The 72,089-nt window shown below is 39.3% G+C and overlaps 2 protein-coding genes and 1 pseudogene across 5 annotated transcripts in view; 1 reads left to right on the top strand and 2 right to left on the bottom strand.

Moving 5' to 3' along the window:
* The window catches only part of AKAP4 (A-kinase anchoring protein 4), a 10,670-nt gene extending 3,696 nt beyond the window's left edge, over nt 1-6,974 (bottom strand). The window contains exons 1-4 of one of the 2 annotated variants that reach the window (XM_082716809.1): nt 6,834-6,974; nt 4,467-4,562; nt 3,361-3,411; nt 2,473-2,574 (exon numbers count right to left, since the gene is read on the bottom strand). In XM_082716809.1, the coding sequence (XP_082572935.1) occupies nt 2,473-2,574; nt 3,361-3,411; nt 4,467-4,562 (249 nt within the window). In that variant the 5' untranslated portion in view covers nt 6,834-6,974. Of the gene's footprint in view, nt 1-2,472; nt 2,575-3,360; nt 3,412-4,466; nt 4,563-6,121; nt 6,256-6,833 lie in introns of those variants that run through there. The other variant, XM_082716808.1, reaches the window with a different exon arrangement.
* Nucleotides 6,975-21,022: 14,048 nt separating this feature from the next.
* Nucleotides 21,023-70,647, top strand: CCNB3 (cyclin B3). Of its 2 annotated transcripts, none has more exons than XM_082716918.1 (12): nt 21,023-21,216; nt 24,778-24,909; nt 27,074-27,160; nt 32,647-32,777; nt 38,487-41,388; nt 42,207-42,302; nt 43,550-43,642; nt 61,649-61,786; nt 65,111-65,266; nt 66,083-66,232; nt 69,986-70,116; nt 70,338-70,647. In XM_082716918.1, the coding sequence occupies exons 2-12, from the start codon at nt 24,814-24,816 to the stop codon at nt 70,408-70,410; spliced, it is 4,053 nt and encodes a 1,350-aa protein (XP_082573044.1). In that variant the 5' UTR covers nt 21,023-21,216; nt 24,778-24,813; the 3' UTR covers nt 70,411-70,647. The 2 variants fall into 2 exon arrangements, with proteins under 2 accessions (XP_082573044.1, XP_082573043.1); XM_082716917.1 differs by having other exon boundaries at nt 21,049-21,216; nt 42,204-42,302.
* LOC309856135 (large ribosomal subunit protein eL8-like) lies at nt 55,754-58,446 on the bottom strand (annotated as a pseudogene). The gene is made up of 2 exons: nt 57,714-58,446; nt 55,754-55,819 (listed from the first exon to the last, which is right to left on the bottom strand). The product of its transcript is annotated as a large ribosomal subunit protein eL8-like (transcript).
* Nucleotides 70,648-72,089: the final 1,442 nt, after the last annotated feature.

Here is a 72,089-nt window from a genome sequence, read left to right as displayed (position 1 = left end):
TATTTAAGAGTTATCAATATATTTGTCAATTTCATCTGCATATGTGTTCTTATCTTAATGTGTCAAAAATGTATCCTTGTATCCACTGTGTGCATGTGAATATCAATACAGCAATTTGTAAGTGTAAATATCTCAACAGAAGTCAATGTGTCAGTCTGTCTTGTGAAATGTGAAAATGTGTCTGTGTACATGTGTATGTCAGTGTCCATGTGTGAGTGTGTGTAAGCATATGTAATAATATGCTGACATCAATACTCATTGCCTACTGTACAAGCCAACATGTACATGTTGGCGCATACATTTCATACGTGTGTGCGGTTTTAACCATGAGAGGGTGTATGTCAGTGTGTCTGAGAATATACAAATAAACAAGGGTTGATTGGAAACAATGTGCATATATTTATGATAGAAATTCAGTAGCATGTATCATGCAGCTATAAATGCATTTGTATATATTAGAGCATGCATTCACATATTAACATACAGATTCATTAATAAACATTAATGTATAATATATTAATACATGTGTATGTTAAAATATGAATTGCATGTGTAAATAGGTGATTATATAATGACTGTGTAATCTATCAATAAATTGGGTGTCATTTATGTTATATTTATTTTTAAATTTTTATTATTATTTTTTAAGATTTTATTTATTTATTTGACAGAGATCACAAGTAGAGAGGCAGGCAGAGAGAGAGGGGGAAGCAGGCTCCCTGCTGAGCAGAGAGCCTGATGCGGGGCTCGATCCCAGGATCCTGGGATCATGACCTGAGTCAAAGGCAGAGGCTATAACCCACTGAGCCACCCAGGCGCCCCTTATGTTATATTTATATGCTGTGTCCGTGCTTGAGAATGTGTGTCAGCATTGCCCCCACCCCCGCATTTGAGTTTGTGTGTGAGTATGTGAGTGGGGATGTTACTGCATTTTGTCGGTGTGTGTATCAGTGCATACAAACAAGAGTTAGTGACTTTCTATCATTTTGTTTAAGTTTCTGTGTGTGTGTATCAACATGAAGTATATTTGTAAGTGTGTATGCCTATACCTGAGTCTGTACGATTAGTGTGTTTTGATCAAAGGCTATGGGTGTGTGAGTATATGTTTGTGCATGGTGTGCATGGGTATATATATGGATGTTTACATGTGTCGTATGTGGGCATGTCAAGGTGTCTCGCTGTATACCTGAGTATCTCTGTGTATGTACGTCAGTCATTGTTTATCAATAAGTCAATGTATCTAAGTTTATTATATTAGTACTTGTGTGTTTGTCAATGTCACGTGTAGTGAAACACGCATATGTCTTTGCTTGTATAAATTATTTTTTGTTAATGTATGTAAATGTATGTATCGATGTGCATGTCACTTTGTATAGATTTGTATGTTTGTGACTGTGTGTGCCCCTGTCTGGAGATGTGTAGATGTATTGTACACAACTTCTACTCAGCACTAAGTGTCATTGGCCTCTTTGACCCTTCCAGTGCTTCATCTCCTGTCTTTTCATAGAATTCCTGGAAACATGAGGTCATGAGAAGGTCAAATTTTTGTGAATGGGCTTGATACAATCAAGGATATCTGCCTTGTGTGCAGGAAATATGGACTGCTCTTTTAAAAATAAACACCAGGTATAATTTATCCCTTTCTTGAGTCTCCAAAATGGAGTTGACCACCCCCAACTGAACCCAAAACTAGAGAGTATTTGGTAACTGGCTTTTCCTTCCTTAGAGCCCACTCTCATTATTCCAAATGTGTCTGGGGCCAGAGATGTTTCTCATTATGAGCCCAGGAAGACAGAACAAGAAATGCTTGACTCTTTTTCACTAAAGCAAAAGATCCTGTTCCAATACCAGCTACTCCAAGCTTGTAGGACTGTGGGGTGACTTCTCATGTGCTTTAATACCTACCCCAAACCAGGAGCCTAACAGATATAATTAAGAATACTTACACAAAAACAAAAGGATTCTGTATGTGACAGTGGCATGCAAGTGTAATTGGTTCTAATTTTATGGTACCCAACAACCTAGGTAATCTCTTAGACAACAGGGTAGGAATGAGGCAACTATAGTTCTTCATCATTGTGGATTCTCTCTGCTCCATATTGTCATTCTTCCTTCTTGGTCTCCAGGCAACACAGGGTATACAAGTCTATTACAAGCCAGCAAAGAACATTGCAAAAGATCCTGCTTATAAGCCTGTATCTTTATTAGGATAAGAATAGCTATATTATATTTGGAGTAGGGCCCTGAAATCAGGAATGGGCATTCTGAGCCTCTGTGATTAGTGTCATTGTTAGATACCCAGATATTGAACTTACCGTGACTCTCAGCTTCAGACTGTGTTCTCTAGAATGTCATAGTGTTCAAATCTATGGGCCTGTTATCTTAGTTATCTTACCATCTCTGAACCAGACTCCTCAGACTCAGCACTGGGCTCTGAGAATTAGAAAGGGTGAGGTCAGAGGCTAAGTATACCTTAGACTGGTCTTGCTTCTCGGTATCCTTGATCACAATAATCTCTTTTTCTTCCAGGTTTCCCAAGTTCAAGTCACCTTCCGAACTGGAACCAGCAGCATCCTATGGAATTAAGGGGTAAGATTTTTATGAACAGTTTGTTTTTGAGATTTCTCTAGGCCACCCTCCTAGGCTACCACTTCAAAGTGTGAGTATTATGTCCCCTATTATCGCTCTTCTTTCTGAAGGAGAGGTAGGACTGTGATGCTGGCTAGTCTTTTTTTTTTTTTTTTAAGATTTTATTTATATATTTGACAGGCAGCGATTACAAGTATGCAGAGAGGCAGGCAGAGAGAGAGAGAGGAGGAAGCAGGCTCCCTGCTCAGCAGAGAGCCCAACGTGGGGCTTGATCCCAGGATCCCAAGATCATGACCCAAGCTGAAGGCAGAGGCTTAACTCACTGAGCCACCTAGGTGCCCCTAGCTAGTCTTTGAAGAATGATAGAGTTCCCACCACAAATTACTATTCCCCTTGCCCTAGCCCCACTGAAGGTATTCACAAAACTGTAAAACTGTCAGTCTCAGGAACCGTATCTCATTAATCATCAAACTTTTGGACAGGGTTGTTGTTGTTTTTTTTTTTAATTTCACTTCTCTGATATGCAATGTTCCATGCTTTCTTTTAGCCCTACCAACAAATTAAGTGGCTTCTAAAATGAGACTTGGTACCAAGAGTGACAATAAATTCTGAACCAGAGACCCTGGGCTTCCAAGAACAGTGGCTTTCCACTTGAGGCTCCTCCACCTTTCTGTTCTCTGCCACAACCTTTCCCTCTCCTCATGCGGTCTCTAATGACCCTTCTCAGCGGTTTCCCATCCATTCCAAGTGAGGGGAGCAGAGAATACCCACCTTGCAATCTTTATCTTCCACATTCAGGGTGGACACGTCAACAAAGCATATCTGCATCAAATTAGGAGTGAATTTAGAGAAACTCTAAAGACTGTAATTTCTTTCTGGGAGATGGCAGTACCTACCTTAAAGGGTTGTGAGGACTGATTGAGATACTGAATGTAAAGCTTTTAGCAGAGTGCCTGTGCATAGTAAGAACTCAATAAATGTTAATATGATTATTATAAGGCAGACAGAATCTTAGCATTACTTTATCTCCTTAATGAGAATACCTACCTGTCAGAGAGAGGCCCAAAATATAATACCCATATATATTGAGAAACCTAAGAAGAGAGGTGGCTTGCCCAACTGACACAAACTCAGAGGTGGAACTTTCATTAGAAGTTGATTCCCCTGCCTCCCAGTTTAGAGACCTTTCTGCTATAGTGTTCCCAAAGTGTGGTATTTTTACTACGGATGATAGAGAATATTTCCAGTGGTACATAAATAGATGTATTTAATAGGTGCATTTGTTGTTGTTTATTTGGAAAATATGTCCTAAAACGTCAGACCTGTGGTATTGCAGACGATACTACTTAGGGTGATGGTAATTTTTAAATGTATTTGAATTTTAAATTTATTTTAAAACCATTGCAAAAATACATATTAAGTAAATCATGGTATGAGTGGCACTTGAACATGATAAAAAATGTGAGGTACTATGTAAATCACTCAAAATTTTGGAAACAGAGCATGAAGTATTTTGTCCTCCTGAGGGAGTCCCACTTTAGTGTAACTTACTGGTAGCTAGGTGACATTGTGACTTCAGAAGGGTTAGTTAGGTAATAAGGGCTGGTAACTAGGTAACCACCACTCCTCCCCCCCCCCCCAAGCTCCCCTCTAGCTCTCCCTCCCCAGGTCCTCTACATCACATCCGGTCCTGCCTCTCCCTTAATTCATCCTTGTGTGATGTATAAAGCACACTGATCCTCCCACAGACCTCCTTGAGCTTGGTTGCTTGGAGACATCACAGTATTGCTCTCCATTAATCTATCCTGAGCTCCAGGATATCTATACTCACATGAGGATCCTTTCCACTCCTCGGTAGGGGTAATTTTGTATCTTACCACTTTCCGGTCCTGATCTTGCTGTCCTGTTGGGCTGTAGAGATCTACCTTGCACACGCCCCTGCGGCTGTGTAACCAGTCAATATCATCAGACATCTGTAAAGAGAAAGGAAAGAGATCTGAATATATATATGGTTATGTATGATTTTTAGAGACTGGCTGAGTTTGGATAAGAATTTCCAAAGGGCTTCCTGAAACCCATCTCTGTGTTTCAGTTTCAGCTAGGGATTGGTGGGGGTGAGCAAAAGGGGAAGGACACTATGAAATGTTTGAACTTGATTATCTTTTAGCACAATCCATAGTCTCTGTTAGTTTAAAGTCCTCACAACAAGTATTTGGAATCATGGGAGTATCACTTGTGAGAAAGCCAGTCAGGAAAAATGGCAGGTTGGGAAGCAAACCAAAAGGTCTAGAGACTGTGGGAATTAAATTTAATGACTTACTTCTACCCATACTCACTAAATCTCATCTGTCTCCACTTTTGTTTACTCACTCAGGTACCACAAAGAATAAAGCTTACCTCATCCTTTTTAACTGAATCTTCGTTAACTCCAGTTCAACCAGAATCTTTCTTATTACATTAAAGAAAGTGAAATTGGGTAAATTGCTCTAATACTTATTATATAAGGCCATTGGAAGAGACTAGGGTCAATACTAGTACAGTGAATAAATAGCCCTTCTTATCAAAACAACATATAAGATTCCAACATAGAACAAGTTTCTGAATGTTGGGAAAATCCAATAGATATAAATATAACCAAGAGAAAAATGTCTGAGGGAAGGCCAAACCCTGATGTCATAGACAAAGGTTTTGCAATGTAAGACCTCAGATCTATGTTCAGGAAGATACAGTTAAGAACTCGGGAGAATTGTTTCAGTTTCTGGGGCTTCAATTTGATTTCATTTTAAAATTTAACAAAAGAAACCTTTTTGCTATTAGAGGGCTGTTGGATTCCTTCCCCCCAACTTCCTTCAAAATTGACACTCCTTTTAACCTCTAGTTCCCTCTCTCCCTCTCTCCCTTTCTTCCGTTCCCCCTCCCTCCCTCCTCTCCTTTCCTTCTCCTCCCTTCTCTCTCCCCCTCCTTCCCTCCATTTTCCCCTCTCTCTCTTCTTCCATTCCCCGCTCCCTCTCTTCCCCCCTCCATGCCCCCCTTCCCTCCTTTCCACCTCTTTCCCTTCTTTCATTCCCCCTCCCTCCCTCTCTCCTTTCTTCCTCCCTTCTTCCCTCCTTTTCCCTCTCTCTTTTCTTCCATTCCCCCTCCTTCCCTCTCTTTTCCCCCCTCTCCTCACTCCCTCCCTCTCCGATTCCCTCCTCCTCCCCTCCTTCCTTCCCTCCCTCTCCCTCTCCCTCTCCACATTTTGATAACATCTATCCTCTGATGGTCATCTTTTCACATAGTACTACATTTCTACTCTTTGCCATTCCCCCTCTCCCACAGATCTTCTTGGGTTCTTCCTTCAATGTCTACATTTTCCTGAAAAAATTTTAGGAAAGGACTTCTCATACCCATTTCTTTTCTTTTTTTTAATGCTAGAGATAACTAGCCTAGAAAAAAAGAAGAGGAGTCATAGAGGTCCCTCATATGATTTGGATACAACCTCAGTCCAAATCCTAAAGAATTTAAAAAAAAAATAAGTTTGCGAACTCATTACCTTAATAATGAAGTTATTTTAGACTTTTGTTTGAAACTGTGCCACCAAGAAGGGAGATGTGCCCCTTTAGATGGAACTGGGCAGTGCCAAGTTCTTGGGCACCTGCAGCTGGCTGCCACCCCCGTCAGCTGTTGGACGAGACTGATGGGCCAGGCTTATCCCTGCTGTCTCTGACCCTGGCATATGACAAGGGAGTTTGTTGGGTCACAATGCCTGAAACTAGCAACCTCAGCAAAGGCGTGGCCTTCTGGCAAACTCAGTAGCCCTTCACGTCAAAAGCACATCCGTCTGTCTGCTGTACAACAACACTTTTATGTTCTCTCTGGGAGGGTACACATATTTATTTCACATTTTCTCCATTTTGTGGAGGGGGAAGTCCCTTGAGACTTCCTTTCTCTATCATCTTCTTGTTTTCAAACAATCTAATCATTGTTAGTTACTGGTTTGGTGGGGGTCTGTATTTTTCACATACAGAATTACCACAAGCCTTTATGAATAAGACAGTACTAATTTTACCATCTTAGCTTATTTCTATTTGGGTTTCCCACTAGAGTCAGAGTTATGCAGCAAGAGATCTTTGGATTTAAGTAAAGACAGAAAAAATGGTAAAGACCTATCTGGTTATCCTGAATAAAAGCAAAAATACCAAGTTTCACCTCACTATCAAGATATCTCCTTAGCTAGTCAAAAAGAAGTCAGAAGATGCCCCTACCTTTGTAGTATCAGAGTAAGATATTTTGTAGGACCTTGGAATGATTTTCTTCTTGTTAATTGGGATGCTGTGATGACCCTTCCAGTCTGACCCAAGATGTTGCTTCTTTGCTCAACCCTCCATACCCTGCTAAAGCCTTCACTGCCAGCTGGTACTAGAATTTCTACTTCATGACATCACTGTTTCTATAGAGAACAGTGACAACACAAAGTTGGGGGCTCCATTCTTAGGATTCTGGATGTCTAAGTGGTCCAGCAAGCTATAGTCTTCATCATGAGACATAATTATCCCAGAAAAAAAAGGCCAATCTACTTGGGACAAGGCTAGCCTTGCACAGACTTTTTTAAGCTATGAAAGGACCTAAGTCCCACTTATACTTTATCATTATATGGCCAGTGCTGGATTGCTGGCTACTGTATTCTTTAGAGGATTATCCATTAGACTTTGAGATGCCTTTAATTTTGCCCCAGTTTGGAAACATTAGCCCATCACAAAATAGCTCACACTGTGCCTAACACTTGTCTTCTGCTTCTCCTTTCTCTACGTATTTCCACTTTAACCTCATGCATGACAATAAAAGCATCTGAATTAAAAATAAGTTGGGATGATCCCCTAAATAATAGTTTTGTATTCTTGGTCTACTTCAATTTCTTCTTTCCCATGTTACCCCTGAGGTTGCATGTCTTAACCGTGCTGTACAATTTTGATCTTGTTAGCTCATGGCATCAAAGAGAAACAGAGCTAGACATTTTTTAGAAGTGGCAAGACAGATTTTATTCAATTGCAGTAAGGAGAGTCTTCCTTTTTTAACAAAGGATTTTATTTATTTGAGAGAGTGAGTAAGAGAGAGAGAGCGTGTGAGAGAGAGAGATTGAGAGTACGAGCAGGGAGAGGGGCAGAGGTAGAAGCAGACTACCTGCAGAGCAGGGACCCCTGGTGTGGGCTCAATCCCAGGACCCTGGGATCACGACATGAGAAAAAGGCAGATGCTTAACTGACTGAACCACCCAGGTGCCCAGGAAGAGAGTCTTCCAATGAACAGAGCTCAACTCCACTGAAAGAAGAAGCAGAAGGCTTTTTAAATGCTGGGATGTGCTAAAGGAAAAACTGCTGAGGTTTTAAATGTGTGTATGTATGTGTGTGTGTTTGGGTAGGGGTGATCAGTGTGTTTAGGGCAACTGTGTGTGCAAACTGATCAAAGTTAGGCTCCTACCCTTTCATGGAGATTAAGAGACTGGGGTCCTTCTTTCTTGATAATTATATTTCAAAGGGATGGCTCCCAGGTCCTTGAGAAAAACATTTCTGGGTTGTATAAGATACATCTCAAGGAACGGAGAAAGGATTTACAATGATAGGTTTTCTAAAGTAAATGTTCTAAGAAAAGGGAGGTCAGGAGCCTATAATCAGGTTTTGGCTGAAACAAGCAGTAAATTCTTCTGGTAATGTTGAACTTTCTTAGGCAGACCTTTTAAGGAGGCTGGGGTCATCATTTTAGGGACATGGCCTTGAGCTGATAGAAACTAGTGTTAGTGTTTGTTCAAGTCTCTTAATGTAGGAAAAGGATGATATTGTTTGTGCCCAAAGTTGCAGTTCTGTATGCCAAGGTTGCGGCCTAGTTGAGAAGTCTCAGAGGAGCCTGACTATATCAAATCGTCACGTTGTATAACTTATATATATACAATTTTTATTAAAAAATAACTTTAGGTCAAGAAGGGGGTCTTTGTTGGTGGCAATGAGCTAAAATATATTACACAAGACTTGTTTTTCCTATATTACCTTTTTGTCAAGAACTTTTTTTTTTTTTTTAGATTTTAATTATTTATTTGACAGACAGAGATCACAAGTACGCAGAGAGGCAGGGGAGAGAGAGAGGAGGAAGCAGGCTCCCTGCTGAGCAGAGAGCCCAATGCGGGGCTCGATCCCAGGACCCTGAGATCATGACCTGAGCCGAAGGCAGAGGCTTAACCACTGAGCCACCCAGGTGCCCCTGTCAAGAACTTTTGACAATTAAAGAAAAACCTGGCTCATGTCTGTAGAATAAGAAGCAAAGAAAGAAAACATGCATTTATTCTCCAAGCACAAGAATTTATATCCCTAAGATTAAAAAACAAAAAGCCTCTATGTCTCCCAGCCCAGAAGGGAACAACTATGACTATGCTCTGGGCCTGGAAAACGTTTTACCAAATACCCTGAATGACAAAAAGAGAACTATTATGGATGATTAGAGCCCTGTCCCATGGCGCCCCAATCCTGTCATCCTGGAGGCTAACCAGGAGCAAACAAGAGCAGCATTTGGATGGGAAACCAATAACAAAAACGTGAGGAGGCTCAGTCATAGGCTACAGTATATCCTCTGCCTCTTCTTTCTCGTAAACTGCTGAGATTCTCAGACCAGCCTATACTGACGAGAGGTGGGAACAGATGGGTGGGAAGAAGGATGTTCAGAGAATCAAAAGGAATATGCCATGTTAGTGTGTGAATATGTGTGAAGTACTATGCACTTAGATTAGCCTTTAAGAGGCAAACATAAACATGTTAAACATAGTTTTTTTTTGAACCATTATCATCCATTTTCTAACTTTGTTTATTCTACCCGAACATCTCTTCCATACAAACTTGTGGATAATTGTACAAATCAATACTTTAAATATGCTTTTAGTTTACATTTGGTTTGAAAGAGCTATTAAGATAATAAAAATGGGACCTGTTTTTGTAATGTAATTGTTATGAATAATGGCAAAATGAAATTTAAATGTGTTGAACTATCAGCCTTCATGAAATCACTGTCTGCCTGTTAGTCTTACTAAATATCTTCCGGGCCCAGATTAGGCTGCATAATTTAGTTTATGGGATGACACCATGACCATTTGGAAGAGGTACGGTGATACCAGTGATTAACAGACATTATCTATTGTGGACCAATACAAATGGGAGCTCCAATTCTTTTTTTTTTCCTGAATTATTTTCCAGTATGAAAATACACAATGTCATTTAGAGCAGCTTCATGCAACCATGCTAAAGAGAAAAATTAGATAGCTATTCTGGACATCCTGGCAGTGGTGCTGCATAATTACTTCGGTCAAGTATTTATATTATGTCTGTATTGTGCGTATCTGTCTGGCCTTTTCTATGAGTGATTGAAGCAATGGAGGGAGAAAATAAAGGACTTGAAAATGCTATAAATATTCTCTCTCTTTTTTTTTTAATTCCAGAGGGAAGCTGTTAAAGAAAAGAGGACTCTTAGATAATGTTGGGGTTTCTGTTTAGGCAGAGACTTAATTGGGCAGCTAAGGTCTGTTCTATTGCCTTGTTGCAGAAAATGACTTAATAGCTATTTGTGAATGGTGGGCTTGGCTTGGCAGTGGCAATTTCTAGTCAGGCTCCTCCCTCTTATAATTGGGAAATTTCCCTCCTCTGATTTCCTAGAACATTTGCTTCTTGTCTGTATAATTCATCTGACGTTTAGTAGATCTGGCCTGGTAGAGTTAATTAACTTTTCCTATCCCTGGATCACCTGCGTGGAAAGACTGGCGGGCAGTTTCTCTGTCATTGTATCTGCCACAATATTCAGCAAACAAATGGGCTCAAGGAACAAATAAATAACAGTTTTTGGAATTTCAGGCAGCAAACAGTTCAGAAGCCATGGAGTCCTGGAATCTAATATTTCAGTGGGCAGTCTACACCTGAAAGCAACACTTCCCACACTTGAGTGTGCCTCAGAACCACCTGGAGAACTTGTGAAAACAGCTGGGCTCCATCCCGGAGTTTTTTATTCTGTGGGTCTGGAGTGGCACCTGAAAATGTACCCGTTGCTGTGTTCTCATTTAATTCTTATTAGGCCTTCAGAAATGGGTGCTATTTTAATCCGGATTTCATCAATGGGGGGCTGGATCACGGGGTGGGGAGTGGGGTGATGGGGGTTTGCGGGGGGGGGGTGGTTCCGGCTAGACGAGGTACTACCCACTTCCATCATTTTGGAGGTGGATGTACATGTGCGTGCGCAGAGTGATACCCTTTTTCTTTCTTCTAGGGTCCGAAGACAAATTTCCGGAGAAAAAGAAATGGCTAAGGGGTACTTACTTTGATCTTTTGGGTACTTACTTTGATCTTTTGGCCCCATCTGGTGGTTTCTAGTCTGACTGAACTAAGCGCTGATCCGTTAGCTCCTCCTGCTGGGGAGAATGGTGGGGTCGGATGGCGGCCATCTGCGGAGACGGTTTTTCCTGAGGCAGTTGCTCTGAGGAAAGTTTTTCCGAGGCGGTTAGTCACTTCTTGGGGCAGTCATCCGTGTTTTGTTTTGTGGCGTGTTTTGTTTGTTCTGTTTCCTACTACTTGCGTGGCGTCCCTTTACAAAACCGAGGGTTTAGTGTCAGTCTGGCTAAGTTCGAGGTACAACTTAATTTTCTAGGCCTTTTGCTTTCCTTGTATAAGTACATAGACGTATTTTGTGTCAGAGCTGGAGAGGTAGCAGAGGAAGTTAGGCTATGAATCACATCCCCCCCCACCCCGTCAAATCAACAATTACCTCGAATGTCTGATGAAAGGTATTAGATACTGTATTAACCGGCGACAAGTTTTTTTTTTTTTTAATTTAGTTATTTATTTGAGAGCTAGAGAGCGCGAGCTCGCATGAGCAGGGGAGGGGTGGAAGGAGAGGGTAAAGCAGGTTCCCTGCTGAGCAGGGAGCCTCATGTGGGGCTCAAACCCAGGACCCTGGGATCTTGACCTGTGCCCAAGGCACATACTTAACAGACTGAGCCACCCAGGTGCCTGGCAGAAGAATTTCTTATCTGCTTCTAGGCTTCTATCTTTGTCAGTGAATGAACATTTTAAGCCAAAACTTGTGGAGGAAAGGAAGGGGCTCTGGAAGCCAGAAGCCTTTCAAGTTCCATCATAGTATTTGTAGGCATCCCCCCACCCCACGACTATGTTAAGTATCCCCCAGGTTTTAGGGACGTGGAAATGGGATGCACACCGACCTAGTCTTCGGCTTGGTCATGTCCTTGCCCCGTGGGGGTGTCAGGCTGAGACCCATGCCTGTTGATCTCCCATCAAGAGGGTGAATGGCAGTCATGAGTCCATGTGGCCACTAGGAGGCCGCCACTGCTTGGAAAACGTGCTTCCATACTGTAGGCGGATAACCCCTTTACGAAAGCCCCTTTTGCCAAGGCATTCCTCAAATTAAAAGGGGAATTGGTGATTTCTCCTTCATAGAAGGGCTCCCCACCCTAAAAACCTCACTTTTGTGCGTGTTATATTTATTGATACGTTTCCTTCAAAAAAGTTGTTTATAGGTTGAAGGAAAGTAGTATCCATTCTGTTTCATTATGAGCTTTATCTGTCCAAATGCTTGAGGAGAATGACTGTGTTTTACTGTTTTTTTTTTTTTTTTTTATCCTGCCAGAGGATAGCACTAGGTTCAAGAATTGCCATGCTCAGAACCATATAGATGTGCTTGGCCATGGTCAAGAAGGTTGAATAACCTTGGTCCAAACTGCCTGACTTATTGCACTAACTTCCTAACTAGTTCCACTGAGTCTCTCCTTGCTACTCTTAAACAATTTTTTTTGAGAGAACCAATATATATATTTTTAGAACTACTGAATTGCGCACTTTTTTTTTTTTTTACTAGTGAAGCATCTACTATATGTCTGCACTTAAAAAAAATTAACATATAATGTATTACTTGTTTCGGGGATACAGGTCTGTGATTTATCAGTCTTACACAATTCACAGCGTTCACCACAGCACATACCCTCCCCAATGTCCATCACCCAGCTACCCCAGCCCTCCCACCCTCCTCCACTTCAGTAACCCTCAGTATGTTTCCTGAAGTTAAGAGTCTCTTATGGTTTGTCTCCCTCTCTGGTTTTGTGCCACTTCATTTTTTCATCTCTTCCCCTTACCCTCTGCCTTGTATCTCAAATTCCACATATCAGCAAGATCATATGATAGTTATCTTTCTATGATTGACTTATTTTGCTTAGCATAATACCCTCTAGTTCCATCCACATTATAAATGGCAAGAATTCATTTTTTGATGGCTGCATAATATTCCATTATATAGGGGCACCTGGGTGGCTCAGTGGGTTAAGCCTCTGCCTTTGGCTCAGGTCATGATCCCGGGGTCCTGGGATCGAGCCCCGCATCGGGCTCTCTGCTCAGCGGGGAGCCTGCTTCCTCCTCTTTCCCGGCCTGCCTCTCTGCCTCCTTGTGATCTCTGTCAAATAAATAAATAAAATCTTTAAAAAAAATTCCATTATATATGTATATCATATCTTCTTTATCCATTCATCTGTTGATGGACATCTAGGTTCTTTCCATAGTTTGGGTATGGTGGACATTGCTGCTATAAACATTGGGGTGCATATGTCCCTTCAGATTACTACATCTTTGTGGTAAATACCCAGTAGTGTGATTGCTGGGTCATAGGGCAGCTCTGGTTTTAACTTTTTGAGGAACCTCCATATGTTTTCCAGAGTGGCTGTACCAGCTTGCATTCCCACGAACAGTGTAGGAGGGTTCCCCTTTCTCCACATTCTCGCCAACACCTGTCATTTCCTGACAGGTTAATTTTAGCCATTCTGACTGGTGTGAGGTGATATTTCACTGTGGTTTTCATTTGTATCTCCCTGATGCTGAGTGATGTGGAGCACTTTTTCATGTGTCTGTTGGCCATTTGGATGTCTTCTTTGCAGAAAAGTCTGTTCATGTCCTCTGCCCATTTCTTGATTGGATTATTCGAAGAAACAATATCTTTTTATTAGCTAGTTATTTTAAAAACATCTTTATTGAAATGTAATTCAAATACTATGTCATTCACCTAGTTGAAGTGTACAACTCAATGATTCTTAGAATATTCACAGAGTTATGGAACTATTACCATAATCAACTTGAGAACATTTTCATCACCAAAAAAAGAAACCTCATACACTTTAGCCATCATGCCCCTGCTCCCCTAACCCTGTACTTACCCGGTCTTAGGTAATCACAATTTTCTTCCTTTCTCTATATATCTGCCTATTTTGGACATTTAATATAAATGGAATCATTTGGTATGTGGTCTTTTGTGACTGACTTCTTTCACTTAGCATAACTTTTCCTGGTATAATGTTGTGACATGTGTGAAATGATGTTTATGAGGGACTCTAGTTAGCTACTCGGTGCCAAGGATTTTTTGCTGGAGGCTGGCTGTGCAGGCACCCTCTGTCTAGTACATACCCAAATTCCAAAGTCCCAGGAGGAAATCACATGTTCACCAGAAGCCATATTGTTTGCACAATTAAAGTACAGCGAGCTACTTTTATGGGTTAGGGGTGTGGGAACCCTCCCCAAATCCAAGTTCTTAGATCCTAGCCAAGGTTCAACCCTGCCTGCAGGATTTTCAGATAACATTCTCAGGTCTGCTATGTTAACTTTTCTACACAGATTTTGATAGGGATTTTGTTGATTCTGTAGTTCAGTTTGAGGGGGATGCCATCTAAACAGTATTAAGTATTTCAATTGATGAATATGGGATGTCTTTATATTTATTTACACCTTTAATTTTTTTCTTAATGTTTTGTGGTTATCAGTCTACAAGTCGTATACTGCTTTTGTTAAATTTATTTCTAAGTATTGTATTTCTTTTGATGCAATTAAAAGGGGAATTGTTTTATTTTCAGATAGTTCCTTGAAAGTCTATAGAAATACAATTGAGTTTTGTATATTGGTTTTGTATCCCACAGCTTTAAGCTCATTTATTTGTCCTAATAGTATTTTTATTTTTGTGAATTCCTTAGCCTGTTAATATGCTAGATTATGTGGATTGATTTTGAACCAGCCTTGCATCCCTGGAATAAGCCCCACTTGGTCATGGTATATAATTTTTTTTTTATAATTGCTAAATGCTATTTTCTATTATCTTGCTAAACATTTTACATCTCTTTTCATGAGGGAAGACTGGTATGTGGTTTTCTTTTTTTGTAGTCTTTGTATGGTTTTGGTATCATGGTAGAAGTGTTTTCATATGAGTTGGGAAGTGTTCCCTCCTCTTTATTTTTTGGAAGAGATGGTGTAGAAATGCTGCTAATTATTCTTTAAATATTTAGTTTAGTTCTCCAATGAAATAATCTTGACCTAAAGACTTCTTTTTTGGGGAATTTTAAAATTACAAATTGAGTTTCTTTAAAACTATGGAGCTATTAAAATGATGTATTTAATATGGGGTACATTATGGTAGTTTGTAATTTCCAAGGAACTTGTCCATTTCAATTAAATCATCAAATTTATGTGTATAGTATACTATATACTATATATATACTATATACTATATAGTACACTATATGTGTGTATACTATAGCTCATAGTATTCCCTCATTATCCTTTGGATGTCAGTAGGGTTGCTGTGTCTTCTTTGTAATATTCCTTCTGTCTCTGGTAATTTACCTTGCTCTGAAGTTTACTTTATCTGATACTAATATAGCTACACTTGCTTTTTTCTTTTTAAAAAATTTGTTTTGCCAAACAAATTTTCAATTTTTAGGTACTAAAATTTATTGAGACTTTTGTTATCTTTAATTTTTTTGTCCTGTTTAGAAAAGTTTTTCCTTCTGAAGGTTATAAAAATATTCTTTTATATTTTGTCTAATATTTCCATGGTTTTATTTTCACAATTAAATCTTGGACCCATCTGGAATAATTTTCATGTTAAAGTAAAGTAGATAATAGTAGATCTTTTCTACCAGGTTTTAATACAGGGATGTATGGGGGGAGGAGAAAGGAGAGCTTATGAGAATGTTGTCTGCTTGGGTGGAGGGAAATATTGGAAGGTGATAGACTCTGAGGACCATTTCCTCTTTTCTCAGTGTTCCCTCTGAGTGCAATGCAAAGGAGAGCTTAAGTCAACTGAAAGCGTGAAGGTTGAGAGAAAAACAAACTTAAAATGTTTGGAAATGTTCTTTTGTTCAATAACTTTTTTTTGAAAACCTGGGAAGAAATAGGAAAAATGAAATGATTTCTTTTGTAATTTTTATATTGCTGTTATTTTGATGGATAGAATTTTTCCTCTCTTGACTAAAGAAGGGCTTGCAGTCTTTTATTTTAGCACAGTACTGGAAGTCTTAGCTATAGCAATCAGACAGGGAAAATAAATTGGTAAAGAAGAAGCAAATTGGTAATTTACCCAAATTGGGAAAGAAGTAAAACTAATTATTTGCAAATAACATGGTCTTATGTATAGAAAACTCTAAAGACTCCACCAGAAAGCTCTTAGAACTAATACATTCAGTAAGGTTGTAGGATATAAAATTAATATACAGAAATCTGTGGTATTTTTATATAATAATAGTGGAGTAGCAGAAAGAGAAATTAAGAAAAACAATCTCATTTACAATTACACCCAAAAGAATACAATACCTAGGAATAAATTGAACCAAAGAGGTGAAAGACCTATACTGTGAGAACCATGAAACACTGATGAAAAATTGAAGACAACACAAACAAATGGAAAGATCTGTCATGATCATGGGTTGGAAGAAATAATATTGTTAAAATGTCCGGGTGCCTGGGTGGCTTAATTGGTTAAACATCTGATTCTTGATTTTGGCTGAGGTCCTGATCTCTGGGTCGTAAGATTGAACCCTGTGTTGGGCTCTGCACTGAGCACTGAACCTGCCTGAGATTCATTCTCTCTCTCCCTCTGCCCTTAACCCTGCTCTCTCTCTCAAAAAAGGTATTGTTAAAATGTCCATACTAACCCAAGTAGTCTACAGATTCAGTGCAATCCCTAACAAAATACCAACACCACTTTTTAAAATAAAAATTTTATTTATTTATTTGACAGAGAGCACGAGAGAGCACAAGTAGGGGGAGCAGCAGAGGGAGAGGGAGAAGAGGGCTCCAGGGAACCTGACTTGGGGCTTGATCCCAGAGTCCTGGGATCATGACCTGAGATGAAGGCAGATGTCCAACCAACTGAGCCACCCAGGTGCCCCACCAATAGCATTTTTTGCAGAACTAGAATAATCCTAAAATTTGTATGGAACCACAAAAGACCTCAAATAACCAAAACAATCTTGAGGAAGAAGAACAAAGCTGGAGGTATCATGATCCCTGATTTCAAACTATATTACAAAGCTAAAGTAATCAAAACAGTATAGCACTGGCACAAAAATAGACACATAGAGCAGTGGATAGGATGGAGAACGCAGAAATAAATCCATGCTTATAAGGTCAATTAATCTATGACAAAGTAGGGAAGAATACACAATAGAGAAAGGACAGTCTTTTCAATAAATGGCATTGGAAAAACAGGACTGCTATATTCAAAAGAGTGAAAGGGGATCCTTTTCTTATACCATATAAAAAAATAAACTCAAAGTAGATTAAAGACCCAAATGTGAGATCTGAAACCATAGAATTCCTGAAAGAAAACATAGGCAGTTATATTTTGGGCATCAGTCTTAGAAACATAGTTATGTTTCTCAGGCAAGGGAAACAAAAGCAAAAATGAACTATTGGGACCAAACCAAAATAGAAAAGTTTATACACAGTGAAAGAAACCATCAACAAGATGAAAAGGCAACCTACTGAATGGGAGATGATATTTGCAAATGCTATGTTTGGTAAACAGTTAATAACCAAAATATATAAAGAACTTATACAACCCCACACCAGAACACCAAATAATCCAATGAAAAAATGGGCAGAGGACCTGAGTAGACATTTTTCCAATGAAGACATACAGATGGCTAACAGACACATGAGAAGATGCTGAACATCCCTGATCAACAGGGAAAAAGAAAATCAAAACCACAGATCTCACTTTGCAACCAGTCAGAATGACTAGTATCAAAAAATAAATAAATAAGTAAAATAAGAGAGTATTGGCAAGAATGTGGAGAAAAGGGAACCCTCATGTGCCATTTGTGAGAATGTAAATTGGTACACCCACTGTGGAAAATAGTATGGAGGTTTCTCAAAAAATTAAAAATAGAAATATATTATTCAGTAATTCTACTACTGAGTATTTACCCAAAGTAAGTGAAAACATTAATTTTGAAGAGATATGTATATATATGCACCCCATGTTTATTGCAGCTTTATTTACAACAGCCAAGAAATGGAAACAACCTAAGTGTCCATTGATAGATGAATAAAGAAGATATTTTGTGTGTGTGTGCATGTTTGTATGTGTGTGTATAAAAGGGAACATTACTCAGCTGTAAAAAATGAGATCTTGCCATTTATGACAACATGAATGGATGTAGAAGGTGTAATGTTAAGTGAAATAAGTCAGACAAAGAAAGACAAATACTATATGATTTCACTTATATGTGAAACCTCAAAAACAAAACAAATGAACAAACAAAAAATAGAAACAGATTCATAAAGAAAGAACAAATTGGTGGTTGTTGGAAGGTGGGGATGGGTAAGTAAGTGAAGGTACAAACTTGCAGTTTTCAAATAAAAAAGGGAAATTAAAGTACAGCACAGGGAATATGGTCAATAATATTATAATCATGTTGTGCGTTGACAAATGGTAACTACAATTATCATGGTGATCATTGTGTAATGTATAGAGTTGTCAAATCATTATATTGTACACCTGAAACTAAGATCACATTGTATGTCAACTATACTTGAATAATAAAAATTAAGGAAAATAAAGAAAACTTAAAGTGACTTGGGTTAATACTGTATTTCTTCTTTAGTGCATCCCACTGGGGTACTTGTCCATAGTGATTACCTTTAAAAGAAGATACTAATTTGCTTAGTTAACAAATATTTTTAATCATTTATCTAAGAGGCAGGTATAGGGTAATGATTATGTGTTTGTCTCTGAAATTAGATTGCTTGTGTGTAAATCCCAGTCCAATACTTACTAGCTGTGTGATCTCAGGCAAGTTACTAAACTTCTCTGTACTCCAAGTTTCTTTCCTGTAAAATGGGGATATTAATACCTCATTGTATTACTGTGAGTCCCAGAATGGCATCAAACATATAGTAAGCAATTGATAAATATGAACTATTAATGCTAGTGACTGGAGATAGAGCACAATGAATATGGTCCATATAGTTATGGGTCTTGTATTATTTTTGTTTTATTTTATATTTTTAGAATTTTAAAAATTATAATTAAAGTATAGTTGACATATATTATTTTTAGGTACATGACATAGTGATTTGAAAATTACATACATCATAAAATGCTCACCATAATAAGTGTAGTTACTATCTGTCACCATACAAATTATTACAATATTATGGACTATATTCCCTACACTTCACTTTTCATTTTCATGACTGGAAATTTTTATCCCTTAATCCCCTTTATCTATCCCCCCACACAACTACCAGTTCACTCTATTATTTATTTATTATTTTTTATTATTTTGTTCAATTAGCCAACATATAGTACACCATTAGTTTTTGAGGTAGTGTTTAATGATTCATTAGTTTTGCATAACACCCAGTGCTTGTCACAACACTTCCTTAATACCCCTTACCCTGTTACCCCCTCCCCCTAACCTTCTCCCTTCTGTAACCCTTAGTTTGTTTCCCAGAGTCCAGAGTCTCTCATGGTTTGATTCCCTCTCTGACCTCTTCCCATTCAGTGTTCCCTCCCTTCCCCTATGGTCCTCTGCCCTATTCCTTATATTCCACATATGAGTGAAATCACATGATAATCGTCTGTCTCTGCTTGACTTATTTCACTTAGCATAATCTCCTCCAGTTCCATCTATGTTAATACAAATGGTGGGTATTCATCCTTTCTGATGGCTGAGTAATATTCCATTGTATATATATACCACATCTTTACTTATGAGTTTTTTGGTTTTTTCATTTGTTATGTTTTTTAGATTCCACATATCTGTGAAATCACAAGGTATTTGTCTTTCTCTGTAGGATTTACTTCACTTAACATAATACTCTCTAGGTAAGGACCTTGCATTCTTGGATGAAGAGATAGATTAAAAATTACAAATAATAGTAATTACTCTAAAATAAATGTAGGGGATGAAATACAGTATAAAGGAGTGGGAGGAGAATCCTACTTTAGATTACATGGTCAGGGAAGGCCTCTCTGAAGAGGGGGCAATTAAGCTGAAACTTGAAGCATCAGAAAAAAAGTAATTTAAAGAATGGAGGGAAGAATGTTTCAGGCAGTAGGAACATCATGTACAAAGACCCTGAGGAGAAGGATTTTATTATATTCAAAGCTTTGAAAGAAGACCACTATGGCTGGAATGTAGTGAAAAAGAAAGAGTGTATGAGATGAGGTTGATGATATAGACAAGGCCTTATAGATAAGAGTAAGGAGTTTGGATATTAAATTCTGTGGGAAACCACTAAAGCATGAGAGAAAGATGATATAATTTTTCTTTTCTTTTTTTAAAGATCGATCTTGTATTTACATTAGAGAAGATCAAGATTGGAAAGGTGGAGAACAGCTTGGAGGATCTTGACAGTGGTCCAGATGAGAGACTGTGGTGGCAGTGGAGGTGGAGAGAAGTGGATGGATGTAAGGTATAGTTTTAAGGTAGAATCAATAGGACTTGCTGAAGGATTGGATATGGGAAGGTAAGGTGATGGAAGAGAGTTTGAATTGAGGATGATTCCCAGGTTTCTGGCTTGATTAACAAGTTTCATGTGGTACCAGTTTTTGAAATGGGAGATATTGGAAGAAGGATCAGATTTGGTAAGCATTGTGAACATAACTGAGTTTGAAGTGTCTATCAGACATCCAAGTGGAGATGTATCGTAATATACATATAACGTTTAGCACAGAGGTAGTGGTAAATTAATGCTAGCTACTATTAGCTCTACTTCACTTTGGATGCTTATCCATAAAAGAGGGGCAATAATTACTGCCCTGCTTCCCTCACAAGGTGATCTGTGAAGCCAGCAGGAGTTAACATTTAACTCTACAGAGGGTTATTAATATTAATGTTTTAATCGGTCTGAATCTGCATTTTGCAGCCACTCTCACACCCATCCTCCAACAGGATTATTTAAATAAAAACGCCTCTTTAAATCGACCCAGTACTCCGCTGGTCAGCCCTGCCGGGTTCAACCAATTGTACTCGAAACCACGCCCCAATGCGAAGTCTATTAGCTGCAGAACTCAATTTAAAAATACCCAGCCCCGCCCCTCCTTGCTAGGAGAGCAGACGCCGCAGCTGTGCCCTCTGATTGGCCCCCCTGCTGACCAATCACCACCGCGCTTCCTGCTGGGGCTGTAATTTTCAAAATTCGCTACTGGGCAGACTGGAGCGAGCACAGGCCAGGTGGAGAAGGACTCAGGTCGCTACAACACGGAGCTCCGTTCATTTCCCGGGCCTCTCCTGGTCTAGGAATGCGTCCGGGATCTTTCCTGTTCTGCCCTCAGTCTCGGTGTGAGGTAGGCGCGTTTGAGCTTATATTGCCCGCTCGAATGTCCGGCCCTGTCACAAGCGGGTTGATGCCTGAGCACCACTCCAGCGCCTTGTTAACACGCTGTTTTCTCTCGCCGGCAGGCAAGGCATCCCTGCCATTAAACCTTTGTTTTGTTCTGCTGTCAGTCAGCAGTTTGCGCGAAGTTGGGCAGGGAGTGTGTTTTCGAGGGTGAGATGGCAAAAGAAATGAGATTGTGTCCTAGCTTTCAGACAGAGCGAACAGTACAACATGCCTGAATCAGAGTACATTTACAAAAAAGTCTTTTCACAAGTGCAAGTGTAGAGGATCAGTTTCATCCACGGGAGGTATTTAAGTCTGTGCTACTTGCGGGACGTCTTTTGAATTACAGGTCGGAGGGTATGAAGGAGGATGGAAACGTGTGCTCTCTCTCTCTTGTTGTCGCTTTTATCTCCCCTGGCTCTCTTCTATTCCCTACTTCAACCGTTGCAGCTCTGGGCTTTCCCACTGCTTTGTGCTTTGGTCCACTTAGGATCCTAGAATGTCAGAGGTCAAAGGACCCTAGAACAGTGCTTCTTAAACTTTGAAGTACATACAAATCACCTAGGGGATACTGTTAACTTGCATTTTTAGATTTGGTAGGTCTAGCTTGGGGCTTGGGATTTTAAATTGCTAACAAGCTCCCAGGTGATGCTAATGTTGCTGGTCTGTTGACCATGGTTTGAATAGCTAGGTGACTCCTTTGGTCCCATTGTCTCATTTTCTTAGGTGGGGAAACAAAGGCCTAGAGAGGGAAAAGGGACTTGCCTAGCCTCATCCCTCCAGCCAGGGGTAGAGTCAGAGCTAGATCCTAGGCATTCTTCCCAGCCCAGTGCTGCTTTCATGGACACCATGCTGCATTCTCTCCCCAGTGTCTTGCTATCTGTAACCTGCTTTTAGATATAAAATGAAGTTGCTATTGTTTCCTGTAGACTGTCTTGATCTATAGTTTTGGAGTCTAAGCAACTGGGCTTCTAAATGAGCCCACTTGCCCCTCTTTGGGTTTTAGCACAAGTCCTGGGGTGCTCAGTGGAGTCTCCCACACTTATCAGTGTATACGTGTGGAAGATGGAAAGTCTGGAAAATGAAAAGGATTATAATTTTCTCATCCAAGTAACAGCCCGTTCTGTAGGTGGTAGAAGTCAAGAATGTTCTGCTGAATGTCCCTTAATGAAAGCTTGTTTTTAGTGGTGTCAATCCTCTCCTCCTTCCTAATGGCAGAGAAATGAGTTACTTAAGTCACCGTGCGTGCCCCCCAAAGCAAGTGATCAGTGTCAGGGAAAATGACGGTGGTGTATGAATACCATCTGAATAAGCTTATTCTCTCTGAGGTTTACTTACCCTGTGATATCATCAGCTGAAAGTTTTCTAGCCTGCTGAGTTCTATTTTTTCTTTCCCCTTGAAAGATAAAAGTTTCAGAACACGAGTCTTTGGTCATCCATAAAAAAATAGTCCGAGGTGTGAATAATAACAGCAGGGCAAGTGGTTTTCATAGAGCGCAGTTAAGGGTGGGTGCACCCAATTTGGCTTTATTGCTGCTTGGCTGAGTTTTGAAAGATGAGATGGAAAATAGGTTTGGGTTTGGGCGAAGAGAGGGAAAGTAAGATTCACCACTTATTTTGAGGGCCTACTGTGGGTTAAGTTTTGCACATACACATTTACTTCTGCGTCAGCAAGTAAGTGGTGGTATTCCTCTATTGCAAATGAGAAAATTAAGGCTCAAAGATGCTAAGTTGTCTGGTTTAGAAATCCAGTTGCTTCTTAAAAAAATATGTTCATTTTGTCTTCTTACACTACTACAATGCAGCCGTTCGCTTTGGACCCTGGACTGTTTTGGAGTGCTTTTGAGTATGATTGGAGAGACTTCCTGGTATTTTTATGAAGAGCCCTGGAAAGAGCTGGGGGATCTATGCTGCTTAATAGTTTGTCCTGTGTAGTAAGTCCCTTAACACATCGAGGCCTCTAAAATGGAAAAGAACTGTATTTGTATTGTGTACTCTTCCCAGTTTTGTTGTGAGGATCAACTGAGGTAATAAATGTAAAGGCACAGACTTGTACTGACTTTTCTTGACTGACAAAATCAGCCTTTCTTCTTTCTTAAACCTTTTCCTCAAGCTGCAGTCTTCTCTGCTTCCCTTTCTCACCAGCCTGGCCGCAGCCTAGCATTCAGCCCCTTTCTAACTCGTCCCCAATTACATTCTTTATATTCCACACTCCAGACAGCTGGGGTGTCCCTGCACAAGCTGTGCTCAGCATGTTCAAGCCTCAGCTTGAGAGCAGACTTTCTTTTCCGGGAAAGCTCCCCACTCTACTTGGGAACCTCTTTGTCATTTAAGTCTAGATTATGTATAACCTCTGCTATGAAGCCTTCTCCCACCCGTTTCCCCAAGAAGATTATTAACTTTCCATTGTGTTTCTCTAATACTTTTAATTTACTTTTATTAAATCATTTACCACATTTTAATGTTACATTTAGAGTTGTGCATGTGACTACTTATAGGATAAGATACATGATTTATTTGCATTAATATCACCATTGCTGGAAATACCTGGTACAGAATGGTAAACTTGTTGCATTGCTTTAGGGTCTTGCTTAGATGAGCCTGTTCTTTGTCAAATGCATTTGAATTTGAGATTGAATGTGGGTGAGTTTGGAAGGGCAGTTGCATCGGAGTGGGAGGGGGCTCTTGTATATTCAAAAACCGATTCCTCCTAATAATGGCATTTGCTCGAAAGACACCTAGGTGGATCCTAACTATTGAGGACTCACAAAAAAGAACCTTAAAGAATGTAGAATGAGGTCCCCAACCTAGATGGGACAAAGATAGGACTCTCTCAAGGGCTGTAATGACAGTTAAATTTTTATGTCAAGTGATTCTCAATAAGTTAATTCCTTCTATTGTTATCTCATCTTTTGAATTTTTTTTCCCTACCAGGTATCTCTGGAACCAGATTGCGGTTTCTTTTGGTTGAATGCAGTCTTTGAATACTCTGACCTATCAGACATATGTGTATGTTCGTGGTGTGTTCTAGCATCTTCTTTGTAGCTTCATTGTATTGCTGTGCCAGGACCCTATGCCTTTTAAAGAACATTAACCCTTCCAGCTCTCTTCTATATTATTTGATCTGCATGTTCTTGATCATTTTTAATGCATAACACTCATGTGATGTGTTCCCAGTGTTCCCCGGCCTAAACTAGGAGGCAGGCCACAGTTCCAGTGCCCACAGAGGATGACAGGCACTGTGCAGGGCTTTTTAGATAGAGTGTCTTGTTTAATTTGAACAGTGCCCTGCAGAGGTAGGTATACTTTTCTCCATTTTACAGATGAGATAACTGAAGCCCAAGGAGTTTGTCACTTGCCTAAGGTTAATTGTGGTAGAACTAAGATTTAAACACAGATCTGCCCAACTCAAAGTATATGTTCTTCTAGAGATCCTATAGAGAAACTGGGTATTCTCAGGAGTTTTCAGAGAGTTTGGCAGTGTTTCTGGTGAATGGTGTTTTAAAGAGTCCCTTTCTGATTGCAGCCCTATCTTGGAGAGACACTGCTGAACCTGTGAAAGATGCCACTGCCACTACCTTCCCAAAGCTCCAACCCTGAGACTAAGAAATCGCAGTCCAGCAAAATTGTGCCCAGTGATCATGGCCAGTCTGAAAAGGTTAGAGCACGCTGTCTCTCCCAACAGTGCTGGGAGTAGCTGCTTCCTGTTTTGGTTGAGTCCCTATCCTCACCCCTAAATCTTTCTGAATCTGTGTTGTTTAATCTGAGAAATTGGGAAGGAGTGGTAGCTCTTGTAGTTTAAGAAGACTAGCAAAGTAGGACTTGGTTTCTACGCGTGAACTCTCCTTTTCCACAAATGCATAGCTGAAATGAAGGGTGTCCTTCAAAAGCAAACAATACTCAGCTCTCATTAATGATCACGTCTATACTCTTAATTTCTGGGAGATGCTCAAAGTACCTTCCCAGGAGGCTGCTTGGTGCATCCTGGGGAGACTATGAAGATTAGGTCAACAAATGTATTATTATGCTTTTTATAGCTATTAAGTTTGAAGAAGGTGTCCATTTTGATGTTGTTTTTTGACCTTGTAGATAGTTTGACACTGTCATTCTGACTTTGTCACCGTACATATGTTAATCAGAGTTTTACTAAGACTGATGAATTGTCATTAAGGGAGTATTTCCTGGAGCAAACATCATTAAGCCAATTTAATTTCCTTGACTGGTTTTCTCTCAGCATAGGTAAACATTTTCTAATCATTTTCATTTTTTATTTTACTAAAATGATTTTCATGGAGGAGCTAAATTTTTTTATATATAAATTTGGCAAGAAAGATTTGATCAGATTTTTGGCCATCTCGAATTTGCTGATTAGAGTTCTGCCATATAAGTTTTGTTTTGTGGCAGTTATTTTTCCAAATCCAGCTTTCTGGGGGCACATTTTATAAATCTAAGTTTTATTGAGTTCACATTTACCTGTGAATTTTATTTGGGGCTGATTATTTCTACTGGTAATATTAAGTGGGAGTTGGATAGCAGATTGACAGTGTATTTCTTAGTTTATTTGTGAGATTTGTGTAACCACCAAATATTTTATTTTTGCTAATTATTTCCACTAGGATTATTTATCATGAACTAGATGAAAGACTAATAATTTACTGATTTCTTAGCTTAATCAGTTAGAAAACAGAAGTAATTCTTCTCGGCTCTTTCAGGATTGCTCTGCTATGCTAGATTGGTCTATTGTACTATGAATCCAATTCACTAAACTTTCTGATCACTTACTGTGTTACGTATTAACTGTTCATGAACAGTTCATGATGAAAAACAGAGCAAAAGATGGTGTGACCCTAATGCTCTGCTTCACATCATAGCAACTCTCTGATCTAAGTAGGTCAGGGTTCTCATTTCATAGAAGAAATTTGATACTTTGGAGGCTTTCACCAAAGAAAAACTATTAGAGAGTAGAAGAGCCCTACAGTGTGATTTACCCTAACCTGTAGCCCCACAGAAATGATCTTATTCATTTGGGAGTTGGGTAAGGCATGCACAGATAAACAATACCCAGAAAGAAAGCCCCCTTTGCTCCAAAATATTCACCTCTCTTCCCGTCCACTACCTCTCCTTCATAGACACTGACAATTAAAGGTTAATATGGATTACCAAACTCCTTTCTCAAAATACAAAATTTAGGCCAGCCAAGCACCTCTATACAGACTATAAAAAACACATATTCTCTCATTTGATCCTCAAATAAGGTTACCATTTCAATTTTACTGATAAGCAAATTGGGCCTGAAAGAGTAAGCGATTTGTCCAAGGTCAACAGCTAGTAAAGAGGTGATCCTGGACCAGTATCTAGGTATGTGTGTTATTGTCCTTATTGGGAATATCTTAAATACTTAACACAAGAGATACTTAAATATTTGTTACATTACTGAACAGATTTACTTGAGAGCATCCATATTAAAGGGATGACTAGGAATGGCAGGGTGGTGATGGTGGTTGTTAATTTTGGATCAGATAACCAAAAAGATGAGAGAACTAAGAGGAAAAACTTTACCAAGCCATTTTGCTCATTCTAGGGGTTACACTTAATATAATCATGCTAATTTTGTCCCCATGATCAATGATTACCTCCTTTAGAGACTCTCTAAGCAGCAGTGAGTGCCAAAATTTCCTTTTGTTGTAGTTTTTTGGGGTTTATTATATACATCTCTAGTTGCTTGGAGATTCTGGAGTTTCCCCTGAGCTCCACAGATGACCCAAAGCCCCTGAAAAGTATTCATTATTAGAGATCCTCATTTACCTCTTTTACTTTTTTAGAGAGGGGAGAATTACCAAGCAAAGATTTCTTCATCTTCACCTAAGAGACGATGCAAAAAGAGATCAGCTTTTGAAGATCTCACCAATGTGAGTACGCTAGTCCAGCCCCCTGCTATGGTTTTGCATATGGCTGAGATAACCTCTTCCTTAAGGGATCATTCTGGGTTACCGACACTGACCCTCTCTAGAATGTTGAGAGCCAATTTTACTTGGAATAAATGATCCAATTTTAGAACTGCAGGAGCTTTTTTGTTGGCACATACCATCTGTATTAATTTGTTGAACTTTCTGGAAGCAGCAGACAGAGTGATTATCAAATACAAAATTGTATATAATTGTATATAAATATAAGGGATCTTGCACTTATATTAAGTCCAGTCATGGCTCAACTAGCTGTCTAGGCCTTGGAGATAAGTATCTTGATGGATATATTGTAGTTCAAGGCAGTGTTTATCAATTCAAGCACTATGGGCATTTGGTGCAGTAGTTTTTCTATTATGTAGGACTGTCCTCAGCCACAGTATCTCTGGCATTAAATTCCGGCAGCATCCCATTCACAGTGACAATCAAAAATGCCCCCTGATGTACAGAACCATTGAGGACTACTGTTCCATGATCTGGTCTTCAATGTGGAGATTTGAGAAACTCAATTTTGAAGAGGATTGTTGAGTTTACTCATTTCTGGTATTATTAAGATACCATCAAAACCCAGCACTGATAGTTAAACTGTTACTAATTGAATGTAGAATTGGGCCAAAGGTAATCTTTGGTTTTAGAAAATAATAACGGATGACTACTGAGGGTTTACCAGGTGCCTGGCACTATTCTACGCACTTTTTCCTGTATCAACTCCCTTAATCCTCTTTTATTTCTGTAATGTAGATACCATAATTATGTCTACAGATCAGGACTTGCCCAATGTTGTTTTTGAAGTCTGTTTCATCTAGGATAGAGAGAACCCCAGTGAGCTATTCCTGCCCTCCATAGTAGGGTGTCCCTCTGTAGCTACCAGAATATTTGTATCTACTAGAAAATAATTTACCCCCTTGAGCAGGATTGGATAAGCATTGGCAAAGTTCTCTTCTTTGGATCTCTGCTCTTTAGATGCTGCTATGGGACCACCTTTGTACTAACATTGTCTCTTCCCCATACAGATTAGAACATTTATGATTGAGTTACAGCTTTCTGAATAATTTCAGATTTACTGTGGCTTGGTTGAAAGAGACCCTTTCCACACAGACCTGTAACGCTAGATTTGTTTCCTGACTTATTTCACCATGGATCTAGAAACTTGGCTGAAATAAGGTAGCCACACAAATCTGAAGCAGATGCAGCTCATGTTGGTGTGGCTTCCCTTGACCCCCAGAGTCCCTGATGGAAGAGCGGTGATACTGTGCAAAGCAAGTTCTCACAGCATAAGAGGTGATTTCTTGCTATGTCTCAGTCCTTTTTTTTTTCCATGAAGTTTATATTGCCATTCATAAAGAACAAACACAAGCTAATAGGAAATACATGCAGATATCATCCAGAGCCCTTCTGGTTCTCCAACTCAGTGCAATTATCTGTTAGGCCACATCTGTATCCAGGGTGGAATTGGGAGAAGCCAGGCATCTCTGAGCAGTAGCTCTGCCTCTAGCTTTTCAGAAACTCAGTCCAATTCCCTTTTGCATTCAAGTTTTGAAGATTCATTTTGGTAACCTTGAATGGTCTTTGGTATTTTCCAAAAAAAGTCCCATCACTACAATGTGCCTAAGCCCTTCCTAGGACTGGGTATTTCTGCAGATGTCTGAGCTCATCTATTTGAAGGTGTGGGCTCCTTTCTTTCTGAATTTTGAAGATCCCTTCTATGATTATTTGCTTCTTCCTGTTTGTATTCCTGTCAGTATACTAAGTCTCCATGTCCACACATCTGGTTTTTTTTTTTCCTCAGCATTCACCAGTAAAGTTCTGGCATGCCAAAGAGTTTATCTGTTTTAATTAATCTGTGTTTTTCTTTCCCTCACCTTTATCATTCCAGCATGGGAAAAACTTTTGATGTATAAGAGCTGGTCCTAAGCTGGTCCTCAGTAGACAAAGAGATAGGGTCTATATCCACATTTACTTAAATGATTTTGTGTCAGGAGGACACAACTTTCTTATTTTTTTGGTCAAACAGTTGTAAGGAAGTTCAGATTAGGGTCCCCTACCCTTGAGTTTAGTTAGATCTGAGATTATTAGTGCTTTGAACCTTCACATATGGCAAGTTGAGAATTTCACCCTGGGTGTTGGGGTCTTATCTCTCCTGCTGAGAAGGCAATTCTTTTCTAATTCTGAATCTCAGTTGCACATATAGGGAGTTTGTAAAACTTTAGGTAAGAAGTTAAAATGAAAACAGTACGAAACTATTTGAGAAGTAGAGGTGGATGACTTGAGGATCTAAGAAAGAACTCCCTGTTGGGTTGCAGTTACTTATTATGATCTGATGATACGAAGACATATTTTTAAATATTTCATTTAGAAATAATTTCAAGGTTACAAAAAGTTGCAAAAATAAGTAGTAGTACAAATGATATACATATACTCTTCACCTAGATTAACCTGTAGTTAACATTTTATCCCATTTGCTTACATACATCATGGCTTTTTACCCCTAAGTACTTCAGTGTATATTTCCTCAGAGAAATTGTCTTTTTAAAAAAAATTATTTATTTATTTGAGAGAGAGAGAGAGAGAGAGCAAGTGCGCGACTGCAAGCAGGGGGAGGAGCAAGAAGAGGGGGAGAGAGAGGATCTCAAGCAGATTCCCTGCTGAGCATGGAGCCCACATCTTGTTACCCTGAGATCATGACTTGAACTGAAACTAAGAGACCCCCAACTGACTGAGCTACTCAGGTGCCCCTGAGAAATTGTGTTATATAACCACAGTACTGTTAACAACTTTATAAATTTACATTGATACATTATTTTTATATAATCTATTATCCATAGTCCAGTTTTTTCAGTTGACCTTATAAGGTCAATGTTGTAAGTACTTTTACCCTCCAGTAGAGGATCCAGTGTAGTATCATTTACTTCTCATTTCTTTAGCTGCTTCTAAAAAAATGTGTATGTATTCTTTTTAAAATTTAAATTCAATTAATTAATGTATAATGTATTATTATTTTCAGAGTCTCTAGCTGCTTTTAATCTGGAAAGTTTCCATAGCCTGTCTTTGTTTTTCATTGACATAACCATTTTTGAAAAATACAGTCCCTTTTAAACACCCTTTTATTTATATTTAAAGTTTTACTTATTTATTTGAGGGAAGAGAGAAAGCATGCACAAAGGGAAAGGGAGAAGCAGACTCCCTGCTGAGCAGGGAGCCCAACTTTGGTCTCAGTCCTAGGACCCCCAAATCATGGCCTGAACTGAAGGCAGATGCTTAACCAACTCAGCAACTTAGGTACCTCTGGACACCCTTTTAAAAATAGGCCATTCCTCATTTTGTGTTTGTCTGATGTTCCCATGTCACTAGATTGATGTTACACATTCTTGGTTGGGATACTGTATAGGTGATACTCTGTCCTTTGTAGGATATCACATTTGGAGGCACATGATGTCCATCTGTCTCTCACTGGTGATATTAAATTTTAGTCACCCAGTCAGGATATTATCTGGTTCCCACTGTATAGTACTGTTTATTTTTTTTCCTCTTGCAGCTAATAAGTGGTGATACACTCTTAAGAGCCTGCAAATAATTTACTCTTCATCAAAATTTCCCCTAGATTTAGCATCCATTTATGATTTTTGTCTAAACCAAATCTTTATATACACATATACATATTGTGTACTTAAACATACATATATATATCTGTATACACAGATGTACACACATTTATACATATACCCATATACTCAGATGTATACATACATATACCTACTTAAGAAATCATGAATGTACACAGCTCCCATTCCAGTACACAGGGTTTTTCCTGGCATTCCCCAATCCATATTTGTATGTTCCTTCTTCTACAATGAGGACATCAACACATTTACTCAGTACTGTAACACAACTAAAAGGATTTCAAAATTACTTCATCCATACCACCATAATAAACCTGTTAAAAAGAGTTCCAGATTTGGGACACCTGGGTGGCATCAGTTGGGTGTCTGCCTTTGGCTCAGGCCATGATCCCAGGATCCTGGGATGAGTCCTGCATCCGGCTCCTTGCTCAGTGGGGAGCCTGCTTCTCCTTCTGCCTGCAGCTCTCCTTGCTTGTGCTCTCTCTCTCTCTGACAAATAAATAAATAAATAACTCTTTAAAAAAGAGTTCCACATTTATTTGCAATATTCTCTGCCACTCCACAAACCCATCCTCATTGAGGATGTGTATGTTGAGGGTATATAGTCAAAAACTGTGTTAACTTGGATTAGTTTTTTCTTCTGTTTTCTTTTTCTTTATCCCTTAGTGTGATTATGGTATTTGTTTGGAATATAATTAGGTTCAGTTTGTTTCATTTTAAAGCCATAACTTTTAAATGAAACAAACCTAACCTAATTATATTCCATTTTTACTGGTATTATTCAAAATCTCATGATCTCTTCTACTATTTGATAGAATTTGTTATGATTAGAGTTTATGGTGGAGCTCCCCAAAGCCCCATGTTAAATAAAAATCGTCAAACTGTGGAAGGAACCAAGATGCCCTTCAACAGATGAATGGATAAGGAAGATGTGGTCCGTATACACTATGGAGTATTATGCCTCCATCAGAAAGGACGAATACCCAACTTTTGTATCAACATGGACGGGACTGGAAGAGATTATGCTGAGTGAAATAAGTCAAGCAGAGAGAGTCAATTATCATATGGTTTCACTTATTTGTGGAGCATAACAAATAGCATGGAGGACATAAGGAGATGGAGAGGAGAAGGGAGTTGAGGGAAATTGGAAGGGGAGATGAACCATGAGAGACTGTGGACTCAAAACAATCTGAGGGGTTTGAAGCAGTAGGGGTTGGGAGGTTGGGGGAACCAGGTGGGGGGTATTAGAGAGGGCAGGGATTGCATGGAGCACTGGGTGTGGTGCAAAAACAATGAATACTGTTATGCTGAAAATAAATAAAAAAAATATCCCCTCAATGATGGGATAGATATTTCACAGGTAGTGTTGTCTTAGAGGCCTACCCTGAAAAGCTAGTCAATCTTGGTAAACCCAGGTAGCAAAGCCAGTTATGTTACATTTTCTCCCCTCTAAATGTCTCATGGAGTCAAAGTAGAATATGATATTAACAAAACATCTTTTGGGGACTTTTTCAGCCAGTATACCTGACATGGAGATCAGAACTACATTCTGTGTATCTTGGAATTACTTCAGGCTGCTATTTGGTTAATATGTAGCAGTACTACTATATTGCTAGCTTCCATTTTGATTGGTTGGCACTAGTGCCACATTGGTTGTGGGATGTTTTGATTATTACTCCTGGGAACACCCAAATGAAGTGTCCAAGGTGGGGATGTGGTTCAAAACTTTCCTATAAGTGCTACCTATTAGGTAATTTGTGGTTCTCTAGATTTCCTTGCTTCTTTCTCCCCCGCCTCCCATGTTTTTTGCAGGCTTCTCAAATTCAGCCTGCCCAGCTCAAGAAGGAAGCCAATAAGGAGTTTGTTAAGGATGTTTCCAAGAAGATAAAAGGGAACACACCTGCTCTTGGGTTGGCCAAAAACAATGAGCTGAATACGGAAAGGTGAGTAAGAAGAGACTCAGATGGTAGTATTTTTAGACGGTAAAGAAGAGTATGTGACATCTTTTGACCTCCTGTTGTCCTCCACTGAGAACATGCTTAGTGAGCCATAGTGGTGATTGCTACACTAACCCTTAGGTGCTGCGGTGAGCCCAGATGTGCTTGCTGAAGTGTTATGGGCCTCTTCTCTCTCTTTCCATGGCATGTGCATATTGAAGGAGCCGTTGTCATTGGGAAGTTTGCCAAAAAGTCTAGTGCTCATCTTTTCTTTCTTTTAGTAATTCAGTCCCTGTTTGAGCTAGTCTGTGCTTGAGATTGCGGTGGCAATTTTCCAGGGGATACTCAGCAGCTGGCTGATAGCTTGCCAGTCTGCTTATCTCATTAGAAGCTTTTGGGAGAGGTTTGTCCCTTGTTACTGGAGAGAAATTACTATCTCTCTAGGCCAAAAACCCATGTTTTCCAGATGTTGCAGGGATCTGTTCACAGGTTCTGCAAGTAGATATGAGTACTTTCATTTGGGTTAGAAAAAGGATTTACCTCTAGGAAAACTTATTAGAAGAAGAGTTAGAGGGTGAAGTGAGTCTTTTCTATAACTTCTCCTCATCCTGGTGGGAATTACTTTCAGGAAAGAAAAGAATAAATTAGCTAGGATTAAGCATGGGTTCCAAAGGGTAAGAGAAAAAGTTGGGGAATTCCAGGAAATTAACATGGTAGGTCTACAAGACACTTTTCTAATTATCTAGCCAAAGAAATCAAACCAGATAGCATTTATCCCTACTTAGTTTTTTTTCTGAAATGAAATTCCTGGGATTTCTATGTGTATTTTGACTTTAATTCCCTGAATTATTTTCTTCTGATTTTCTTTTATAATTCTGACTTCAGCAGGGAAATCCTTACAAAGTACCATAAACATTCTTGCCTTCATTTAGGGTTCAGTGGAAGGGATCTTAATTAATAACACTAGAATTAGTGGCTGACATTTATTGAGAACTCACTATAATCACACATTTTTCTAAGTGGGCTTTTTTTTGCCAACAGCTTTGTTGAGATATAATTTACATACCATACAATTCTTCCATTTAATGTGTATAGTTCACACATTATGTACTGAAAGCTTTCAGTATATTTGAAGTTATGTAGCCATCACCACAATGAATTTTAGAACATTTTCATAAATCAAAAAAAAAAAAAAACCAAAACCCCAAAACAACAACAAAAAACCCCTTCAACCAATATCTTTAGCTACCACCTCTCAATTCCCCCATCCTTCCCAGCTCTAGGCAATCACTAACCTTGTTTCTGTTTCTATAGCTTTGCCTATTCCGGGCATTTCATATAAATGGAACTATGCAATGTGTGGTCTTATGTGTCTAGCTTTTTTCATTTAGTATAGTGTTTTCAAGCTTCATTCACATTGTTTCAGGTTTCATTACTTTTTGTGGACCAATAATATCCCATTGTGTGAATATACTTTACTTTCCTTATCCATTCTTCAGTTGGTGGACATTTGGATTGTTTCGACCTTTTGCTTATTGTGAATAATGTGGCTATGAACATTTGTGTACAAGTTTTTTTTTGAACACCTATTTTTGATAATTTTGTGTATATACCTAGGAATGTAATTGTTGGGTCATATGGTAATTCTGTGTTGATCTCAATGAGGAGCTACCAAACTGTATTCCATAGTGGTGACACTATTTTACATTCCTACTAACACTGTATGAGGGTTTCCAATTTTATACATCCTTGCCAACCCTTACTATTTTTTTTTATCATGGCCATTCTAATGGATGTGAAGTGGAATCTCACTGCTTTAGATTTGTATTTTTATTTTGTTTTTTAAAATTTTGTTTATTTATTTGACAGAGAGAGCATAGGCAGGGGGAGTTGCAGGCAGAGGGAGAGGGAGAAGTAGGCTTCTAGCTGAGCAGGGAGCCTGATACGGGGCTCCATCCCAGGACCCTGGGATCATGACCAAGCTGAAGGCAGATGCTTAGCCACCTGGGCCACTCACGTGCCCCCAGATTTGCATTTTTCTGATGACTAATGATATTGAGCATCCTTCATGTGCTTATTGCCTTTTGCATACCTTTTGGAGGAATATCTATTCAGATCATTTGCCCATTTAAAAAATCTAGTTTTTGAGCTTTTCATTTTTAAGTTGTAAGAGTTCTTTATAATTTTTAGCTATAAGTCTCTGATCAGATACGTAATTTGCAAATATTTTCATCTGTTCTGTGAGTTGTCTTTTCATTTTCTTGTTGGTATCCTTTGAGGCACAAAAGTTTTTAATTTTGTTGAAGTTCCATTTATTTTTTTCCTTTGTTCCTTATGCTTTTGCTTTTGGTGTTCTATATAAAAGACCATTGCCAAATCAGAGGTTACAGAAATTTAAGATTTTCTTTGCAGAGCTTTAAAATTTTAGCTCTTTAGGTTATTGACTCCTTTTGAGTTCATTTTTGTTGTTAGTGTGTGTTAGGGGTCTAACTTCATTGTTTTACATGTAGATATCCAGTTGTCCCAGCACTATTTGTTAAAAAGACTAATCTTTCTCCACCAAATTATCTTGGCATCCTTGTCAAAAATCAAATGACTGTAAATGAAAGTGTTTATTTCTGAAGTCTCAATTTTATTCCTTCAATCTACACATCTGCCATTATGCCAGTACCACATATCGTGACTGTTGTTGCTCTGTAGTACATTTTGAAATTAGGAAGTGTGACTCTTCCAACTTGTTCCTCTTTTTCAAGACTGTTTTGGCTATTCTTGGTTCTTTGCAATTCCTTACAAATTTTAGAATCAGCTTGTCTGTTTCCACTGGGATGTTTACAGAAGTTGTCTTGAATCTGTAAATCAGTCTGGGGAGTATTGCCATCTTAATACTAACTCCTCCAACCCACAAACATGGGATGTCTTTTCATTTATTTAGACCTTTAAATTCTTGCAACGTTTTTGTAGTTTTCAGAATATAAGTTTTGTACTTCTTTTGTTGAATTTATTTCTAAATGTTTTATTCTTCTCGATGCTGTTGTAAATGGGTTTGTTTTCCCAATTTCTTTTTCATACTGTTCATTTCAAGGATATAGGAATATATATGATTTTGGCATATTGATCTTGTATCATGGAACCTTGCTAAACTTGTATATTAGTTCTAATAGTTTTTGGGTATATTCCTAGGATTTTCTATATGTAAATTATATCATCTGCTAATACACAGTTTTACTTCTTCCTTTTCAATCTGGAGGCCTTTTGTTTTATTTTTTTGCCTAGTTGCCCTGGCTAGAACCTCTAGTACTATGTTGAATAGAAGTATCAAGAGTTTGACATCCTTGTCTTCTAAGAATTGGGTGACCGACTTATTCTGGTTTTCCTAAGATTTGCCCAGTTTTAATACTGAGACTCTTGCATCCCCAGAACCCTCTCAGTCACAAAGAGAGTTGGTTACTCTATCAGGGAAGCCTACTCTGATCACCCCAGATCTATGGTATCATAGATACTCAATACCTATTTCCTATACTAATGTTTCTTAAGAGCTGGATTTGAAGAGGCAGACAGGAGCCAGATCACTAGGGCCTTGCAGATCATGGCTAAGAGTTTGGAATTTATTCAGAGAATAGAGGGATTTTGTCCTAAAGCATCAACAATGCTATATGAGTTATATACTGCTATACTACAACTTCCCACCCTCTAAAGAAGAGTTGGATATCCTGTCTTTTCCCTGATCTTAGGGGGAAATCACCCGTCTCTCACCATTAAGTACAATGTAAGCTTTGGGTTTTCATAGATGCCCTTTGTGAAGTTGAGGAATCTCTTTTCTATTCCTAGTGTATTAATTCCTTTATCATGAAAGGGTTTTGTATTTTGTCAAATGATTTTTCTGAATCTATTGAGATGATCATGTGGCTTTTGTTTTCTATTCCATTAATATGGTTTGATACATGAATTGAATTTTGGATGTTAAATTAATCTTGTATTCCTGGGACAAATCCCACTTGGTCATGGTGCATAATACTTTTATGTGTTGCTGGATTTGATTTGCTAGTATTTTGTGGAGGACTTTTGCACCTATATTTTTAAGAGATACAAGACTATAATTTTCTTGTGATATCTTTGTTTTTGGTATCAGAGTAATATTGGCTTCATAGAATGAGTTGGTAACTGTTCTTATATCTTCAATTTCTTGGGGTGGTTTACGAGGAACTGGTATTGATTTAGATGTTTGGTAGACTTCCCCAGCAAAAACTTCTGGGCCTGGACTTTTCTCTGTGGGTAGTTTTTATATTAATTCAATATTTTTTGTGTTATAAGTCCACTCAGATTTTCTATTTTCTTTTAAAGTCAGTTTTGGTAGTTTGTGTCTTCTTAGGAATTTGTCCATTTTATCTAGCTAAACTGATTTATTGATATACATTTAGTTTTGAACTGTTCTTTGTTTTACATGTTTTTATTGCATATTAATTAATCAAATCTTCACAACAGCCCTATAAAGGAGGTAATACGATTCCCATTATATAGCCGAAAAAAGTGAAGCACATTTAACTTGCCCAGTGTCACCTAGCCAGTAGGTGGAGGAGTCAGGATTTGAATCCAGGCATTTTAGCTCTAGAAGGCATACTCTTTATCATAACTAGGTTATCTGAAGGCTGTTCTCACCAGGAAGGACCTGGAATCTATCTAGGCACTGTGGAACCTCTCTAGGCACTTCCTTAAAAAAAAATACAGTGATTTTTAAATTATATATATGGGGTTGTACAGCCATTACCACTATCTAATTTTATAACTTTTTAACCCCCACCCCCAAAAAAAGGCCTGACCCCATTAGTAGTCCCTTTCCTTTCCCAGCCTCTCATTCTACCCCACTTCCCTGCCCTTTTCCAGCTATAGGCAACCACCAATCTATTTTCTTTTATGGATATACCTCTATGGTTATGTCTATTCTGGACATTTCATAAAAATGGAATCAGATGATATCTAGTTTGGGGGGCATTTACTCTTGTTCAGACTGATGATTGTATTTGCCTTAAATTCTCTCTTATTCTGATTTCTAGTCCTCCAGTGATTTGGTCACACTAGGTTAGTTACTAATTGGACATGAAATCCTATTCAAAACAAAGCTTTGAATCTGGTCCTTGTGAACAAATGTCCATTGTGGTCTTTTTATTTTCTCCACTGGGAAAGTATCTCATGAATAGCTTAGGTTGAAGGGGATGTGGTTAGATACCACCAACATTAAGTACCAGTCCACCTTTCTTTTTTAAGCCTTCCTAAGCTCTCTCTTATAATTTTCTCACAAGCCTTCAAACAATATTAATTTCAGCCTACATTTTACCGGATGCCTGGTGCTGATGGACAAAGATAAATAAATGTAGCTACTGAGGGAGACTGATATAATAGCAAATAACTCATACAGTGTGGTTTTAGAATAAAGACTTTGTATATAAATAAAGGAAAAAATTCATATATAGTAAAGCACAACATGGATTTTAGGGGAAATTTTTCAGAAAAGTGTGAGAACCTAGGCCATAGAAACTATACAGGGTGCTACTTAGTTGATTCTCTATGGTACCATTTGATTTTTACCCTTTAATCTAGCCCTTGAGGTTGAAGCCCTTTCCCCTTTTATAACTTTGGTAAATATAGCAACAAAATGAGATGGTTGGTGGGGATTCTAGGAACTACATTCTTCTTACTCAGACATTGTTTCCTTTACAGTTATAAGCCAGAACCTTCACCACTAGTAGTTTCTACTACCCTGGTACCAAATATTATGGAGAAACCACTAAGTCTGGAGATATCTACCATCTCTAAAACAACCACTACTGAGGAGGTATCATTTTTCAAAAAGCCATTGATTTTAAAAGAGGAACTCATTACTGAGGACACAAGCCTTTTCAGGAGGTCATTTTCTTTAAGAAAGTCCACAAATCAGGGGGAGATATCCCTCATGGATAGGCCACCATCCTTACAGGAGGAGGCTGACAGCAATGATGAGTTTGTTGTAGAGCCAATGACTTTTGGGAAGAAGCTTAAGACTGAGGAGGCAGACATCACCAAAGGAACATTATCCTTAAAGAAGATGAGCACATATCAGGGGGACTTGGCTTTGCAGGACATCACTTTTGAAGAGAATTCCTTCATTATGGAGCCAACAAACTTTAGAAAGAAGCCTAAAACAGAGGAGGCAACCTCCATCAAGAAGGTGTTATCTTTAAAGAAGAAGAAGTATACCACTCAGGGGAAAGTGTCCCACATGAAGAAACCACTAGTGTTGCAGAAGACCACTTCTGAAGAGGAGTCTCTCATTGAGGAGCCACTGACTTTCAATAAGAAAGCTACCAGCAAGGAGGCAGGCTTCATCTTGAGGCCATTATCTTTAAAGAAGAAGTGTACTATTCAAGGGCAGATGGATCACTTGAAAAAGCCATTAGAATTGCAGAAGACTATCTCTGGAGAGAAGAAACTCATTAAAGAGCCATTGTCTTTTAAAAAGAAGCCTAACTCTAAGGAGTCTCTCTTCCAGGAACCATCTGCATTGCAAGAGAAGCACACCACTAGTGGGGAGGTGGTCCTCTTGAAGAAGCCACAGGCATTGCAGGAGGAGGACACTAAGGATAAATTTCTTATGGAGCCAATGTCCCTTAGGAAGAAATGTACTACCAAGGAGACAAATCCCACCAAGAAGTCATTACCTGTAAAGAAGTGTACCATTCAGGGGAAGATGTATCACTTGAAGAAGCCACTAGTATTGCAAAACACCACATCTGGAGAGAAGTCATTCATTAAGGAGCCACAATCCTCTAAGAAGAAGGACACAACTGAGGAGTCCCTTTTCCATGAGTCATCCATGTTACAAGAGAAGCACAGCATGGAAGAGGAGGTGTCCATCTTGAAGAAGGCCTTGACCTTGCAAAAGACTCTAACTGAGGAGGAGTCACTTTTAAAGGATACTTTGACTTTTAAGAAGAAACGTACCATTGAGGAGGCAATCCCCACTGTAAAGCCATTATCTTTAAAGAAGAAAAAGTGTACCAGTCAGGGTAAGGTGTCCTACTTGAAGATGCCACTAGTATTGCAGATCACCTCTGGAGAGAAGTCACTCATTAAGGAGCCCTTGTCCTTTAAAAATAAGTCTACCACTGAGGAGGAGTCTCTCATCCGGGAATCACCTGTGTTCAAAGACAAGCATACCATGCAGGGGGAGGTGGCTCTTTTGAAGAAGCCAGGGGCATTGCAGGAGAATGTTGATGGTGAAGATGAATTTCTTATAGAACCAGTTCCCTTTAGGAAGAAAGGTATCAGAGATGAGGTGGTCTCTACCAAGGAAACTTTATCTATAAAGAAGAAAAAGTGTGCCAGTCAAATAATGATGTCCATCTGCCAAGAACTGTTGGACTTGCAGAATATGATTAGCAAAGATAAGGATTCTTTCTTTATGGAGCCAGTGTCACTTAGGAAGAAGTCTTCAACTGAGGAGACAATCCTTACCAAGACACCGTTATCTTTAAAGAAAAAGCAAATCACTCAGGGGAGAATGTCCCTCTTAAAGAAGCCACTGGTCTCAGAGGACACCACCTCTGAAGAAGAGTCAGTCTTTAAGAAGCTATTGCCCTTTAATAAAAAGTCTGTAACTGAAGAGGAACTTCTCTTCCAGGATCCATCTCTTTTGAAAGAGAAGTACACCACTCTGCAGGAGGCGTCCCTCTCAACTAAGCCACTGGCCTTGCCAGAAAAGACCACCACTGAAGAATTGTATATTAAGGAACTATTGACTTTAGAGGAGAAGCCTACTACTGAGGAGGAATTTCTTTCTCCAGAGCCATTTTCATTGCATGTTAAACCTACCAACAAAGATGAGTCCCTCTTCTGGAAGGCTTTGGGTTTGCAGAAGACTGATACCAAAGAGGATTCCTTGAAGGAGCTGTTGGACTTGCAGGAGAAAAGCACTACTGAAGAGGAATCTCTTTTAAATAAACCATCAGTTCTGAAGGAGGAAGTCTCCACTGAGGTGGCAACAAGCACTGAGGAGCAGTTATCTTTAAAGAAGAAACCCATTGCTCCGGGGGAGGTGTTCCTATTGAAGAAGCATTTGGCCTTGCAAGAGAATATCACCAATGAAGAGTCCCTTATTAAGCAACCACTGGCTTTTCAGAAGCCCAGCATTGAGGAGACCATCCCAAGGGAGTCCTTGGCCTTGCAAGAGAATCCCACAGTCGAGGAAGAGGCTACCCCGTGGGGGCCCTTGGCCTTGCAGGAGAAGCCCAGCAGTGGGAAGGAGACCATCTTCAAGGAGCCTTTTCAGGAGAAACCTACGCTCAATGAGACATTCCATGTCAAGGAAACATTTACATTGGATGAGAAACCCACCACTGGGAAGGAGTTGTCCCTAAAGGAGCCATTGGCCTTGCAAGAGAATACCACCCAAAAGGAAGATAACTCTCTCAAAGATTTCCTGATCCTCCAGGCTGAAACCAGCTCACATGTGTCCAGCATAGCCCCTGAATCCAGAACAGGCATGTCCAGTGTGGGCAAGTTCAATACCACAAGCACATCCAGTGCTTGTGAATCTAGTTCCAATAAGCCTTCTTCATCTTGGGGCAAGAAGTCACAGAAGGAGGTATTCTTTCTCTTTCTTCTTAAATTAGATGATGTGTTCTTTGTTGTCCTGTAGGTAGCTGCTAGCAAAGAGATTTTTTTTGCCTTCCTAAGTAATTGATCTGTATATAGTAGGCTATAGTAAATCAGGCTAGCCTTGTGGGATCTCTTGACTTTCCAATTGGAATTAAAATACACCCAAACAATTAGAAAGTATTTATTACAGGAGTACCCACAAGGATCTGGAATATTTGTGTGTGTAAACTACCTTTCTTAGTAATTGCAATCTGCATTACAGTAGACTCCAGTCAAAGATGAGTAAAGCCCACAGAAGCATCTCCCAAGGAAGTTGGTATTTAAGTTGAAAATTGGAAGGATGAAGGAATGAGATTTGGCAAAAAGGAGGAGAAATACCCCTCTTGTAGATAAAACAAACTGGGTAGAAGTGTAGAAGGGAGGAAAAGGCTACCAAGAAGATGAATTGGGTTAGATCAAAGCATTGGGACAAAACAAGTGACCTAAGAAGATATATGACACAAGTTGGAATAGTAAAATAAGAGTGTTTTTCCTGGAGAGTCTTGAGCTTACCTGTAAAAATGATGCCTAGTTCCTAGGGCAGAGCAGTCATGTGCAAGAAGGATTAAACATTTCTTGGTCATTTAGCAGCATGAGTATTGAAGGACCAAGGGGGTGCTCTGTTGTGGCCCAGGATATATGGGGCTTGAGGAAACTTAGCAGAAGATGACACTGGGAAGAAAGGAGGGCATGCTTTATGTGTATGTGCTAAGCCTTCTTTGGAATCTTTCTCCCTCTAACATCTTTTTGGTGATTTCCAAGCAGATAACTGCATCGGAGGATATTGACAATAACTACAGTGATCCATTTTTCAACCCCATATATGCCAAGGATATCTTCAGTTACATGAAGGAGAGAGAGGTATGTAGGTGGCTGTTGGAGTGGAACAGTTTCTAGGTCTCATTTCCTCATCATTCCATCCTTCAAAATGCAAGTTGAAAGGGGATGTAATAATGATGATTACAATAATAACAGCAACAACTGACATCTACTGGTAGCTTACCATAAGTTAGACATTGGGGCTAAAGTGTTTATAGACATTATCTTGTTTAATTCTCCCAATAACTTCATGATGGTAGGTATTATTATCTCCTTTTTATAGATTGGAGAAACTGCTCAGAATCACACAACTAGTATATGGTAGAGCTGGAATATGGGCTAAAAGTCTGATGACCTTGAAGACCATTAAGTCTGCATCTCTAATTGTTGAGGAGACAATCTCAGACACAAAAATAGTAGTTGTCTTCTGAGTGGCTGCTCTTAAAGATCTTTTCCCTTCTCTATGCAAGTTTCTGGTGACATATGTGAAATCACTCTCCAAACTGGTGACACTTTCTTCCTCTTTAAAATCAGCCAGTTTCCTTGACCACTAAAATTCATTGATGGCAAATTTTCTTCTCTCTCTCATTCTTTCTCTCTCTCAATGAAACAGAGGGACCAAGATTATCTAACAACTAAAATTTTAGCAGGCTATGCATAAGAGCGAGGATGAATATCTTGTCTTCTCTCTACAGACATAACATTTGATTAACTGACTCCAGATCCTTTACTTTTTTCTGGCATAGCTTGGAGGAAGTAAGAGATAACTTTGTTATACTACATGCATGGGCCTTAGCTCAGTGGTGTCAGTTTCACTTGAGATCTTGTTAGGAATGCAGAAATCTAGCCTCATCCAGGCCTTCTAAATTAGAATATGAATTTTAAAGATCCCCAGGTGGTATATGTGTTAAAGTTTGCAAAGCACTGCTCTACTTTAGATTAAATTGCAAAGAAGGGGTGGAACCTCTTTGGTATTTATTGATAGGTATATTCCTGTCCATATTCCATAGTCCCCCTAGGCTCCTCCATATCTACCCTGATGCTTGAATATGATGTGCATCCATTTCCCAAGCATTACTAGAACTTGTCTGGAAGAGGAGACTTTGATTGGCTGATACCAGCCAATCTGATACCAGCTGAAAATAATGAGTTAGAACTGAAGAAGTTAATTACATTGTGACAATTTCTTTTTCTGAGATATTGGTTGCAAGTATTTTTTTTCTTAAATTACAATTTTTGAACTATAAAGAGAGTTTACGGATTAATATTTCTTTTTTTATTGCTGCCAGGAAAAGTTCATACTTAAAAAATACATGAACAGGCAGACTGACATCAGCAGTTGCATGAGGGCCATTCTTGTGGACTGGCTGGTAGAGGTGCAGGTAAGCCTGACAACTGGTGCTTTAAGGGGCTGCTCTTTTCTTTTCTGATTATTCATTCAGTATCACCAGATGCTAAGCATGGTAAAAATTTTCTGGGCCTACAGAGCTGAGCCTTCAGGTAGCTTATGATCTAGGGGGCAAGATAAGACACGCAGACATATGAGTACAATAAAAAATAGAATACCCTAGGTACTATAAGAATGTTATACATAAGATCCTGTGAGAACCCAGTGGAAGGAGACACTACTTCTAGAAAAGGCAATCATTATCAGAATTTTACAAAGTCTATTTCATGATTTGGATAGGGATCAGTGACAAAGCCTTTCAAGTTTTGGGTGAGATTGGTGATAGGAAGGACAGTGTGGCAGACATGGCAGGACCAGACACGGCAGGTAGCTATTTGCCTGGAGTTGGATGTTGAGGGAATATTGCTATGAGTACTTAGTTATCCTTTTACATGAAGGAAGGAGAGTCCAGAATAGTACCTGGCACATAGTGGAGTATCAATAAATATTTGTTGAATGAATGAAATCGAGTGGCTTGCTGTGGCATTTGCAAGAAAATATAAGGCATAGGCTATGCCCAGAAGAGTCTTAGCTACATAATTAGGAAGAAAAGGTAATATAGTCTAATATCCTTTATAGAGTATGAGAGGGGTGGTTCAGAGTCACTTTGAAGTAAAAGACCAGGAAAATGTAGTAGACATGATATATTTGGATATCAGTAAAGCATGAAAATGCCTCTCATCTTATGGAAATAATGAAGAATAATGAAGTAGATAAGAGCATAATTTGAGGGGGTGCCTGGGTGGCTCTGTCAGTTGAGTGTCCAACTCTTGGTTTTGGATTAGGTCATGATCTCAGGGTAGTGAGATCAAGCCCTGCACTGGGCTCCATGTTCAGTGGGGAGTCTGCTTGAGATTGTCTCTTTCTTTCCTCCCTCTGCCCCTCTTTCCCTGATCCTCTCAAATAAATAAATAAATAAATCTTTTTAAAAAGAGTAGAATTTGGGTAGATCTTACATAAGTGAAACTGATCCCAGAGATTGCTGATCATTATTAAGCTAGAAGGAGATTTCTAGAAGATTGCCAGTGGACTTTGTTCTAATCAACATTTTTATTAGTGATGTAAATGATAACAGAAAAGATAAACTCATCAAATATTGCATGGCATGAGACTAGGAGTAGGGACAGGAAATAAATGGATATCAGATGAAATATCTCTACTAGCTGGAATGATGTACTGAATTTTTTAAAAATTTAATTTAGTTTTATTTATTTATTAACATAATGTATTATTTGTTTCATGAGTACAAGTCTGTGAATTGTCAGTCTTACACAAATTCACAGCACTCACCATAGCACATACCCTCACCATTGTCCATCACTCTGCCATCCTATCCCCCCCCCACCCCCAGCAACCCTGAGGAACTGAATCTTTTTTAAAAAAGCCTTTGTTGTTATTTTTATTGCACAAAAATTCACATTCGTCATAGGAAAGTAATATAATTACCTGTGATCCCACAACTCAGAACCACTGTTAATATTTGTGTGTATATTATTCCTCCATTTCAAGTGGTAGTCATCTGTTTTAGGGGCACACTTCTAGTGCATGGATCATAGAATCACAGATACCCAGGTCCCATCCCATATTATCCAAACAGAATTGTGGGGGTATGGTGCAGGCATATACATATATTTTTTGTTTTTTTTAATATTATTTTATTCATCATAAGTGTACTCTTTAATCCCCATCACCTATTTCAGCCATGCCCCCAACTCACCTCCCCTCTTGTAACCTTAGTTTATTTTCTGTAGTTAAGAGTCTGTTTCTTGGTTTGTCTTTCTCTTTTTTTCCTTTACTCTTCTGTTTTGTTTCTTGAATTCCACGTATGAGCTAGATCATATGGTATTTGTCTTTTTTGGATGGACTTACTTCACTTAGCATCATATTTTCTGGCTCCATCCATGTTATTGCAAATGGCAAGATTTCATTCTTTTTCATGGCTGTATAATATTTCAGTGTGTATACATACCACATCTTCTTTATCCACTCATCTATTGATGGACACTTGCATTGCTTCCATAGTTTGGCTATTGTAAGTAATGCTGCAATAAACATAAGGGTGTGTGTATCCCTTTGAATTAGTGTTTTTGTATTTTTTGGGTGAAGGGGCATATAATATTTTTTAAAATTATTAACATATAATGAATTATTTGCTTCAGGGGTATAGGTCTATGAATCATCAGTCTTACACAATTCACAACACTCACCATAGCACATACCATCCCCAATATTCATCACCTAGCCACCCTATCCCTCCCCTAACTCCGCCTAGCAACCCTCATTTTGTTTCCTGAGACTGAAAGTCTCTTATGGTTTGTCTCCCTCCCTGGTCCCATCTTGTTTCATTTTTCTCTTCCTTCCCCCCATGACCCCTGCCCTGCCTCTCAAATTCCTCATATCAGAGAGACCATATGATAATTGTCTTTCTCTGATTGACTTATTTCGCTTAGCATAATACCCTCTAGTTCCATCCATGTCATTGCAAATGGCAAGATTTTGGGTTTTTCAATGGTTGCATAGTACTCCATTGTATATATAAAACACATCTTTATCCATTCATCTGTTGATAGACATCTAGGTTCTTTCCATAGTTTGGCTATTGTGCACATGGCTGCTATAAACATTCGGGTGAATGTGCCCCATTGGATCACTACATTTGTATCTTTAAGGTAAATACCCAGCAGTGGGATTGCTGGATCATAGGGTAGCTCTATTTTCAACTTTTTGAGGAACCTCCATGCTGTTTTCCAGAGTGGCTGTACCAACTTGCATTCCCACCAACTGTGTAGGAAGGTTCCCCTTTCTCCGCATCCTCGCCAGCATCTGTCATTTCCTGACTTGTTAATTTTAGCCCTTCTGACTGGTGTGAGGTGGTATCTTACCGTGGTTTTGATTTGTATTTCCCTGATGCTGAGTGTGAGCACTTTTCATGTGTCTGTTGGCCATTTGGATGTCTTTGCAGAAATGTCTGTTCATGTCTTCAGGGCACATATATTTTTATAAAGCTCCACAAGTGATTTTTTTTAAAGATTTTGTTTATTTGTCAGAGAGAGCACAAGCAGGGGGAGTGACAGATGAGGTAGAAACAGGTTCTCCACTGAGCAGGGAGCCTGCTGAGCAGGACCCTGGGATCATGACCCAAGCCAAAGACAGATGCCCAACTGACTGAGCCACATAGGCACCCCTCCCACAAGTGATGTCAATGTACACCTTTTGATAGAGAATCACAGTACTAGAAAATATGTATAGTGTTTTTATAACTTTAATTTTTATATTTTAAATAAAAATGGACTTTTTGGTATATAGTTCTATGAAATTTTAACATTTGTTTTGAAATGAGAGTCACAATAATTTGCAAAAAACAGTATAGGGAAGTCCTGTGTACATTTCACCTACTTTGTCCTGATGGTAACATTTCACGTAACTATAATATAGTGTCATGATTAAGGCTCACAGGCCTTAAATTTCATCAGTTTTACATGCATTTATTTGTTGTGTGTGTTTAGTCTGTATAGTTCTATCAAACATGAAAATTTTGTAAGCACTGCTACCACAGTTAAGACACAGAACTGTTCCATTACCACAAAGATCCCTCATGTTATCCTTTTATAGCAACAGCCATCTTCCTCCCCTCACCTTCCTGTCCCTGGGAACTCCTAATTTGTTTTCACATCTATAACTTTGTAATTTCACAAATGGTATATAAATGGAATCATACAGTACATAACCTTTTTAGATTGACTTTTATCCTTCACCATAATTCCCTTGAGATCCACCTGTAGGACATAAGAGTTCTGGTTGCTGTGTATCCTTGTCAGCACTTGGTATTGGTATATTTTTTAAAGATTTTATTTATTTATTTGACAGACAGAGATCCCAAGTAGACAGAGAGGGGTGGGAAGCAGGCTCCCTGCTGAGCAGAGAGCCTGGTGCGGGGCTCGATGCCAGGACCCTGAGATCATGACCTGAGCCAAAGGCAGAGGCTTAACCCACTGAATGACCCAGATGCCCCGATATTAGAATTTTTTTATTTAAGCCATCTAATAGCTGGGTAGAGGAGTCTCGACATAGTTTTAATTTGCATTTCCTCGAGGGCTAATAATGTTGAACATCATACTTGCTTGTCATCCATCTATCCTCTTTGGTGAAGTGTTTTAAGTCTTGCCCATTTCTTAAGTGGGTTAGTTTCTTTTCTTTTCCTTTTTTAAAATTATGTTCAAATTAGCCAACATATAGTATATTTTCTTTGTGTCAAGTTATTGAGAGTTCTTTACATATTCTGAATATAAACCCTGTGTTGGATATGTGATTTACAAATATATCCTATCAGTCTGTAACCTTTTTATTCTCTTATTTGGGTTTTTCACAGAGCAAAAGTTTTTTTTTTTTTAATTTTGATAGTCTAGTTTTCAGTGTTTTCTGTTATGGATTGTGCTTTTTAAGAATTTTCTGCCTAAACCTAAATCATGAATATTTTCTCATATGTTATCTAAAAGTTTTATAGTTTTAACATTAAATCTGTAATCCATTTTGAGTTAGTTTTTGTGTTGTAGGAGGTTTTTGAGGTCAAAGTTCATTTTTTTTTACATATGGATATCCAGTTGTTCAAACACCATTTGTGGGAAAATATACTTTTTTCCCACTAAATCGCTTTTGCACCTTTGCCAAAAATCAGTTGACCTTATATGTGTGGCTCTGTTTCTATACTTATTTCTATATTCTCCTTTATTGATCTGTGTCTGTCACTTTGCCAATATCACACTGTCTTTATTCCTGTAGTTTTATAGTAAGTCTTAAAACTAGGTAGTGTGATCCTTCCACCTCTGTTCTTTTTCTTTCTCAAAATTGTTTTAGTTTTCTAGTTCCTTTGCTTTTCTATATAAATTATAGAAAGTTTGTTTATATCTACAAAAAAGTCCTGCTGAGAATTTGATTGGAATTGAGTTACATCTTGTGCAGAAAATAGTTAATAGGCCAAATACTGCTATCCTTAGAAAGTCCTATTTGCGGGGTGCCTGGATGGCTCAGTGGGTTAAGCCTCTGCCTTTGGCTCAGGTCATGATCCCAGGGTCCTGGGATCGAGCCCCGCATCAGGCTCTCTGCTCAGCGAGGAGCCTGCTTCCCCGCCTCTCTCTGCCTGCCGCTCTGCCTACTTGTGACCTCTGTCTGTCAAATAAATAAATAAAATCTTTTTAAAAAAGTCCTATTTGCAAAGTTCACCTTTGTCTGGGCATCTGAGAAGTTGTCTGGTAAACATTTCCCTACACTTCTATAAAACCGTCCCTTAATGCTAACTGTGCCTAAACTCTTTGTATAAACAATGTGGTTTATTCTGAACTCTTGCTTTCCTTTTGTGAGTCTGAAAGTTTGGTACATGCAAGGCAGAGAGTGTTTACATGACCAGCTCCCGATAAAATCTTAGGCACTGAGTTTCCCTGGTAGATGGCACTTTATGTGTATTGTCACATTTCATTCCTGGAGGAATTAAGTACATCCTGAGCAGCTGACTCAATTGGGGTAAGACTCTTGAAAGCTTGTGTCTGGTTTTTGGCAAGTTTTGCTGATGTTCTCATTTACTTGATTTTTGCTTTCTATCTTTTGTTATAATAAATCATATCCATGAGTATGACTATATGCTGAGTCCTGTGACTAGGAATTGCTTTACCTTGGGGTGGTCTTGGGGACCATTAACACACACTTATGGGTGAATTTGAAAAGAATTAACATTTTTCCATGTTGAAACTTCCATACCAATGAATGTGGTATGTCCTTCATTTATTTTGGCGTTCTTTGATTTCTGTCTTTTTATTTTTAATTTATTTAAATTTTTAAAAGATTTTATTTATTTATTCATTTGTCAGAGAGAGAGAGAGAGCACGCACAAGCAGGCAGAGTCGGAGAGAGAAGCAGGCTCCCTGTGGAGCAAGGAACCTGGGATCATGGCCTGAGCCGAAGGCAGCTGCTTAACCAACTGAGCCACCCAGGCGTCCCAATTTCTGTCTTTTTACCATGTAGATCCTGTACATGTTTTGCTCGATATCTACCAAAATATTTTATTTTCTTGGACCTACTGTAAATGATATTTTTTTAGTTTAAATTCAGTTAGCCAACATATAGTACATCATTAGTTTCAGATGTAGTATTGTAAATGATATTTTTAAAAGTGTAGTTTTCCATTTGTATATTACTGTATGAAATACTTATATTTATGTATTGACTTATTAATTCTTAGGAGTGCTTTTGTTTTTATAGGTTTCTTGAGATTAGCTACATAGACAAATATGCTGTTTGCAATGGGGACAGTGTTATTTCTTTCTTTCCAATATGCATGATTTTAATTTCATTTTTGTGTTTGTTTCATTGCACTGTGTAGGACTTCTTTTATGATGTTGAATAGCAACAGTGAGAGTAGACCACCTTGCCTTGTTCCTGATCTTAGGAAGAAAGCTCTTAGTCTTTCAAAATTCCTATGATCTTAACTGTATTGTTTTTGTAGACACCCTAGATCAGGTTGAGAAATTTACTATCCATTCCATGTTTATCATGAATGGATGTTGAATTTTGTCAAATGCTTTTTTCCTCCCACGTCTGTTGATACAATCTTATTTGTTTTAGACTATTAATAGGACAGGTTACATGGATTGATTTTCAAATATTGAAGTAGCCCCATTTTGGGTATAAGCCCCACTTGGTCCTGGTGTATTATTCTTTTTATGTATTGTTGGATTTTATTTGCTAGTATTTTGTTGAGTATTTTTGTATTTGTGTTTATGATGGATGTTTCTCTGTAGTATTTTTTTTTCTTTTTTTTAAGATTTTATTTTATTTTTTTGACAGAGATCATTAGGCAGAATGGCAGGTGGGGGTGGGGGGAAGCAGGCTCCCTGCTGAGCAGAGAGCCCGATGCTTGATCCCAGGACTCTGAGATCATGACCTGAGTCGAAGGCAGAGGCTTTAACCCACTGAGCCACCCAGGTGCCCCTGTACTATTTTTTTTTTGTACTGTCTTTGGTTTTGTTATGAGAATGGTACTCACTTTAAAAAATAATTTGAGAGTATCCCTCTCTTCTATTTTCTGGAAGAGATGCGTGGAATTAATGTTATTTATTCTTTAAATGTTCTGTAGAATTCACGAGTGAAGTTATTTGGGCCTGAAGTTTCTTTTTCCTGAAGAATTTTAACTAAGAATATAATTTCTTTAATGGTTATTATAAGATATTCAAGTTACCTATTTCGTTTCAAGTGATTTTTGATTTGTGGTTTGTGGTTTTCAAAGAAATGGTCTACTTCATCTAAGTCCAATTTATGTGCATAGAGTTCTTCCTGTATTCCCCACTTTCATTCCTGATATTTGGTATTTGTGTCTTCTTTTTGTTTATCAATCTTGCTAGAAGTTTCTCAATTTTCTTGATCTTCTCAAAGAACCAGGTTTTCATTTCATTCATTTTCTTACTGTTTTTTTTTTGTTTTTAGTTTTATTGGTATTTGCTCCAATTTTTTATAGTTTCCTTTTGCTTTGGGTTTAATTTGTTCTTCTTCTAGTTTTTTAAAAAAAATTTTTATTTTTTAAATTTCTTTTCAATATACCAGAATTCATTGTTTATGCACCACACCCAGTGCTCCATGCAATACGTGCCCTCCATAATACGCACCACCAGGCTCACCCACCTTCCCACACCCCCGTCCCTTCAATACCCTCAGATTGTTTTTCAGAGTCCATAGTCTCTCGTGGTTCATCTCCCCCTCCAGTTTCCCTCAACTCCCTTCTCCTCTCCATCTCCCCATGTTCTCCATGTTATTTCTTATGCTCCACAAATAAGTGAAACCATATGATAATTGACTCTCTCTGCTTGACTTATTTCACTCAGCTTAAGGTGGATGCTTAGGTTATTGATTTAAGACCTTTCTTTTCTTTAATAGAAGCATTTAATGCTATACATTTCTCCCTAAGCATTGCTTTAGCTGCAAGCCACAAATTTTGGGAGACATCCTCTTTGATCCCTGGACTGTTAAGTTTGTCATTTGCTATCCAAGTGTTTGGAGTTTTTGCTATTATTTTTCTGTTATCGATTTCTAGTTTAATTCTATTGTGGTCAAAGAAAACACTATGATTTTAATTCTTTAAAAAGTTTAAAGGGTTATCACTCAGGAGATGGTCTGTCTTGGTGAATTTTCCAGGTGCACTTGAGACAATATGTGTTTCGTTGCTGTGGGATGGAGTGTTCTATAAATGTCAGTTGGATCCATTGGTTAATGTCAGTTTCTTCATTACCCTTGCTGTTTATCTGTGTACTAATTCTGTTGCTGAGAAGAGTACTGAAATTTTCAATTATAATTGTGAATTTACATATTTTTTTCAGTCTTGTCATTGTTTGTTTTATGTATTTTGAGGAACATACACATTGAAGATTAGTTATATCCTTTTTATAGTGTTTTTATGACTTGCCTTTTTTCTCATGTAACAATGTTCATGTAATTGTGAGATCTTTCCAGTTAAAATAACGTATTTCTATATCATTTATGTTGACTACATAGTATTCTGTTCTTTAGCTGTCCTTATTTATCTAACCCCCTATTAATGGACATTTAGGCTATTTCTAAATTTTACTCTTAGAAATAACCCTATAGTGAACATACATATGCTTCCATTGTTCATGATTGTACTGTTGTTTTTCTGTATTAAATTACTAGGAATAGAAGTATTAGATCAATACAATGCACCTTTAGAATATTTGTACATATAGGCACTGTTCTTCTGAAATATGCCCATTGTACTTTACTGAAGAAAAATTATTTTCTCATAATCTTACCAAGATAGAGTGTTATATTTTTTGCCATCTGATAAATGAAAAACTTGAATGTGTTATTTTAAGTTGATATGTAGTGGCATTGGCATTTTAAGGAGTTAGGTCCATCAGTTTTTTTCTTTATGGTTTTAAGATTTGTTTCTTGCTTTGAAAAGTCTTATCCAGTCATATTTATTTAAATATTTCTCTGATTTTTTTCTAGAACATTCATAGTTTCATGTTCACATTTAAATCTTTGTCTAGAATTTATTTTGATTTTGGTGTCAACACTTATACACCTTCCCCCAGTGATTATCCAGTAATTCTAATACCATTTATTTGTTTTCTTTATCCACTGGCTTGAATTGATATATATTTTTATTATTAAGTATAGCTGATTTACAATGTTATATTAGTTTCAGATGTACAACATAATGATTCAGTAATTCTGTACATTACTCCATGCTCACCATAATAAGTCTAATTACCATCTGTTACCATACAGCATTATTATAATATTATTGACTGTATTCCCTATGCTGTACTTCTCATCTGTGTGACTTAATAGTTTTTTAACTGGAAGTTTGTCCCTCTTAATCTTTAATCATGTATACTTGGGTTTGTTTATGGTCTTTCCAATTTTATTCTTTAGTACATTTGTCTATTCTAATATCAGTAGTATGCTGTTTTTATTATCATGGTTTGTAACACATTTACTGCCTCTTCACTTATTTTACAAAATATTCATGGTTCTCACATGTTAATTCTTCCAGGTGATCTGTAGAAAGTTTTGTCAGTTTTTCAAAAACAGCCTGTTGAGATTAATTCAAGGAGAATTCACAGATTGCTCAAAATCAAGCTTTCCAAACCAGTTATATCTGTTTTGTTACCAGGTCTTCTTTTTAATTTTAAGTTTTAGAAGATTTTTTCATATTGGTTTCACTGACTTGAAAGATTTTTTCTTGGGTATTGAGGATTTTTTTTTTTAATGTTATGGGTGTTATCCTTTTATCTTTAATTTTAAAATGTATTCATATATTGAGAAAGCAATTAATATATTTTCTGTACTTATTTTGTATTCATCTACTTTGCGGAACTAGTCATGGTTATTTAGTTGACTCTTGGATTTGATTGCTTATACTTTATTTAGAATTTTTGCTTCTGTATTCACAAATAAGATTCCTTTGTAAGTTTTTGGCGCTGTCTTTATTAAGTTGTGGTACTAGGACTGTTCTAGCCTAACATAATTAGAAAAATTTTTCTATAGTACTAAGTTTAACACAGGAATTATTTACCTGGGTGAATTGGCCCATGAATTTATTGATGCATCGTGCCATTCGTGTGATCATTCTTAGATAACTTTATAACATTGATGATTATTGGCTTACTAAGGATTTATTATTCTTCTTGAGTCGTTTTGTGGTTTATATTGTCTTTAAAAATCATCCAGTTTGTAGGTTTTCACAGTTATTGTCACAGACTGTATATGATATTCTTTTATAATTCTTTGTAATTATTTCTTTTGTAATTTAAAATGTGTGTGTTGTGTTAACTTGCTTCCATGTGTTTGCATACATGTGCATGCTGTCTTCAATGTTCCTTGCAAAGGTTTCGTTCAGTTTTCTGGGCAAAGAACCAGCTCATGGATATATTCATATAACTTTTCCTTTTTAAAATATTTATTGACATCTGCTTTCATATTTGTTATTTTACTCTTAGTTTATTAAAGTTTATTTTGTTGTTTTCCCTAGTTTCTTAAAATGCATGCTAAGTCTAATTTAATTATTTATGACTTCATAATAAAAGCTTTAAAGTACATATTTTTTTCTAAGTAATATTTCTGAGTACATCTCATTAATTTTGATAGTGTTGTAGCTATCTTGTTTTTTTCCTCAGTAATCTGTGTTTGCAATTTTTATTTCTTCATTTTGTTTTTTCTTTAAGAATAGTGCTTACCATTTTTTAAAAATGCTTTTCTTTACTTTACTTTGGTTTATCCTTTTGTTGCCAATTTCCAGATTTATCATACTGCGTCTTGAGAATGTGACCTGAATGATAATTTCTATTTTTCTTAAGTTAATGAGATTTTCTTCATGGCTTCTGACATAATGGATTTTTATAAATGATTCACTGATGTTTGTAGAAAATAGGTATTCTCTATAGAATACAAAGATCATTCTATCAATTAATTTTTGACTTAATAATTATTATATAATTTATATGGTAATTTATTTTTCTGCTTAACTTATCAAAGTCTAAGATCAATGTGGTAACCATCCACAATCATTGTTTAGTTAATTTCTCCTGGCATTTCTTCACCCCCTCTATCTCACCTTAAACCCTCTGCCCCATACAATTTTTTAACTATAAATTAATATATGCTTATAATATGTGTGTATGTATTCATACAGATTTGTGTATATGTATATGAATAAAATCAACTATTTTCTTCTTATTCCTCAGAGGTAACAACTATAAATAATTTAGTGTGTGTATCCTTCCGGATCCTCTTATGGGTATATTATCACTTTTATTTAATTTTGACTATCCTTTCTTCAAAAATCCTAAATTTTATGAGTAATGCATGAATGTATACACATATAGGCATATATACATATAAAAGTGCAGTTTTTTAATGAATGTGGTTTTATGATATTTTGTTATATTAATAGGTCATGCTGTACACATTGCTCTGCATTTTGTGGTTTTAAGAATGTCTTAGTAGGGGCACCTGGGTGGCTCAGTTGGTTGAGCATCTGGTTCTCCCTCTGCCTGCTGCTCCCCCTACTTGTGCACTCTCTCACTCTCTTTCTCTCTCTCTCAAATAAATAAATAAAATCTTTTAAAAAAACAAGAATGTCTTAGTAATCTTTCCATATGATTATAGGTCTATCTTATTTTTTTAAAGTGTTGCATAATATTCTATTAAATGGGTATAGCCCATTATTTAATCAGCTTCTCTAGTGAACCTGTTCTTTTAATTGCCTCTCAAGTACGATGAGATAGTTCGCACACTTTTAGTTTATTTCTGCTTCTATTTTTAGTCAAGATAACAGATCTTTAGATCTGTATTATTACTATTTAATACACTACCTTCCCTAAAATAATTGTTTTTGACATAGATATGTTTTCCTTAATTTTGTCCTGTATATCATGAGTCCTTTCAGTCTGAAGATTCAATCTTGCTTTGGCTCAGAGAAAATTTTTTTGAAAGATAACTTTGTATTACTTTCATGTTCACAAAATTCAACAGCATACACTTAGCCCAGTTTGGAGGCCAGATCTTTAACCTTTGCTTTTTCCAACTTGGCAATGCAAACCACCAACTTTATTTTATTTTATTTTAAAGTTGTTATTTATTTTCAGCGTAACAGTATTCATTGTTTTTTGCACCACACCCAGTGCTCCATGCAATCCGTGCCCTCTCCAATACCCACTACCTGGTTCCCCCAACCTCCCACTCCCCGCCCCTTCAAAGCCCTCAGATTGTTTTTCAGAGTCCATAGTCTCTCATGGTTCACCTCCCCTTCCAATTTCCCTCAACTCCCTTCTCCTCTCCATTTCCCCTTGTCCTCCATGCTATTTGTTATGCTCCACAAATAAGTGAAGCCATGTGATAACTGACTCTCTCTGCTTGGCTTATTTCACTCAGCATAATCTCTTCCAGTCCTGTCCATGTTGCTACAAAAGTTGGTATTCATCCTTTCTGATGGAGGCATAATACTCCATAGTATATATGGACCACATCTTCCTTATCCATTCGTCTGTTGAAGGGCATCTTGGTTCTTTCACAGTTTGGCGACTGTGGCCATTGCTGCTATAAACATTGGGGTACAGATGGCCCTTCTTTTCACTACATCTGTATCTTTGGGGTAAATACCCAGGAGTGCAATTGCAGGGTCATAGAGAAGGTCTATTTTTAATTTCTTTTTTTATTTTTAAAGATTTTATTTATTCACTTGACAGAGCAAGAGAGATCACGAATAGGCAAAGAGACAGGCAGAGAGAGGGGGAAGCAGGCTCTCTGCTGAGCAGGACCCTGATGTGGAGCTCGATTCCAGGACCCTGGGACCATGACCTGAGCCGAAGGCAGAAGCTTTAACCCACTGAGCCACCCAGGCGCCCTCTATTTTTAAATTCTTAAGGAATCTCCACACTGTTCTTCAAAGTGGCTGCACCAACTTGCATTCCCACCAACAGTGTAAGAGGGTTCCCCTTTATCCATATCCTCTCCAACACACGTTGTTTCCTGTCTTGCTAATTTTGGCCATTCTAACTGGTGTAAGGTAGTATCTCAATGTGGTTTTAATTTGAATCTCCCTGAGGGCTAGTGATGATGAACATTTTTTCATGTGTCTGATAGCCATTTGTATGTCTTTGTTGGAGAAGTGTCTGTTCATATCTTCTGCCCATTTTTTGATATGATTGTCTGTTTTGTGTGTGTTGAGGTTACGGGGTTCTTTATAGATCCTGGATATCAACCTTTTGTCTGTACTGTCATTTGCAAATATCTTCTCCCATTCCGTGGGTTGCCTCTTTGTTTTGTTGACTGTTTCCTTGGCTGTGCAGAAGCTTTTGATCTTGATGAAGTCCCAAAAGTTCATCTTTGCTTTTGTTTCCTTTGCCTTTGGAGACATATCTTGAAAGAAGTTGCTGTGGCTGATAATGAAGAGATTACTGCCTATGTTCTCCTCTAGGATTCTGATGGATTCCTGTCTCACGTTGAGGTCTTTTATCCATTTTGAGTTTATCTTTGTGTATGGTGTAAGAGAATGGTCAAGACCATTCCATGCTCTTGGATCAGAAGAATAAACATTGTTAAAATGTCTATACTTCCTAGAGCAATCTATACTTTTAATGCCATTCCAATCAAAATTCCACCGGTATTTTTCAAAGAGCTGGAGCAACTAATCCTAAAATTTGTATGGAATCAGAAGAGACCCTGAATTGCTAAGGAAATATTGAAAAACAAAAATAAAACTGGGGGCATCACGTTACCTGATTTCAAGCTTTACTACAAAGCTGTGATCACCAAGACAGCATGGTACTGGCATAAAAACAGACACATAGACCAGTGGAACAGAGTAGAGAGCCCAGATATGGACCCTCAACTCTATGGGCAAATAATCTTCGACAAAAAAGGAAAAAAGACAATCTCTTCAATAAATGGTGCTGGGAAAACTGGACAGCTATATGTAGAAGAATGAAACAAACCACCAACTTTAGATCCAAGACATTACCTCTCCAGTGACGGTGGATCTCATCCTACCTGTCGTTGTAATTGGTCCTAATAGCTTCCACCAGCTTAGCCAGAGCTGCTTTGTCTTCTGAGTTAGCCTGTGTGAAGGCGACAGTGGTGTAGGTCTTCCTGCAGACCAGACACCTCAGCCTGGCCTTCCCCTTGATAATGCAGTAGGGAACCCCCATCTTACGACACAGGGAAGGCATGAAGACAACCAGCTTAATGGGATCCACATCTTGTGCAATCACTACTAGCTGAACCTTCCTGTTTTCCACCAGGTGGTGATAGTATTAACCCCAACTAGAAGGATAGGCAGCTTCTTAGTGGGGACATCCTCTTTGCCAGTAGCTTTCTCTTCAGTCTGGGCCAACAATCCCTGCTTCTTCTCTTGCTTGGTCTCTGGTCCATATTTGTGGGCCAGTTTAAGCAGTTTTGTAGCTCTTTGGTGGTCCAAGGCCTGGGTGAACTCCTTAATCACAGGAGGCACTTTTATACATTTATAGTGGATAGCCTTTTGCTGCTGCAGCCTGATGCAGCAGGCCATTTGACAAAGTGGGTGAGGTCCCTTTTGGGCTGGATGTCCTGTCCAATGCCAGAATTCTTGGACCTTTTCTAAAATGGGGGATTGACCACCACCCTGGCCTCCTGCTTCTTCACAATAGCAGGGGCTGGGGCTACCTTCTTCTCCCCAGCCTTCTTTCCTTTTGGCATCTTGGATGGCTAGAGGAGAGACTGGCTCAGAGAAATTTTTATTATTTATTTCTCTTCAGTCTCTTATCTCATTCCGAGTGTGTGTGTATGTGCATGTGTGTGTATATATCTCCAGAATCTGTTCTTGTGTCTCAGGTTTTCATTTATTATCTTCAACTCTCTCTTACCTCTCAGTTCTGGGAGAATTTTTTAAAGCCTTTGGAATTATTGATTTGACTTTTGTCATAACCAAATGTACTATTCACTTCCGCTAGTACATTTTTAATTAAGTAATTGCTTTCTCATCAGAAACCAGTCTTTCTGGATCTGTTCTCTTTTCATACAGTGACCTCTCAGATCTTGTTAAGAGTGTACTTTTTAAAGTTTATTTCAGTTCTTTGAAGTGGAAAGGTTTCACAAGTGGACACTTGCTCTGGTTTCTCAGAACATTGCTTCTTGAAAAATTACTTGTTCTTTTTCATATAAATGGGTGATTTTCTCTATTTATTCATCTTTGCAGGAGATGGTTTTTGAGTTTTGGAATTTGAGATAAATTTTGTCAAACTTGTCTCCTCCTTTGAGACCAAGAGTACTCTTTATATTTTCTATAGTTATTTACTTATTTATTCCCTTTTGTTCCTTTTTACCCATCCCCAGGTAATCGTTTATGAAGAATTAGAAGGGTGTGCTAGCCAAGGGTGGTTGTGAGGGAGAAACCATTGCTACAGTGTTGAAAGGCTTCTTTGTTTGTTGTAGCTTCTTGAATTATCTAGAGCACTACTACTTTTCTCTAACTGGAACAAAGTCAGTCTCCTCATTTGGAGCCTGATGCTGAGGTGACAGAAAACCATATCATGTGAAGAATAGTTAAAGGAAGTCAAGTTATTTGGTCTAGGATGGAAATTTATAGGAGATAGGTAACTGTCTTCAGTAGCTGAATGGCTGTCACAAGACAATTAGACTTGCTCTGCGTAGTCCCGAGTGGTAGAATTATGTTAGAAGAGTACTGTCCTACATTCAAAGAAGGAGGATTGCTATCACTGACGCTGCTGCTGATTCAAATATTTGTTGACTCCAAATTTCAACCATTCATTCAGATATTGCCCATACTTTACATGTTAACCATTTCATAACAATGTGTTACATGGGTGGCCAAGTGCTTATGAGAGGTACTGGAAAGAGGCTATGTAGGCATTGGCTTTGTCATTTACTCACAGAGGTATCATCCTCAGAGAACTACTACTTTTCATTCTTACTGTCTTTTTTTTTTTTTTTTGTAATTATTTGACCTCAGTTTCTTGATACTTAAAGTGGTAGTCATTACCCTTAATCTTCATGAACTCTCTCCATCTCTTACGACATTCCTTTGGAAAATGTGGTAGGCAGAATAAAATGTTCATATCCTAATCCCCAGAATCTATGAATATGTTACTTTATGTGGCAAAGGGAAATTAAAATAGAATATGGAATTGTGATTGTAATCAGCCAAATTTAAGATACAGTGATTATCCTGGATTATCCAAATGGACTCAGTGTAATCACAAGGGTTCTTACGTGTGGAAGAGGGAGGCAGAGAGTAATGCAGTGTGAGAAAGACTGCTGGCCTTGAGGATGGAAGGGACCACAAACCAAGGAATATGGGCAGCTCACAGAAGTTAGAAGAAGGGTTTGGTTTTTTTTACTAGAACCTCTAGAAAGAAACCCAGTCCTTTTAACACCTTTTTTTTTTTAGCCCAGTGAGTCCCATTTTGCACTTTTGACTTTGAGATTTGTGAGATAATTGAATTTATGTTGCTTTAAGTCACTAAGTGTGTGATACTTTTTTACATTGCAATAGGAAGCTGGTGAGGATGGATTTCTGAGAAGATCCAAGGCCATTTCCCAGGAACAATAAGAACAGCTTCTTAGTATTTCTGTTACTCAGAAATGTAATGCATCTGAACTGAATGTAATGCTGAACTGATGTATTCAGCCATCTTCTGATAATCATCTAGTTCCCCAGTGCTTCTTATTGGCCGACTTTTTGGACATCTAGGCTTCAGTCAATAAGAGTAGCCTACATAAAAGGAGGCCCAATGAAGTAAGGAAATTTTACTAGGATGGTGATTTCTACTCAGTATAAGGAAGAATTTTCCATTAAAACCATTCAAAGAGAGATCAGGCTATATTTGGAGGTCCTATAGCAGAAACTGAACAGTTATTTGGTGAGACATTAAAGAGAAGATTCCTGCATTGGTTGAGATGTTGGATAAGTATAGATTTTATTGTTCTTGAATCTAAGAACCTAAGGGGTTGAGAGGAAGAAGCATCACTGATGACTGGGAGGAGCCCTGTGTGTAGTGTAGATTGTGCCTACACAGGGTTACTAGGGAAGACAAAAGTGGGCGATGGAATCCAGCTCATACCATTTGTCAAGCTGTACGTTTTGGCTGTGGAGCTGCTCTGCCTTGAGGCAGAGGGACCGTTTGCTAATTCATATAAAGGTATCATTTACTTGATAAGATGTGTGCCTGCAGGGCTGCATTCTCCCAAAGATGTCACTTTTTTTCTCTAATTTGCTCAAAGATGCTGTGTGGGCTGGAACTAACACTGGGTCTACAGTTCTAGGAGGTAATTTCTTGGAGTTGGTAAAGGCAAGGCAAGGACAGACAAGAGAAAAAAAAGGAAGGAGGATTATACTACTAATGCTTTAATCTCTTTCTGGCTTCTCCAATCGCTCAGCTCACTTCCAAATGGTGCTATTGGTACTTTCTTCCAATCCATATATTCTAATGACATATCTAATTAGGAAGAGGCACTACTGAATGAATAAACTAATAAATGAGTCTTTGTATTTTAGAGGTAAAGAACATGATCTCTTTGGGGGAGTTCACTGTATAATGTAGTAGCAGATGGGGAAAGCAAGAATCTAAGTATCGGAGATCAAGGAGAGAGGGTGTGTTCATTCAAGGTGCTCCTAGAGAAGGCAGAGCATCTCTCTCTAATTTATAGGACTGGTCATCTACCTAAATGTGTAGGGATGGATAATGCTGGGGTCCTTAGAGGCACAGGAGGTCTAGCTAGGCACCTAGCTGAAGCACTTCCCACATTTGTAGCTGAGTCTCAGCTGGCCAGTTCTGGTAGTTCCACTGTCCTCAATGCCACAGACACGATAGTTTAGATCTACTGGTTGTGACCTTGGGGTGGGGCCATATGGCAGATTCCTGTTTGTGTCTTCCTCCAGATGACCTTTGAGATGAGTCATGAGACCCTGTACTTGGCAGTGAAACTGGTGGATCACTACCTTATGGAGGTAGTATGCAAGAGGGACAAGCTACAGCTCCTTGGTTCCACGGCATTTCTGATTGCAGCAAAATTTGAGGTGAGCCTGAGTTCATAGAGCCTAGAGAAAAATAATCAAGTTTCTAGCCATGTCCGATATATATGTATGTATTTGTATACAAAAATGGGAATATATGTAGGCATATGCGTATGTATCATCTACATGTAGATACACCCACGCACACATGTATGCATTTACATTTGCATATATGTGCACCTGTGTGTGTGTGTGTATGTGTGTATAATTATATACATACACACACAAATAATATCTCCTACCTTTTTTTGGTTGGTCTTCCCCAGAGGGATGCTGGTGTTGGGTGGCAAGGGTGGTATGTTTGTTTCCTGGTGTCCACAGGGTTCTTTCACTTCTTCTTTGAAGATGTGTGTATTTGGGCATGTGCTTAGTTAAGTACTTCCTTCTGATCCATAATTCTCTGCCTACCCTGCCCTCTTTTCTTCTTCTACCAACGTCATCTCCACCTAGTTTCCACTGCGTAGTCTTGAACTGCGTAGATAAGAAAGCAGTTCCAAACCTCAGTACCGGAGACATTTAAGGGAACATGGCCTGCTACAGATGGTAGTGAGTATGGGTTAAATGGTATTTTTGAAGTAGCATTATAAAAGCAAGTAGCTTTTCTTTTCTTTCTTTGAAGATTTATCCATTCACTTTAGGGGGAGAGAATATAGAGGGAGGGGCAGAGAAAGAGGGTGACTGTAGAAGCAGACTCCCTCTCATGTGGGGCTTGATTCCAGGACCCTAAGATCATGACCTGAGCTGAAATCAAGAGTCAGACACGTAACTGACTGAGCTACCCAGGTGCCCTGCTGGCCTTTCTTTCATAAACCTAAACCATCTAATTTCTCTGAGTCTTTCCTCTTCCTCAGATGCTAAATGATCCTGTTCAACTGTGATATTTCCATGGATAGGCTACTTGTGTGAAATCTTGGGGTTTAGAAGCGGAGGGGTAGCAACTTTTATGAATTTACAGAGCTTCAGAACTGTGGGTTTGTTTTCGTGCTCCCTGACTTGCTCCCTCCCCAGCTTTACCCTTAACTTGCTTCTTGCCTCCCTTACTCCTGTACCCCCTCCCTCCCTCATTCCAGTCCTCCCTTTTGGCTTCTTACTTGCCTCCCTTTCTTGCAGCTTTTTCTTCTCTTCCCTCCTTGCTTTATTTCTACCCTTGTTCCTTAACTCTCTTCCTTTTTCCAGCCTTCTCTCAGTCCCTCCCTCAGCCCTCCCTTGAGTCTTCCATCCCTGCCTTGTGCACTCATTCACTACAAACTGGATCTCCTTCCTGTATCCTCCTTCCTTCCCTCCCTAGTTTCCTGTCTCCCCTTCTCCTACCCTTCTTCCCGCCACCCCTCCTTCTGTGTCTCTTTTCCTGCCCCCTTACCCCTCCCATCTCCCTCCCTCCCTCTGGACCATTCCATCCTCCCCCCCCCCCCATTATTTTCCCTTCCTTTGCTCTCTTCTCTCTGTCCCCTCTCTCCTCACTCCCCACCTCATTCTTTTCAGGCTCTCCCTTCCTGTCTTTTGCTTCCTTCTTCCATCCCTTCCCTCCTCCCTTTTCTGTTTATTCCTTCTCTCCCTTCTTCACGTGCTCCTTCCCTCTCTACCTCCCACCCTTGCTGCCTGCTACCCTGGCACCGTGACTCCCTCTAATTCCAGCTGCCTCCCACCTTCTTTCTCTCATCTCCTTCTTCCCTTGCTTCTTCTCTCTCTTCCCCCTTCTGCCTTTCCTCCTTTCCTTACTATTTACCTCTTGGGTTCACTTCCTTCCCTACTTATTTGCTCCCTGGTTCGCTTGCCCCCCCCCCCCAAGCTCCCCCTCTTGATTGCTGCCTCTCCTGGAGGGTTCGCTTCCTCCCACCCACTATCACTTGCTCTAGTCTATCCTCTTTCTCTCTCTGTCCCTGTCTATTTTCCTTGCCCCCCACCTTCCCTGACTCACTTCCTCCCTCTCTTGCCTCCTCCTTCCCTTTTTCCCTTCCTCTTCTCTCACTCTCTTCCTTGCTCCCTCCTCTGCTGCTTCCCTCTCCGGCTCATTTCCCTCCCTGATTACACACTCCCTGGCTCATTCCTTGTTCTCCTTCTCCCTCCTCCTCCCTCCTCTTTCCTCCTCCTCCCTAGGACCATCCTTGTGGCTTAGCACGGGGTATTAAGGACTAAGGTATTAAGTTCTCCATGCCTTAGCCTCAAGAGAATTAAAAAGAAGTTGGGGGGTCCCTGACTGACAGCCGAAGGAGGAACAAAGTGCAAAGAGGCACTTCCTAACAAATCTGGGAACCAAGAGTACCCCTGTTGCGGTTATCAGGATGAAGGGTCCCCACTATGTTTTTTGGAGAAGGGATGTCTTCCTCTCACAGGGTTGAGAAGTACAGAAAGACTTTTGCAAGGGGAAGTGTGGAGATGGTATGAGAAGAGAAGAAAGAAAGGAACCACTAGTGAGTAGGGCAAAGGAAGGGAGAGTTTCTTGTCCTGGTGCTGCTCCTAGTGTGCTGTATGAACTTGAGAAATTTGCCATCTTTTTCTGTGCCTAAATTTCCTTGTCTGTAAATCTAAGGGTTAATCTAGTCTGAGATCTCAAAATAGAAAGACAGAGAAAGGTGTGGAAAGAATGCTGGGGTGGGCAGTTAGATACAGCTTGATAAAAGATTCGGGAATCTTCCCGCTTCCTATTCCTCTCCCCCAAACCACGGTTCACCCCGTAGAGGGCAGGACATAATAAGGTGCTTCCCAGTTAAGGGTTCTTCTCACCCTTGGCCTGGTCTGGATCTTCCTAGTCTGGCCCCCATGAACATTTCCTCCCCCAAACCCCCTGCAGTCCTCAGTCTCTGCTTGGGCTCTCTCCGTGCCTGTCTGCCTGTCTCTCCCTGCCTGCTACCTGAGCCCCCCCTTCCCAAACGTCCTTGTTCATTTCTTAGACTGTGAAACAAAGTGCCATATTATTTTCCATTGCTAGCTCCACTTTCTGTTGTCTTCTTTCCTCCCTTCCCCCAGAGCAGGTCTTAGATTTCCCATTCCCAGCTTTCACTCATTAGAAAAGAGATCATTGCTCTGGGTTCCTGTGCCATATTAAGCCACTCCGGACAGTGTAAGAATCTACCCCCACCCAGGCCTGATACTCTCTCCTGTGGTGCAGTTTGGGGGGCAGATCTCTCCTCTGTCTCTGATTTTGTTTTTCAGATGGGCTACTCAAATCAACCAGAAGTTTGCTTTCAGAGCGAGCCTGAAGTTTTATGCTGGGAAATGTTATTGCCTCCTATCGTTCACTTCTCTCCCCCACTGCCTTTTATCTCAAAGCACAGAGCAGTGGGCTTTCTTGGCCTGGTTCTGACTATCTCTCCTCCCCACCCGTAGGAGTCCTGCCCACCTTGTGTGGATGATTTCCTATATATCTGTGATGATATTTATCAGCGAGATGAGATGCTCACCATGGAAATCAGCATCCTGCAAACTCTCAAATTTGATATCAACATTCCCATCGCCTATCATTTCCTGCGCAGATATGCTAGGGTAAGAGGGAAGAGGCGTATCCTCATTCTCCCACTATTGGGTTGGTCCCCTCCATACCCAGAATGGCTGTTTGGATGGTAGGAAAAGGGAAAGGGGCAACAGGGGTGAAGTGAATTTCTTCTTCAATCCACCCTCTTAGATTGAACATCTTTATGAAGTGTGAGAGAAACAAAATTGAAGATTTTCTTTGTGTGCCTTTATATTTTGAGGTGAAGGCAGTGTAGAGGAGGGGAAGAAGAGTCTTTGATCAGGAAGGGACATGTGGGAAGTTGGGAGGAGATGCTGGTAAAGTTCTCTTCCTTCATCTTAGTTTTGGTTACAGGTGAAGCCACTTTATAATTATTTATTATATTCTGCAAGTACATGTGTGTACTTTCTTCTATGTGTGTGTTTATAAAAGTTATAATTTCTAAAAAAGATTCAGTCAAGAAAATGGAAATTCTTTTGGAGCATGGACTATTTCTGGGGTGGAGCCAGGTGCAAAGTTATAATTGGAAGGCTTTGGCTCTTAAAAGGATAACTTACAAAGAAAAGGGAGGTTGGGGGAAGGTACCACAAGGTCACTTGATAATTTGGTTAAAAATTCTAAAGGTAGCAAAGCCCACTGGCTGATTTCAGAATCCCTGCCTGAAAGATTCTGTGCTTTTGGGGGTAGGGTCCTTAGTGTGAGTCATGGTGGCAAGAGAAGTGAATTGTTCAGGCAGAGAGCCATTTGGGCCTGACGTGGGATAACTGGAGAGAGTGGGTACAGAGGGTCTTCTGCTAGGTGCTGCTTTTCCGAATTGATTGCTGAGCAAGTCTTCTTGCTACCTTTAGTGTCTCCGTGCCAGCATGAAGACGCTGACTTTGTCCCGCTTCATCTGTGAGATGACTCTGCAAGAATACGACTATGTCCAGGAGAGGGCTTCCAAGCTAGCTGCTGGCTCCTTCCTCCTGGCCCTCTACATGAAGAAGCTCGGACACCTGGTAAACACTTGCTGGGGACATGGAGTAGAGCTTTAAAAGCACAGAGTCAGCAACCTAAGTGTCCGTTGATGGATGAATGAATAAAGAAGATGTGGTGTGAACACACATACACACACACACAGAGGGATATTGCATAGCCATAAAGAATAAAATCTTAAAATTTGTGACAACATGAATAGACCTAGAGGATATTATACTAAGTGAAATAAGTCAGAGAAAGACAAATACTGTATTATTTCACTTATATGTGGGGTCTAAAAAAACAAAACAGGGGGCACCTGGTGGCTCAGTTGGTTAAACGTCTGCCTTTGGCTCAGGTCATAATCCCAGGGTCCTGGGATCGAGCCACATGTCAGGCTCCCTGCTCAGTGGGGAGCCTGCTTCTTCATCTGCTGCCTCCCCAGCTTGTGCTCATTCTCTCTCTCTCTCTCTCTTTCTCTCACTCTCCCATTCTCTCAGATAAATAATTAAAATCTTTTAAAAAATAAAAAAAACAAAACAGGAACAGATTTATAAATATAGAGAACAAACTAGTGAGAGGAGAAGGGCGGGGAGGGAAGGGCGAAATAAGTGTAGGGGATTAAAAGGTACAGTTTGCAGTTACAAAATAAATATGTCTTGGGATATAAAGTACAGCATAGGAGGTATAGTCAATAACATTGTAATGACACTGTATGGTGACAGATGGTGATTACACTTATATGGTGAGTGTTTCGTAATATATGAGCACTGAATTACTGTGTTATACACCAGAAGCTAATATAGTATTATATGTCACCTATACATCAGTTAAAAGCAAGAAAACACGGGGTCAGGTCAGATCTGCCCCCAAAACTGCACCACGGGGTCAGGTCAGGTGGAAGGTGTAAAGTGGGGTCATGGGAAACTAAGTGATAAAACTGCCATGCACCCATAGTTACAAATTCTTTGACATGTTAGGAGTTAGGACATGTTAGGAGCCTGGCTGCTTAAAGGGTTTTATTTTATTTTCCTTAGTCACAGTACTCTTTATTCCAAAGAAAGCTTACTTGAAAACATGGTATTGTAAAACAGATTAATATGAAATAATTCTGGTTGTAGCAGGTGGTAGGATGGGCCCCCTTCTTACCTGACCCCAGTCCACCCATGCCCCTTGCAGTCTCCTCAACAAGGTTGCCCCCACTTCCCCAAGAGAGCTCATTGGAACAGAATTTGAGAAGCACAGACCCAGAGTCATGAAAGCAACTGTCCTTGTGTATAATGGGGGACTCCGAGGTATAGTATAGTGGTCTTCTCTGAAGAGGAAGGTCCCTAAAGCCTCCTTCTCCAGTACAAATAAAACTCACTTGTAAGCCCCTCCAACTTGGAAGTCCTGTAGCCACTAATCTTGGGAAAACCTCTCTGTACTGAGATTGCTATAAGCAGTTGTATGAACTTGGATAAGTCATACTGAAATTTCTTGGGACAGAAAAAGCATTCAGTAAATGGCAGTGATGATGACGAAAAGGAAAAAAAATGGCTAAAACTTAGTGATTAGACAGTGATCTGAGCACTTTGTATATTAACTGTTATCCCTACTTTACAGATAAGAAATAACTTCCTATGTTTTGCTAATGAGAGGCACAGCTAGTCTTTGGGGATTAAGAGTAGCTTTCAAATTGGATATCTACTGTATCATCAGAATTGATGTGGCCATTGCTTTGGTACTGTGGCCCTGGAGAGGCCCCACAGGCTTTGATCTTTAGATCCTGGGGAAATGTGGTAGGTGCTGAGGGGGACAACTGAGGGACTCAGGGCAGCAAACTGCCTGCCAGCCAGTATAGAAATAGTTCTGTGTTTTAACACTTGGCATGGTTGCACCAGTGAGTATCAGCTGAGCATCAGCCCTGATCTGAACTCGGGTAGGATGGCCCCACTGTCCTCTATGCTATGTATACTCCTTCTATAGAGAAGAAAGGCTTCACAGCGGAGGTGACTTTTGAGTTGGGTCTTGAAAGATGAGTAGGTACCTGTGAGAGAAGACATTCTAGTAAAGGGAATGATAATTGACCTGATGTGAAGGCAATGAGAAGAGTGTGATGTATTTAGGGCAGAATAAAGCATTTCCTATAAAGCGAGCAGAGGATATATTAATAGGGAGTGGTGAGAGATGAGACCGGAATGGTAGGGTGTAGTCTGATTGTGAGAGACCTATGATACCAAGTGGAGAGACCTACTTTGTATGAAGGCATTGGAAGGTTTTGGGGCAGGGGAGTGACCTACTCCTTTTTGTGTGTTGTGGAAACAGCACTGGTTTGCAGTACAGAAGGTGAATTAAATGAGAGGTAGTATAAAAGTGGGAATACCATTGAGTATAAAAGTGGGAACAATAGCTAGTAAGCTTTCATAATAGTCAAGATGAAGCGCTGGGGCCTGAACCTGTGCAATGACAATGGTTCCATTAATTTTATTTGACACACCGAATATAATGTGTTACTTCCCCGCTCAGCATGCCAATGATTGCCCTTTACTGGTGGCAGTGGTTTCTAAACAATATTCAGTAGGGCCCTGGGATTCCTGTAGAAGTGTCTTCCGGGCCATGTAAAAAGTGAAGGGATCCAAATTGGTGGGCTTGTTAGCTCTCACTCCCAATTCCAGGTATATATTTGGGCTACCATGTAAGATATTTGGTGGTGGGGAAAGGGAGTTTGGGGAAAGTAATTTAAGACACTTTTAGAAAACCACTGCCTTATAGAATAAACCTCTTCTTTACCTACAGAGCTCCCACTTGTCTTTCCACCCACTGTAGATGGGCTGCCCTCTACAAAGCTTTCTGTGATTTTCCTGGCCAAAGTTCATGGTCTGTTCTGAAGTTCAAAGTTCTGCTCTGTTTCTCCAGTGTTCCTTTCTCATTTCCATCGTAGACCTTCCCACACATTCTGTAATTCTCTGTGTGCATGGCTATTTCCCCCACTACACATTCCTTAGGGGCAGGGGACTTGGTGATCTTTGTATTCGCAGCAGCCTACACAGAGCTTGGCACTAGTAATCCTAGCTAGCCTCGTTTGGGCACTCACTTTGTGCTAGGCTCTGTTCCATTTGTGCCTTGTGTGCACACCTTAACTCCTCTGCTTCTATGATGCAATTACTGTAGTGATCCCCATTTGGCATAGTGGGAAACTGGGGCACAAAGAAATTAATAACTGGCTCAAGTCCATGCTGTTGGTGGAGCTAGAATTTGAGCATAAGCCATTTGCCTCAGGAACCTTTGCTCTTAAATGCCCTGCTGTATCACTTCTGCCACAAAATAAGCATCCATAAAATTGAATGAGAAAATAAATGCATGGAGCGATAGCTCTTAGAGCCAGAGAAGAGAAACTACCTTAAATTCCCGTTGTCTGTTGACTTGGGATCTTAAGTTTGTTTTGAGGTTTGCCTGGCCATTGGCTGTTGACCTGAGAGTGAGTAAATTACAAAGTCAGTTATGTTCCTTAGATTCTTTAGTGGATTTCAGCTTACACAAATACCTACAACCAGGGCTAATATCCAGCTGGTACCTGTGGATATATGGTACTTACATACATCTGGATAGCCATACCATTAGTTTGCAGCTGGAGCCTAGTGTCTTCTAGGAAGTTCTCTATACTTACTGGTCAGTGTCTGTGCTGTATGAGTTTTTGAAATGTTTAACCACCTTCTCTGCCTATGCCATGTATACAAAGTCTGGACTTGGGATAGTAGAGATAGAGGAAGGGTCTGCTTTCTGTGGTAAAAGTCACTGTTTGCTTCTTCCAGGCTCCTGCCCTGGAGTATTACAGTGGCTACAAAACCTCTGATCTTCACCCCTTGGTCAAGCAGCTAAACACCCTGCTGACATTGCGTCCTTGCAACAAACTCAAGACTGTGCATTCCAAATATTCTCACCAGTAAGTACCAAGCTCCAATTGAGGAGGGGTTTGTGCTCAACCATGAGGAGGCACAGACTAGCCTCACTCAAGGAAAAAGAAAGATTCAGTACTGTTCGCCTTACTTTCTACTCTAGGGTTAAACCAACATAGGGAACCAAGGGTCTTTATGTTGTACTTATTTCAAGGATTCTGTTTTCTTTGGCTTATTTTATTCTAAGCTGACCCCTCTTCCTTTGCAGGGTCTTCTTCGAGGTCACCAAAATCCCCCCCTTGGACATGTTGAAGCTAGAGGAGATGCTGAACTACTGCTAAGTCTGAGGCTGAGGAGCTGGCGTGCTGGTAGTGGCCCCCAGGGCCAGGCAGGCATTGAAAAAAGCTGTTATTTATTCTGTCTTTGAATTTGTGTTTTGATCACATTTCTTTTTTACTCTTTTGTTTGTCTTTTCCCAAATTGATAGTCTTGTAAATATTTAGCTTTTTATGAAAGAAAAGAAATTATTATAGTATTTGATTAGAAACTTAATAAAAAATGAATGTTTGTTGTAAAAAGGGCTCACGTCCCCTCTTCTTGCTCAGGAGCCCCATGTGTAGCCCAGGGATGTTTCCCCCTGTGCCTCAAGGATCTAAGTTTTCCAATTTCCTTCTCTAATTGGAGACTTTCTCTTCATGGGAAGAAGAATTGAATTAGGGTATAAATTGAAGGCTGAGTCTATACAAGGAGGATCCTTGGGGGGTGGGTGTCCCATTCAAAGAGAGAGAGAGAGCTCTACCAGACAGACAGGCCTCAGTGTTCAGATCTGAGGCAGCTGGGAGTGTGGGCTAATACCATTTGGTCCCCATCTCAGGTTGCTTGCTTTCTTTGTTTCTTCCTGGATGTCAAAGAGATGGGGAATTAGGATTTTAACCCCAGTATAGCCCTACTTTCATAGTTAAGCAGCTTTCTAGAGTCTAAATTTGAAAAGCTGCTTCTACTGGCATGCCAGAATCTCTTTTGGACCTTGTGTCAAGAGGAGAAATTTCCATCTGTGAAATTGGTGAGATGCCCCATGAATGCAGGCATCAACCATTTGCCCAATGTTCATTCGTAAAGCCTTCAGAAGATTCTACTATCTCTCCCTATTCTACCTTTGGGGTGATGTGTACTGGTACAGTTATCTTTGTTGTTAACAGAGGAGCTGAATCTACTCTGTGAGAGTTGATGAAGAGCCACTGCCTTAAACCTTTTTTTTTTTTTTTGAAGATTTTATTTATTTATTTGACAGAGAGAGACAGTGAAAGAGGGAACACAAGCAGGGGGAGTGGGAGAGGGAGAAGCAGGCTTCCTGCAGAGCAGGGATCCCAATGCAGGGCTCGATCCCAGGACACTGGGATCATGACCTGAGTCGAAGGCAGATGCTTAATGATGGAGTCACCCTGGCACCTTGAAGAGCCACTGCCTTAATCCTGCCTCTAAAACCTCTGCGACCTCCATACAATCTAGCAACTGAATTAACTAATGTCTGTCACAGCAGCAGACCTCTAGAACTCTGTTCTAGTACTGTGACTGGCAACTGTTGTGATTGGTCTCTGTTCATGTATAACTACTTGTCAAATGTTTTGAATATCAGTCCTGAGGGTGGGAATCTGGTGGAGGGGACAATTGATGGAGAACTCGTAGGGAAAATACCTCCACAGTTCTGGCCCCAGACTCCCCATGCTAGTCTGGTCACATCCTGTGTTGTGGATGGGAATAGGATGGAGAGCACTCTGAGCCCTTAAATGTCTTAGTGCTTGCTTTATCTCTGTGTCAGTTTCCCACTTCCCCTCCAAAGTTGCTTTGCCTTGGTGACCAGACATCACTGGGTTCTCTCCTGCCCCACTCCATTACTCTGCAGAGTGACTAGAGGGTATAGCCAGAGGTCTAAGTTTTTAGGCAGTGATTCACCTTGTATAGCCAACTTTACATAAACATGCTGAAAGCCCTAGGCTGGAATCCCTCTTGCAAATTCCAG

This window comes from Mustela nivalis, assembly GCF_964662115.1.
Source record: "Mustela nivalis genome assembly, chromosome: X".
Taxonomy (NCBI): Eukaryota; Metazoa; Chordata; class Mammalia; order Carnivora; family Mustelidae; genus Mustela; species Mustela nivalis.
Note: the sequence above shows the minus strand (reverse complement) of the source record. Positions and strands in the feature narration are given on the sequence as shown.

Bases quoted from the DNA above. Each gene is read 5' to 3' on its own strand.
- CCNB3 (XM_082716917.1), top strand. From the start codon at position 24,814: ATGCCACTGCCACTACCTTCCCAAAGCTCCAACCCTGAGACTAAGAAA. The intron at 24,910-27,073 runs GTTAGAGCACGC...TTACTTTTTTAG, and splicing joins ATCATGGCCAGTCTGAAAAG to AGAGGGGAGAATTACCAAGC. The intron at 70,117-70,337 runs GTAAGTACCAAG...CTTCCTTTGCAG, and splicing joins CATTCCAAATATTCTCACCA to GGTCTTCTTCGAGGTCACCA.